Genomic DNA, 72,089 nt, shown 5'->3' with positions numbered 1-72,089 from the left:
AGTAACCGCCACTCTTTTATTGGCATTTAACGTGATTTTTGGTCTTTTTTTTCCTGAACCATAATATAATATACTGTAAAACTCTAAATAAAAGATCCTCCTAATTTAAGATCCAGTCCCTTTCACTAGCCTAGTGTTGTCATTGACAAATTAAGGCGTGTCTCAATTAGAGGCCCCTATGCATTGAGTGTTGTTGAAATAGTTTGTGGGTCAAACATGAGTAGAAAAAGAAGCCTGACACAGAAAGCAAAGATGAACTACAGCATCTGTCCAAATAAGACTGAATAATGCTCGTATATGTGTACAGGCCATGAAGCAGGTTTGCATGTTGTCTAACAAAGCAGTGATTTATTTACATTGTTTATTGATATCATAATTTTGTAGACAGTTAATTATTCTTTCTGGTATAAATTAACAATTTCAGTCTTTGCTGTGCACAAGTTTTGTTTAAAAATAATTTGAAGCCTATCTCATATTGACATCTGTCCCAAATAAAGGCAGGGTCATTTCATAGACTGAAGAAAAGCCCGGGCTATTAATAGAAGTTTTACCCTAGATCGTAACATAGAATATATTGTGCTTGGCTTCACCATTTTTTCAATATCACCTTGTCCTTCATGTATCAATCAAACATCCTTAAGTGAAGTAGCTGACTTTTTAACACAAAACTGTATATCACAAGCTGCAGTGTTTTTTTTGTGGCCATCTGATGTCTGACTGCTTTTTCTCTGAAATCCTTGTATATTTGTGAAGGAGGAAAGTCTGGCAAAGGATTAGGGGAGAACAGCAAACTGCCAAAATCTGCACAGCCTGTCAGAGTTTGGAAAAGAAAGAGACAGGAGAGGAAAAAATGTCAAGAAGGAGACTGCAAATGAGGCTTGTTTCAATAAGGGGATCGATGGTGGATGCAGGAAAAGATGTTGTGTGCATCAATGAAAAGTGTCCACGGGCAAACATGAGGGGGAGAATGTGCAAGGGTGGTTACATGTGTGTGTTGGAAGGATGTTGTGCCGTGAAGATAGTGTGTGAGAAATACAGGCAGAGCTGCAGAGACGGAAGGTTTTGGGGATGTAATTGTTTCTAACAAAGAAGATAGGGGATTTAAAAACTAACGCTGTCTAAGATAGGACAAGGAGCAATAAAAAAAAAAGGCTACAAAGCATTTAAAAAAAATCAGGATTGAATATTGGTTGTACTTCAGCACTCGTTTCTTTTGAATTGTATTTTCACTTGATCTGAAGCTGTGATGATGATCCTTCATGGCTACTGTATGAAGTGGGGAATCTCCACAGGCTCTGGCGTTATTTTTAGCCTGCTGCCCTTTGTGTTACTTGGTTCCCCCGACCTGGCTCTTGTGTGGGAAGACGTGATTGCTGGGGACAGCCCTTCAGCACTTGTGCATGTCACAGAACCTTTTGGGGGATGCACTTTTCACCGCAGGGCCTTTAATAGAAGACCAACCCCGACGCATGTAGTCACTCTATTGATGTTAAACTTCATTCCAGGACTTTATCAAACATGTTCTCTGTCTTCTCCTATCTTGTATGTGGTGCAGCCTATTTTACACATGCATACATTGTGTCCTTTTGAAGCCGAAAAAAATGCCCTTATATCACCAGACTTTGTTAGCAAGCCACTTTTATTGGTGCTTCCAGCTCATGTGTTGAGGAGCTGCTGACCCTGAACTTATGGATGAGTCGCTGAGAGGTTCACCCTCTCGTCTGGTCATGATGCAATTAGTCACTGATCGCCTGTGGAGGTGGCTCTAATAATAGCCAACTGTAGACTGTGTGAATTGTCCTTAGGCTTTGCGTTCAAAGAAATCCTATCACCTGTTTGTTTTGGTATTATAATGATTGGGCATATTGTAGAGGAGTGTTTTACAGAGTATTAAAAGGGTGTTGCACGCTGCGGCACTAAGGGGTATCGATTTTTTTTTTTTAAAGGGGGAACATTTTGATAGCTGTCACTACATGTTTATCAGAAACTTGTTTACTGATGTGTTCACGCTGGCAATAAGACAGAAGTCCCCATGGAGGAATTGTTATTTACTTTTTTTTGGGGGGGGGGGGGGGGGGGTTGGCTGCTAGTGGCGGTAGTAGGAGGAGATCTCACTACATGCCATCCTGTGTTTAAGGATAGTCGCACAATGGGTGACACTGAGCCCTCATGGCATATCATCTTTTAGATCAGCTCTTAGATGCAGCTGGAGAACCTCCTGTCTTAAGATTTAAGATTTACTTTTTATTCATCCCTGCAAGGGGAAACTCTCTCTTTACACTCTGTTTATCATGCAACACACACATAGGCTGAAATACACACATGCACAAACAGGATCCTATGGACATGCACTAATGGAGAGATGTGACGGAGCTGCCCACAGCTGAGCTGAGTTGAGCTGGTGGTGGGGAGGGGAGGTTTTGGTGCCTTGCTCAAGGGCACCTCGGCAGTGCTCAGGAAGTGATCTGGCACCTCTCCAGCTACCAGACCAACTTCCATATTTGGTCCGCATCGGGACTTGAACCGGCGACCCTCCGGTTCCCAACCCAGGTCCCTGCAGACTGAGCTGCTGCCGCCCTTCTCTTCTATAGAAATGTTGTATGTCATTGTTTTCCACCTGGTTCATGTTTGTGTTTTGCAAACAGACCATTGTCACACGTATTTATATTTATAACGCTACTTTCATGAAATATCTATGGTTATATATATTAAATCATATATACAGTCTTTACCAGTTTGATATGAAACACAGTCATTTTTTTATCAGTTTAATAACACACTGGCCTCTCCCCTATGGCTTCAGGTAGCTTCTAAGTTCTATCTATCCATAAAGAAATGCACTTCCTTGCGTTGGAACTAGCATATAGATCCATATAATAATGGATCTAGTCCCATACGTAAATGGCAACAAAGCATAAGACTATTCAAACACAGAAGAAAGGAAATATTTTGTGACTAGTAGAATCTAATTCTGTTCCCCTTATTTCAATTTTCTCCTGCAGCTTATTATTTCCAAGAAAGTTTCCCCCTGCTAATGCCTCAAAATAAATGATAGTAACAATCTAGCACCCTGAAAGTGTTGCATGTCTCCTGCTCTGTTGTAAAGTGAGTCTGTGGAGCATTTTAAGCCAAATCTAAGGCTGCCTTAAAAGTTAACAGCATGGATCCTTTAAGGCGTCTGTTTAGTGAATTGATTCTGTATTTCACTGTAGTTTTCCTTTATCTCATGTGAGCTGTTATGTATTTTATTTATTCTTCTGTACAGCACTTTGGTCAACTGTGGTTGTTTTAAAGTGCTTAACAAATAAAGTTGGATTGGATTGGATTGGAATGAAGATGGAGAAAGAATAAGGCTCTATCAGGTCCCTCATCCAAAGGTCCTCTCCTCTCCATCTACTGTCTGCAGCAGGGCTCATGAGCCCGGTGTTCACACAGAGGCACATCCATCTTATTTTCATCCCTAATTACCAACCGTCTTTGAATCTCCCTCCCTGTTTAAATGCAGTGTGTGTGAGAGGGCGGAAAGCGGTGTGGCTGGTTGATCTTATTAGAGGTGTTGCATCGATAACCAGCGAGGAGACAACAAACTATGGGCTGAGGGGAGAGGGGGGGGGAGGAGGGGGGGGATAGAGAATAGGGAGAACAATAGAAATGTCTGTATTCCCAGTGGCAGGATGCCCTTGGGAGGACGGAGAGAGAAAAGGCGGAGAGAGGGCAAGGAAAGAAAAGAAACGGAGGAGCATGTTGAGCCTTCACAGATGTAGGAGTGATGTCACTTTGGTTTATCTCCATCAGTGTGCGTCTGGCTGACCAGAGAGGCAGCTCTACATGTATGAGCTGAGTGAAACTCCATGTTAGGAATACATGTTTGCAGTGCTCCCTCTCTCTCTCTCGACTTCTTCCCTCTCCTGAGCCTTTCTCTTTAGGAAGTGAGAAAGTACACATCTTTATATATCAATAATGGAGCTCCCACATCTTCCACTTGGCCTATTTAGTTACAATAACAGCGTTCATTTACTTTTTGTATCCTCTCTGGGTCGCTTCTGTTACTACTGAGAGGAGAATATGAATATTGTTCACTAAAGTGATTGTCTTATTTATATTGAGTATTGTGTATACTGTGCATTCCTTTACCTACCACGACTCTGTGTCCTGTTAAATATTTGCAGGTTACCCTTGAACAATGAGCAAAGCTAGAGTAGACAGGGGACAGGTTGCTTGGAGGGGGACGGCTGTCTGTCATCTCTCCATAAGATCATCTCCACCTGCTTTCACGTTTGGCCTGGAGGAGGAGCACAGGGGATGAGGAGCAAAGGAGGGATGAATGATTGTGATGACAGAGGACTGAAATATGTTTTTGTTTCATGTAAAGAAAATAAGGTGATGTCCTTTCCAAAAATGTGATCAGTATAGACTGTTTATGAAAAGTGGGTGTGGACCAGTGTAATTGGTCATCACTATCTTTGTTTGTTTTTTATACTTCTGTAGAAGTGACCATATTTGGACTGCTGGTTGGAAACAGTGCTTTGTCTCTATCCTTTATGATGGACGATGTGACTTGTCATTCCTGGTGGTAGCAAATCATACCCCGTTTTGTCGTCTATTTTACTCAAAACTGAAAGAAAAAAAAAAAACGTAGTCATGATGTGTGGGATAATACTTGAAAGACCATAACCTAATGAGGAAAATGTTTACTGATGTTATAATTAATCTAAGAAGTCATTTCTGCCTCTGCTTTCCTGTGGAATTGGAAATTAAGATTTTTAGTCACAACTTCATTAAGAATTGACCTTCATGTTGAGGATATCAAATTTGCTGAATTTATATTAATGAAAATATGAATAATCATTTCATCAAAAATGCCAGAACTCTTGATCAGTGTTTAAAAAGCAGCTGACTGGCTTCAAATGGACTTTGATAGGAAGTGTAGACTTTGTTCTTACTTGTTTTGTGGACACTCCTCTCCTCACATTGTGGGTAAAAAAAAAAAAAAGCTCCCATGAGGCAAAGTTTTCCATGTTGGGAAGTTGAGTTGAGGTGATGTGGGATCAGGGAGGAAGGAGAAGCATTTGGTGCTTGCAGAGGAGGTATTATACACACCCTGGTACACTGCATGCTAGAGGAAACACACTGAGCCTATGAGCCGGGCTTTATTAGATCCAGGCATAAAGACAGACTTTATGTAATCAAACAGCCTGAGACAGTCAGGCAGCTGCAAACACACACGTACACATTCAAGTAGACAGAAGCATCCAAACTTATCCAAATATTTGCTGTTAAAGTAAGTTTGGAATGAGCCACATGTGTTCAGTTTGGGTGATTCAGATTCAGCAATAATACAGCATTATGCAGAAGTCTGAATTAAGTTTGTTATATTCAAATGACAAAACAAATATTTCTAAAAAACGTTTGACGATGTCATAAAATGTCATGTCACCTGAAACAAAGATGACAACCTCCCAACAAAGACCACTTGATCACAATTATAAACAGATGTACAAATCACCACATTTATTTTATGACTCAGTCGATCAAACTCTGTGGGGCTGGGGGAGCTAACCTCAGCATGCATAAATAAAAGAATGTTAGCTAAATTATTATCACAAAATGTTCTGTCCTTTATGGTTAAATATGTTAGCAAGCTAATTAGCATCACAGCTGTAATAGCGTCACACAAACTATTCATTTATCAAAGCTGGGAGATCACAAGTACTACAGTTTTGAGTTTTAAAAGAACGTTTTTGGTGCAACATTTTGTTTAGTGTTAGCTAGCATGGCATGAGAACAACTAGCTTACTATTTTTTTCAAATGTGTTTTTGTGTGGAATAATATCAAGAGCTCTTAGCATATGTGAATGATAATGCTGGTCTTCTAGTTCTTAACAATATTTGAATATTTCACAAATAATCACGATTCTATTTTTACTTGAAATCTGAGAATTTTACCTGACTATAATATGATGAGGTTTTAGCAACAATATGATTTCTCTGTTGAGTGCAGGGAGGAAGTTGTTCTCATTAGGTGAAGAAAACAACAAGAGTCCAAAGATAGAAGGGGAAAAATAATACAGAAGAAATGGACACGGCATTAAAGTTTCTCTCACATCATCCACTTTGTGTCAGATCTCCCGTGCTCCTATAACAATGTTTTCCCTTGTAAATTACAGATGAAAACGCAGAGTCATCTTGTATTCCCGGACTGTCATTATGTATTTAACAGTGTTTCTCAGTGTGTGTGTGTGTGTGTCTCTCTCTCTCTGTCTGCTGTAGATCTACCTCCCTCAGTTTCTCGAGCTTTCATTTGTTTGTTTTTCTTTGTCGAGAGGATATCATGAAGCTGGAGTCGTGAGGGAGGTGGCACCCATAGCTTTAACTGGACTGGATGATTTCAAGATTCTTTCAGATGGTTAATAAAACACTTAATAATGCTTATTCTCTGGAGATGGTGGCTTTGAATTTAAATCACCTCATAGCTTTATTTAGGTTCATCATTTGTATAGCTTTCTGTTATTTTTATCCCTGCGAAAAAATATTTGTATACAGCATCAGGTGCTGAAAGATATTTGATGTCTGTCTTATATTTTGGCTATACTATTTTTGAAATGCTCTTATGAAAGTGTTAGAATGCTTTCTTGTCACGATTTAGGGATTTGTTTACACTTTTTGAAAAGACGTCCAACATAAAGAATACATTTTTATCTCACAGTTGTCTTTAGGTAATGAATGCTTCTCCGGAACTTGATATCATATAATAATTGACCGTCTTCACTATTTTTAGTTGTGCGATTAATGAGAGAAAAGAGCTCCTCATGACCTCTGTTACGTCTTACATTTCAGCCAGTCTGAGTCCATGATAGAAGCTTTGCTGTGTATGTCAAGCAGCAGAAACACGGATGTTCTATGCATATTGTTTCCCCTGGTTAAATATCAATGCGATAGGACAGCTGCAATGTCTTTTAAATAATGGAGCAGAGTGTCATCTTAAATCTTTAAGCATTTCTATAAGCATTTTCTGGTCTGAATAACTGAGGCGCAGATCGTAAGCATTTGACATTTTTGCCCTCTTATCTTGGATAGCGGGATTCTAATTGCAGAATGATACAGCTGATAGGTCTGTGGCACTGAAATGTCTATTTAAGTTGATTAATGAGCCTTGTGACATTTGTGTGAAGTTGATAGTCAAGAATGTCTTCAAACATTGGTGGATGAAATTGTGTAGGCCAATTGATTGCCCCGTATTGATTTTTAATGCGAGCAGCTCCTCGATGTCTCCGCCAGTCAGCCATTAGCTGAAATGTGAGCAGATGTATGTTTGACTCGGCCGAGTGTGACTGTGAGTCTTCTTTACCGCCCCTCCTGAGTCGGTGGAGCGTGATGCATGTGTACGGCAGCAAGTTGTGCCTCAGCTCTGACACGAACGCGATGACACCCTGCTCTGCAAATGTCAGTCCCGTCCAATTAAATGCTTGAGTGATGCCATTTCCCACAAGGGAATCCCAACGATTTTATCAGCTTTGTCTCCTGTTTTTCATTCTTTTCTGATAGGACTTCTGTTGGAACTCTCCCCCAATTACAGTACATCAGCGACAGCTGATCCACGAGCTGATACTGTATCACGTGAAGCTCCGCGCTGTTGTGATTCTCCTGGGTCATGTCTGTGCTTGTTATTCATTTGCAAGCAGTTTTGACCACCTACACGTTGGCTATATTTACAACAATGTCAGTCTGAAGTCTGCAGTGTTGACTTCTCTCTGATTATTGGTTGCTCTACTCGCTGTTGAGCACCCACATCATGCTGCTCGACGGCGTTGATGAAATTCATCCCAGTAACAGACTTCAGCCCCGCTGCCTCTTCACAGATGAGTGAACTTTTTCCTTCAGTATTTATACACTTACTGTTGTCTGCTGATACTGGTGATGTCTTTTGTTGCCTTGGTGATTGAACTAAAAAAATAGTTTAACATTGGCCTCTCTGGAGTCTTTAGGTACAGAAATAGTGGGAGTATCTTGTCCTCTTGGTAAACTCTCAAGAAACTTTTTTTTTTTTTTGAAGACATTTGAAAATCTTTCACATGCTAAAACTTTGTTTTTAATATAGCATCACTGCTTGTCAGTTTATAAATGCCCTAAAAGCCAGGTCAGCTGCATGGACATCTTAGAGCACATACTGTACATCCACTGATTTTTAAAAGGAAAAAATAATAATTTCTCACAGACTACAAACTATAGCATTTTGTTCTTGGCTGGCTTTCAGAGCAAAGAGGGGTTATTGGCTGAGGAGAAATGTGTGCTTGTGTAAATCCCTCATTACCCGCCACAGCCATTTCCACATATTAATTAAGCCAAGTTAAAAACCTGCTGCTGGTACAAACCGTGCCAATCTGCCACTCTAACAACGAGAAGATAAGGCAGAGGAGAAATGTGCAGGCTTTCTGCGTCTCCTCCGACTGAAGTTCTTAATTGGTGAACTTACATAAATACGAACATGTGCTGCTTGGATTTGAAGGCAGATTCTACAGATGCTAAGCCCGGTCTTGCCCTTTTCTGATGGAGGAGGATACACGTTTCACACCCTCACTAAACTCATTAGCCGAAGTCCTTCACACTTTGGCATGAAGAAACTCTGCAGGAAAGTGATCTGAGCTCCATGTTAGGGTTTTTTCCCTCCACTTGGCACAGTTAACTCGCCATTTTTTGCCCTGTGAAACTAAGAGTTAGAAATAGATTCAGATAGTCATTAAAAAAGGGACAGGCCATTATGAGAACATTGGAAGTTTTTAGCCCCCTAAAAGGAATTTGATGTTCATTCCAGCATGTTAACACTTCCACTCTCTGTGAAAGGCTGAGTACTACATTACAGGGGTGTGTTTGGGAGAGGGGCTTCTCTATGGGTCAGTGGATTGGTACTGCCAAGGAAATGTTCAGACTTTGACATTCATTCAGGGCATGTCGTCCACCTCTTAGTGCTCTGTTAGGGAAGTAAAGAGGCAACAACTGTGAGTATTTTAGGAATTGATGGTTTCATCATGTGGGTATTATCAGGCTTATATGTGAGACTGTGTGCAATGAGCCAAACCTGGACTACATTAGTAACCCTAACGCTGTTCAATTTTCCCATCCGACTTGTGAAACGTTGGCTAATTGACAGCACAAAGGCCATGCTCAAACACATTGGGAGAACTGCAGCCTTTTGTTTTCAGCCTTGCTGAGGCACCATCAGAGTTTGAAAAGTAAAAGTGCATTTTGGAATCACTTAAGAAAGAGAAAGTCAGCATTTGGACAAAAATGGTGCTTTATGAGGAAAAAGAAATATATTTCATAAATGAGACTTTGGATGCTGACAAACTGAACAGACCCAGCTAAACACTTTACAATTTATAACCCATCTATTTGTATTTTCACATTTTTCAATGCTCATCATCTTTTATGAGTGAATTTGAAGTCTGATGTTCTTCCCTGTACATGCTTTTTTACATCATCAAACAGTTTTCACTTAAAATAGCTAAAAACATTTCCATATATGTGAAAACTATACAAAAAGCAGGGTTTATCATGTGTTCCTTCCAAATGCAAGACATTAACTCGGTCTTATTTGAAAACCTGTATCCAAAAAGTTGATGTCATGTGAGTGTAATTACTTTTTTTTTCCACTCTCCAAATTATGATAACTGTGGAGGACAAGCTGACCTGTGTGAGCTCTCACAGGGAATAATTCCATTTACAGAAAAGTTCATGCCAGGCTCCATTATGCTCTGCTAAATGTGTTAGTTTCATAGTTGAAAATGGTAGAAGTGTTTTTAATCCGAGAGTAAAAACCAGGGACTCATAATGTTCTTATTGACTGAATAATGCATGGCAGATAGGAGCTGTTTACAGATGTGTTTGTTTTATCTTAAGTTAGATCTTTATCAAAGCGAATGCATAACAGCACTTCAATCTATTGTGAAGAAAAGACTAAAAACCACCATGTAGAGACACACATTTCCTCCTTCTTTTGTCTTGTCCAGAAAAAATATAATTGTGCAGCTATGCTTATCTTTGCAGTCACCCTTTTTCTGTCTATGTAGTTCCATTTTTAGAGATAGTATTAGTAAATAGGTTAGACCTTACGTCACACCACATGATGAACAATGCCCCTGTTTCTTTTCAATTTAGAAAAAAAACCATGAAACAAATGTCTCTGTGCTTATTCTCTCCTTCTCCCTCCTCCTAAAGTTTTTGTTTTAATGATGTTTCGGATGTGTTAGACCTGAAGTTAGCATTCTGCAGTCTGCATATTACCAAGGTGTTCATGTGTAAAAACATTAGGTTGATGTTCCTGCAAAGATGTGATTGAAAAAAAAACAAAAAAAACAAAAACACATTAGGTCCAACTTTAAGATTAAAAAGCAATGACTTGTACAACGAGCTGAAGTAGACAAATGATGCGAGTCCCTGAGGGGTTACCAAGTGTCCGTCAACTGTCGCTCTGTGCCTCAGCCTCCATCTTGCCTCTCCTCTATCAACTCCCCTCACTTCAAAGTGTCAAGTCGGTAAAAAGTTGCTTGAGACGCTGGAGAGTTTGCTTGGTAGGTGCAGCTGGAGCCTGAGGATGGATTTAAGAGGTTTGTTGTGTCAAAATTGAATGCCACAAGAGAATTAAATAAAGAAAAAAACCTAATGATGTGTTTGACAAAGAGATTTCTCCTTTGTTTCCGCATTTCCCTTTCCCCCCTTTCATATTTCCGTATTCAATATTTATAATTCAAACAATTTACATGCCAAGAAAGCCAGGTCATATTTTAAATGCATGTACTTTAAACTTTTATATCCCAACAAACATTTACCTGGGGCATGAAAGTTCTGTCAGTTTAACAATTTCAACCAGACAAAGAGCCTCAAGGTCCTTGCAGCCATTTCATGATGGCCTCATCTGAAAGTTCAATAGCACTCAGTGAGATCTTCAGCACTATTTCTAGTGGAGTGGCTCCCAACTCTTCTGTACACAATTCTTTGTCTTCAGCTACAAGAGTTTAAATCATTGAATCAGAGCCTTTTGATGACTGAAGTTTGGAGCAGCATGAAATGCAGCAGTAAAACACTTGTGTCAAAACAGTTGAGAAGAGAAAAATACCTCTATTTTATGTGCCAGTCATTTCAATTAGCCCATAGGCAAAGACTATTATAATGCCAAAATATGTTCAAGTATTGGCAGGATACTTTACACTGTATAACTAGGAAAGCAGTATGAACATTCTCTCCTCATTCATCTTGATCTGCAGAGATTTGACACTGATTTGAGATTTGTCCCGTCAATTAGCCTGCTCTACGTTACATGTGTTGATATAAATGGCTGTCAGACTTCACACAGTGTTCTGTGTTGCTTATCAAAGAGTTCAAAGTCTGAAAATGTGTATCATTGTGTGACATCACCTCTGGCTGCTGCTGCTGCTGCTGCACTGCTTGTTGAGGCTGAGATTTGACTTGTGATAGGATAGCGTATCATATAAATAAACATTTGTATGCTACATAATTGAGTTTAATTGTTCTGCAAAAATGATTAAATGTGTTTGAGAATCGAATTAGCATGAAGCGATTTGAATAATTGCACGAGTTTGTCTGTAAAATGGTAACGATTGATGCACAAACAGGTGAAGAGAAGCAAACAAGATCCACACACCAATGAGCTCTGAGGAGGAGCCGGCTGGATCCAAAACGTCACTCATCCAGACATCCTCCTCGGTGTGCAGATCTCGTCTGCTTCTTAGTACCTTTTCGTGTCTTTGGATCCAGCACCCACTTAGGAATGTGATTTTTCATCTGCACTGTACAGCACATACAACACATCCTTCATACTAAACGTACAGACTGGGTCTATTATCAATGACTCCTATGAGATATGTATGACATTCATTTATAGTAGAGAAGAAGAGACATACAGAACACATAGTTAAGGTTTGGAGTGTCAGACACAGAACTTTGTGATTAGGTCAAGGAAAAGATGGTGGATACATTTATGAAGTCACATGTCATATTGGTATTTTGATGCTGAACATCAGGCTGATATGTTAACAGTCTGAGTTGCATTTTGCTTCAGCTTCCCACCTACACAGAGTGATAGACTCCTCTTTTTACATAGGCAGACTTCTCTCTCTGCTCCTATCACTAACATTAAAATGGTTGTTTGATGAAGTTGCACTTGTATAACATTGACACAGCTGAACAAGCAGAGGATGGTGAGAATAACTTGTCTAATGGAGCTGATGAATGCTGCACTGTAGGTTATTTTGTCTTTTTGCTTCATGGATGATTTCAAAATTGGTCCGGTCATGTTTTCTTGTAAGCGAGACAAAAGTATTGTTCGAATTCAGTCTTTCTCGCCAACATCTTGACATGCAGGTGCAGGAGAAGAAAAATGAAATCTGTTCCTTTTCATAGAAGAGTCAGACACGACACAGTTTACCTGTGATAACGTGAGCAGTTTATGAAGGCCATGTCACTTTGCCTCATTTTTGCCCCTTTTTTTTTTGCAGAACCTGTTAGTATGTAGGTTGTGGTTGTTGTTTGTCATCTCAAATGCTGGTGGACAGTGTTTGCAGACTGCAGACACACAGCATATACAGGGGTATAGATAAACAGTCAAATAGATTTCTGCATGCAAGCGAGGCAAACCTTCTGTGCGTAGAAGTCGTCGCTTAACTTCAACTTTATTTTTACTTCCCAAGTTGCACGTTGGACCACAAACAAAAGCGATGCATTGAAAACAACAGTGGCAGTTACAGGTAAACTCAATGTGCTTTACAGTTTAAAAACATACATGTGAATACAATCATTACAAACGGTTTCCACAGTCGTAAATGAGATACAGAAATCCAATCAATCACAAAGCAATCATCATACACCAAAAGAAAAAGAAAAATACTGCACATACAATAACCACACAGTGATACACACACACACACACACCAAACACACACACAGTAACTATTCCTATGCTTAGGAGAATACATTTTGAGTTTAGCTTTAAAAGTAGAGACAGTTGTGATGGACCTCAGGTCAGCAGATAGCTTGTTGCAGAGAGAGGAACCTCAGAAGCTAAAGGCCCCCTCTCTGGCCTTCGATCTTATTCTGGGTACGGCTAAAAGGAAAAAGAAGTCTTGGTAGGATATTCTCTACTGCTAACCACTGGAGACACTGCAAACGTCATTCCAAGCACCATTCCCATTTATATTTATTTATTTCATACTTTCAGTCTTGTTGCTATGCTAAGTTGGCAAGCTGCAGGCAGCAGCTTTGAATTTAGTGAGCAGACGTCTTTGTCATATGAAACGTCCCGTGTTCTCTAAGTGGGAAGGCAAATGGGCTAAATTAGCACAAGGTCACATTTTTCTTCATTTCATCACAGACCCACATGATAAATTCCAAAAAACTCAAAGAAAAAGAGAAGATATAGCGTGCCATTAACCCGCAGAAGTGCTGGTTCATTGAAAATAATAAAACACAAGTTGCCTCCATGTTTCACAGGAGTTATCCTGGGTCCTGTAATGGGTTTACAGACGTCTTCAGTTTGTTATCTTTACATTTCAGGTGCAAAAATGCAGTCCTGACACGGAGAAGCAAAGAGTGATCTCTGAATGGAGGAGGACGATGTTGAGAAAAAAGTGAAAAGACGGGGTAAGAGAAAAAAGGGGAGAGAGAGAGACAAGGAGACAAGCCGTAGGTAATGGGAAAGCCTTCAAGTGAGACAGTAATCTGGGTAATATGTCAGGCTGCTTTCAGCTGGGGAGCTTGACGTTTTCCCAATTAAGCAGGGGCGCAAAGCCAGCCTTTTCCCTTAATTGTTTAACATGTAGTGGAGCGGCCGACTAGCATGACCCGAACGCAAGTTGTGTAGATCACAGGGTGGTGATTGACACAGACAGTCCCTCTGGGCTGTCTGCACCAGGAAGTTCATCAGCCTCCAATTCTCCAATGTGGAGAAGAACTTGTGACTCTGTTTACAATGAGGAGCTGAGGAAGGAAACAGAGGAAGGATAATAAAGCTGTTATCAATACTGGAGGATATCAGACATGGGCAGTGTGATGGAGTCCATTTATCTTCATTATAACCCTAAACATGTCATTCACGGATCTGTCGTGCCCATTTTTCCCACCATATGGACCAATTCAAAGAGACAGTTAGGGACCAGCTTTATCTAAGGTCTTCATTCAGGCAAATAAAACACTTCTCCTCCTGCCTGCCCTGTCTGTTCCTTTAATTCCCGCCGTGTGTTCAGCCATTGTCACAGAAGCTGTACGGCTCAAAGAAGGGAAACGTCCAGTTTTGCGCAGTCCTCTGTCTCCTTCCTGCAGTCCTCCATTTGAGAGGCTGATCACTGCCGAGTTTCACTCTGTTTGGCCAGCTTAATGAAACCTTGATTTCCCAAACTCCCTCTCTTTATGTTTCTCCCCTCATCTCTCTGCCCAAAGTCTCTGTGCCTCAGCAAGTGCCAGGAGCTGCCATTTGGTTTTGTTTGTAGAGTGCTCATAGCCAACTGAACCAACAAGCCCACTGATTAAAATGAAAATGGGCCCTCACTCTTGGCCCTCTATGTCTCTAGTTTTCTCTTTCTGCTCAGTTGGGGGGGGGGCTTTGCTACATACATTCTGCTCTCACGATAAACCTCAATATCTACAGCTCTGCCACTTGAAATATAAACTTAATAAAAGATTAGAATTGTGTGGATGTTAGTGTGGAGGCTTCTGTGTTTGGGGATTTGAGCTCCAGTACTTCAGCCAAGATTAAACTGCAGAAATGGACAAACAGTGCACACTCAACCGTGATTCATTCCCATCCTCATCATCTGTACACATGATTAGATTAATCTGTGGTTTTCTTCATGTTGAGTTTATAATAGGCATGTTATTTGAGAGGTGTAAATTAGTTAAAAAAAGGCAGCTTCCTTAATGCTTGTTTGGTTCAGTTAAAACACACTTAAGTCTGTTTGCACATTTAGTGCAGTTTGTTTTCTCTGGTGTGTAAACAAACAAACAGAGACTGCTTGAAAAGCTCTTTATTTTCAGACTCTGGTGCATTTTTTTTTTGTTGCAGTAGGTACACGAAACCATCTCGATCTGACCCAACCAAGCAGCCATCTTGAATTGCCTTCAACGACTCCAGAACATCAACATATTGCCAAGCGCATTTACGCCTCATTATCAAACTGTATCATTTGCCTACAGTGTTAAATGCAAACAATGTAAGAACCACAGAAGTAACATCAATCTGTGTAGCTGTCTGTCCATTTTGAAAGGAAAAGTAGTCTTGGAGCAGCCACAGCAAGGCATTAGTCAACTAGTCTTTGTTTACGCCTGAGATTTTCCCGCAAAAAAATCCAATTAGAGATAATTGTCATCGCACATCACATATTTTGGTCCACTTGTAAATGTCCCTGTGTGAACACAGACTAAACTTGAGGTAAATTATGCAACAATGGAACAAACTGGTGCATGATTTGGACCAGAGCAAACAAACTAATATTCATACAATTCAAGTTACTTTCTTAAAGTCATAATTGTCAGTTTGTGGAATTACTCCGTGAATACTACAGTGATCATAAGAGTCAAATCAAATTGTGAATATATTCAATTAAAATGAATAAAAAATGTTTTTATCTGATGTCGTTTGAGTGCTAAAAATAACTTTCACATTATTTTGTTTTACCTTCACTGCTTTGTCATGCATAACGATGATAGCAGCGTGACATTTAATGCCATGACTTTCTTGAAGACATTTGTCAAAGTCTGTTGGAATCAATAACAGGCTACCGTTTGAAAAAAAAAAAAAAGTATATCACTGTAGTTGGCTGAGCTTGTCTCACAGTTCAGAGGGCTCAATAAGAGATGTCAAACACATGAATTGTTATGTTTGAGACTCGTGACTATAGTCTAAATGATCATTTTTATCATAGTAATCATCCTTACTCTCTATTTTCACTCAAGTATCTCCCTCCTACAGGGCTCTCAGTCGGTTTATAGCCACTCAAGTACATACTCAGACATTCTGAAAGAACCTCTCCAACTCTTTGGGGTGCTGCCCTTATAAAAGGACAGCAGCCGCCCACGTTACTTCAGTGACAGCAGACGAAACCACAGATAGCTTCATCAGACCACTCTGCAGAGTTCTGTGCTTCCTGCCATAGTCCACTGCGCCTGCCGCTGGCTGCTGCATCTGCAATGATGCTGAGCACCACCCTGCTGGTGTCATGCTCAACTTTCTCACTTACAGCACAAAGTTTGCCTCATCCAGAAATATGGCACAGCATTACGTCAAGGGAACAGCTTTTATTAGAGCACATAGTCATCCATTGAACGTATCATTATCAGCTCTTAGGAGTAATGCTGCAATCTGCCCTGATGTCAAAATCCACACGTAACAGGTTAATTTAGACTCTAAGTGACTCGAAGTTTTTCTTCAAAAAAAAACTTGGAAAACGCAAACTAAACTGTTATCTGGTCGGCTGTGTGCAACCGCTTTGAATTGTACAATTTTGCAAGACACAATTGTGTTTCTCTGATTAAAGGTGGACGAAGATTTCTAATCCTGGAATAAGAGATCAGAAATAAATGTTGCATGAAAAGATGATATTCGACTTTGACCATGCACAAACTCTGCGCCGCCTTAACATGTCATTGGAAAGTTCATAAAGAAAAGACGTACACAATTAGCTCGCAGTGTAACCTGAGTGTGAGCAATGGTGTAAATTAGCTGTCGTTGTGGCAGAACATTTCCCCTATCACCCAGTGGGATCGGGCACAAACTGTGCGTTTGTGCGCTCATCCTGATCACAAACCTTTGTGTGATACCACAGGGCACAATGGGGTGACATCCTCGATAATCAGCGCCTGCTGCCTGTGACAACAGAGGTGTATCGGCAGATGACATGTTATGCGGTCGCATACTGTGTCATGATGAGTGGGGGTTTGAGAGGAGAGCGAATGGAGGTGTGAGTCTAGACACTAGAGGGAGGAGATCTCAGCGGGAGACTGAGGAAAAAGTGGCTCACATGCAGAGCTGGTGGTGTGTGTCTGAACGGCTAATGACGAACAAAGTCATCCGCTATTCTCAGATGGGATAGGAAGTCATGGGCGTTAGCTAGCACCCTTCCAGATGCACCAAAGCGTGAATGTCTCCTGTTGGCAAACTGTTACAACACCTCCCACAGTTTGCACAGATTTGGCTTTCTATGCGAGAGTGTGTGTGTGTGTGTGTGTGTGTGTGTGTGTGTGTGTCTGGTTGAACCTTTTGTATTAGGGCAACTTTAATTACGTTGCCCACTCACACAGCTTGTCTCGCAGTTTAGACACAGAAACTGCACATGGACTGAGTGTATTAATTATAAAAATACTGCTCTGCACTTCGATCGGAGCACCCAGCTCCATACAGCATTGTTTCCCAAACTCCTTATCTATTTCCTCTCCTGTGCACTGGCGTTCAATTAAATCCTTGATTATCATTTTCTGCTTACCTTCCGGGTTGTCAGATGCAAATTGATCCTCTCTTTTCCACACTTTTTAATCAACATCAGCCCGGAGAAAAACAATGCCTCCTACAATGTAACACTGTTAGTCTTCGACATGTAGAAATCAATTTGCCCTGCATTAGTGCTGGGTCCGTTTATGTTGGAGGAGCTGCAGTATCTGATAGCTTTGAAAGGCTTCGACCCTCTGTTACTGTGGATCCCAGAGTGGGAATGAAGTAGTTAGCTCTGTTTGAGTTCTGAAGGTAGACCGCGCGCACACACACACACACACACACACACACACACACACACACACACACACACACACACACACGCTCTGTCCTTGAGCATTTAAGAGAGCGTCGTGTTGAGACGAGGACTTTTCTTTCTCTTTTGCATTGTTAGAAGATTTCAACAGAAGCAGACAGAGTTTTTTTTTTTTTTTCTCAAACATTCATTTAAATCTTTTTCTTTTCTGCACTGTTATTGTGTGAAGCTTTTCCTCAGTTTTTAAAAGACCATACAAACCATAATACCTAAAACACTGTAAGAATAGTAATGTGATAGAGGAGTAAACACCTCTTCATTTGTGTCCACTTGTGCTCCAGGGACTTGTGATGTGAGGAGAAATGATCTGTGAAAAACTGACTCTGTACGCCTGATTAAATCCACACCACGGAATATAAGTCAATTGGGTTTTTTAGCACTTGAAATCATGACATTGTGTCCACTCTTTATTCGTTGTCATGCATTGTCAATGTTCGGCATATTGTGCCCTTAGGTATTATTGTGCTTATGGACGTACTGTATTGTGCACGGCCCTAGACCTTATAGTGTTAACTAGAGGTCTGTGTGCATGAATGTGCTTTGCTTTTTGGTTCACTAAGTTCCCTGCTATTCATTGTACATGCATAGTACAGTGTTTACATTGCACACACAGAGGCAGATGTAAGATGTGTGCACTTGCAGAAGATCAGGCTGAAACCTAAAGATAGTAATTCACTGTCCATAAGCACACAGTAAGAACATGCAGAGTACAAAAGGTAGCAGGGGAAACTGGGGGAAATGCCAATTTGAGATGTAGGACTAAAGGTGAGAGCAGAATATCTTGTACTACAAAGAGTCACTGTAAAAAATCTGGTTGTTGGAAGTAAAAAAAAAAGTGAGTGACTGGGCTGCCTTAACATTGTATGTTGACTAAATTTAAGAATAGAAGTTGAGATCTGGTTCATTCAAAACAAAACTTGCTTGTGATTTTTAGTTTAATGAAACTCTGTGTACAAGTTGTTTTGTCAATGCAGCATGTTCTAAGCAGGACCCAAAGCAGGGAGCTTCTTTGTCTGAGGCGACAGCAGTAGCCACTGCTCTATAGAGCCAATTCCTATGATCTTACTTATTTAAGTGTGTTTAACTGTACAATTAAGTATATCCTCATAACCTCATTTTTTTAAGTTGAAAAAATAAAAACCTTAGTGGAGATGGCATGAACACAAAATATTGAGATGTCACATAATTTACAACAACTTCTTTTCAAACTGACAATGAATTTTAAGTTACCATGACAAACTGTTTTGACAGGAGAGTACAAAAGGGGACATTTCTTCTTCCTTTTTAAATTTATTCAATCTTTATTTAACCAGGAAAAGAAACTTTTTTGGATTAAAAAAAAAAGAGTTTTAAGAGTTTTCATTTCCAGAGTTTCAAACAAACAACAAGCAGCCACACATACGAATAAAAACTAAATACATTATTAAACACTAAAAGACACAAATAATAGATTTATAAAGCAAATGTCAAGATAACCCACAAACACATCAGGGAGAACATCTACAGCCAGAATGTGTCCGCCTCCAATTATTGAAACCAACTTCTACTCTGGACAATGCCCTTACTGTTTCTGTCCTGCAAAAGTCCACTCTTGAATTGTCCATGCCCTGGAGTGTATCACACCGAAGCTTTTGTAGAAAGTAGTAGTATCTGCTAACCTTAAAAAAAGGAGAGCCTCATTTGTTTGTGCCTTTTCAAAACCATAACAGAAGAAACATGTTTTATGATGTAACGCCGCCATGACTAGTCAGGGGAAAGATCATTGTTTGAGTTAGAATAAGTAGCATGTGGAAGTTTTGGAAACTCCAGCTGCTCCAGGGCTTTTTTCACTTGTGTAAAATGTTGTTTTGAATCATTCAACATCCTTTTATAAAGTACCCATATCCCTTTTTGCCATGGAAACGGAGGTGCTCCTGATGTCAGTGACTTAAGCAGGAGACTCTAAGTTACAGTTAATTGTAAAATGTGTTGCCTGCCGTGAGAGTTTTTACCTCCAGGATACAAAAACTGTATTTTGACTCCGTCTGGTTGATAAAGATTTTACTTCTACTGCCTGTCGAGGTTAGTCAAATATTTAGTGCTGTGTTAGCACTGAAGAATATGAAGCATGTATGCACCATCAAACAGCAGCGCTGTTAATTCAAGTGAATAATTCCACCACACGTCTGCCTATGAAAATGATCCTCTGAGAGAAAAGCAATCATTCTTTTCATGAGATGTGGTGTCAGTCGTTTTACCATTATCCTGATGCACATGGTAAGAGATACAGCTGTCAAGAGGCCAAATGGAGAAGCTCAGTTCAGTAGTAGGTCAACCCTGAAACAATTCATGGCAAAGTGACAGCGCTGTCATCAACGGCTGCGTTTCAGAGATGCATTAGAGAGAATCATTAGGGAATCGCAGTGAATGTCATCTCAGGAAGCCTTGTATTCAAAACACATAGTGGTGTTGTTGTAATTATTGTACTTGTAAATCTGCAGTGTCACCTTGAGAATCTATTTTTGGAAGTCAATAAAAGACATTGAGTAGCTCTTGCAGGATAAATCATGCATTTGAGTTTATGGAACAAAACAGTGGTGCTGCACACTAAAAAAAACAACATAAATTTCTCTCTGCGGTGGATGATTTTTGTCTACAAAACTGTTCTTCCCTTTCAATTCACAGACTGCCGAGCCCAGAAACTCACACATCCACATGTTGTTGAGTTTTAACGAATACCCAGCTGTCCCATGTGTTTGCAGCTTGAATTATAAGAAATTGGGCCAGCTCTCTTTTCCGTGGAGCTGCACTTTGGTTTGGATTGTTCAATAGGAAGTCATGAATTGAAAAATAGTCTCATGATGATCACCGTTGAATTGTCCCATTTGGTTGCAACAGTATGCTCCTGATTTCATCGCACATTTTAGACATTTCATTTCTGCGTGGATCAGGATTTATTTATTTAAGTCACCATCCTGTCAACACACAAACACAGCGCCTTTATTTACACACTTCTGTTTTGTGCTCAACATATGTTGCCACTAACCCAGACAATGAAACAAGGGGTTTGAAGATAACCAGAAAGCAATCAACATTTGGCGTCAGTTGTCAACCAGCGAATGATTTATGTCCGATCGCCGCTCTGGTTTGCCTCTCCTCCTGCCACTCAGCGACCGGCTGCGTTGTCGTGAAGCCGAGGTGCTGCTCGCCGTGCGATTGGAGTGGCGTGGAGCTGAGCACATGAAAAAAGAAAAGAAAAAAAAAAAGAGCCAGTGTCACCTTGTCACTCTTGGGCACGCTGCCAAACTGCTGGCGGGGGGTTGGAGCGGGCGTGTTGCCGAGGAGGGGTGTGTGTTTAGAGCTGGTGGTGATGAATCATTGTGCTGCTCCAGTCTGTCCCGCACCCCCACCCTCCACCTCACCCCATCACTAACACTGTAATTATCCGCCTGTGGAGGATGGGACATCTGCAATAACACTAGAGTTTGATCATCTCAGTGTGTGTGTGTGTGTGTGTGTGTGTGTGTGTGTAGTGTTTGAGGACGAGGGTGAGTCACTGAGGCAAGGAGAACAGTGTTTGAGAGGGCGATTTAGATTTTGAATTGGTGATCCTGTTGTTCTTCTTTTTTTTTTTTATGGAGGCGTTTTCACAAGCAGCTCCGGTTTTCTTGATGGACAGTTGGCAGCAGCTGGACTCTGCTCACATCTTATCAATGGAGGACCTTGTTGGTCAGAGGTCCTCTGTGCTTCATCTCCAGCTCTGCCCATTAGAGTCTGGTTCTCCATCATCCCCCCGGTCTGCACTTACTGGAGCTCCTGCAGCTGCCAGGGCCAGGGTGTATCTGCCGCACATCTAATCACAGACTTGGAGTGGAACGTGAAGTCACCCAAGATCAAGGTTTGCGCCAAAATAGATGCTCCTGAGGCAGCTGGGCCAGCCGTCACAACAGCCACAGCTCAGTGGTGGAGCGGAGAGTTGGGCGGAGGTGACCCTGAGGGACTCGGGGTGCCAGTGACACACATGCTCAGTTGCAGCAATGTGCTGCTGGCGATGGGGAGTGATAGTGATGGTTCGCGATGCTTGATCATCCAGCAGCTCTGTGGATCAACACCCTCTGGTTCACTAATCAGGCAAAACAATGCTGCCTTTTCATTTGTAAAGTAGCTCACTGACTTGTTCCACGCAAGAATGTGCTGTATGTTCAACTTGAATGTTTGGATTATAGACATACTAACACAAGGTCTTACAGATTTCACTTGTATATATTTACTAGATCTGGAAGGATTCACTCTGACATAACATAGAGATCACAGAAAAGCTTGAAGGATTATACTGGAGCAATAGAGGATTAAAGTGCTAAAATTATTAGTCTATCAATAAATACACACAAACAATCCGTTTTTTTATTCTTGCACTTCCATATAACGAACATTCGCTGAATCAGCTCATGGATTTTCTCTTTTTCAGACGTGACTTTTGGCTCATGATGAGCAAATTGAACTGTTTTGACTTTTGGAGACTGAACCCTTTTATATTAAAATATCTGACGCAATCCCATTTCTCCAGTTCTTTGTACATGTCTGCAGTGCAATCAAAAACAAAACTTTCAAACGAAACGCTTATAATCAAGCGCCTAATAGCCCAACTGTAGGTCAGGGAGAACTAGCTCGTCACAGATAATAACTCTTTTAATTGATATGATGTGAAGTGCGGTTACACACTTGAAGCTCATCCTGTTGCTATTATTTCTTAGTGTTCCAATATTATCAACAATAAGCTCTCTGCATGGTCTCTATTTTTCATTCAACCACATGTGGGAAACAATGTTCATCTGAAAACTTTCAAGGCTCTTTCTTCTCACCGCTGAGCCTCAACAAGGTCACTGGAGCACAGTGCTAATTATCCCCTGAGGGTGCAAGGGACTGGGAAATCCAAACAACCCACCCACCTAGCCACTCACCCATCCTGTGCATTTAGAACCCGGAGCGATGGGCGTGTGTAAGCTGTAAGTACGTCTCTCTTTTCTAATAATGCATTCATGAAAAATGCATGTTGATCAGCTTGTGTGCTGTGTGCTTTCAGTGCGCATCATGTGATGGAGAAGCGATCCCTGAGCTTTAGTTTAGCACCCCTTAGGACAGCTCTGCTATCAGTCGTGTCTCGATGGATCTCCCCCTGACTTCTGTGAAATGAGACAATACGAGGGAGCAGCCGACGTCTCATTTGAAGACTAATAAGGTTATTCAGGGGTCGGGCGAGGGTGTGCGCTGCATTAATGGTCTAATATGTGCTCTTTGAGATGATGAATATTGAGTCCCATTAATGCACCATGGCTGAGTAAAATACATACAGTTGTGTGTGTTGGGTAAATGTTCCATTGAATTCCTGCTGTTTGAAGCAATCTGCATATATCAGCTGTAAAATCCTCACAGCATGATTGGTTGGAAAGGGTGCATATAGCAGCATTGCATGTTTGCTGACACACAGCTGATTTCCAAAGATGGGAAAAAAAAAAAAGAAGATGATTGTGGATTGCGTTTAGACAGCAGAGGCAGTGAACATCTGTGGAGTCAGGAGAGTGAGGAGGAGATGAAAAGGCTGTCTCTTTGTCTCCTCTCTAACCACCGCCTCTAAAAACATGACAAGGTTAAGAGAAGGTTAGGAGTTTAAGGCAGCTGCAAGATGTGATGGCTGATTTGAATCTGCGACAGGCCGGTTGAAGTTTTTCCGCTGAATGTGGGGGACATTAATTGAGCTGCCACGTGAGGGGGGGCGATGACACGTCATGCCAAACATGTTATCCCGACTGAGCCCTCTTCATCTTTGACTTCCTCGTCTCAAGAGAAGCCTTGATTCATGTGTCAACATACAGAAAAGACTGAGAGAGAATGAAACAGACAGAGAGAGAGAGAGAGAGAGAGAGAGAGAGAGAGATGGATAGGGAGGATCACCCTGAGGGGGCAGATCCTTCAGATGACCTCTGTGGTCCTCTACTGGTGCTACCTGGAGCACAAACATTGGCACGACATCCAGAGGATATGGAAATTCACCCATGTCAGCTAACGTCAGCTCATGGATTTGATTCCTCCATTTTAAATAGAACATCTATTCATCCATGAGCACCCCGTGGAGAAGCAGAAAAGCCTGAAGTGGAGACCAAAAAGTGGAAATAAAAGGGAGAAAGAGAGGGAGTGGGACAGTGATAACCTCATCTTATAACCTCCTGTGTTAAGCCATCAGTCTTTCTGACCCCTGTAATTAGCACACAAAGCACAGGGGTGGAGAGAGCGAGTTCAATTGGTCCCTGAGAGACTCCACTCTCAGCCTACAAATAAGATATTGCCGCATAGACAGAATTTTACTGAAAGCACAGAATAGATTTGTCTCCTTGCAGACACAGCCGATATTTCATCCTGGGGATGCCTGCGGCTTAGAGCCTTGTTGGTATTAGTGCGCCTAAAAGTTGTTGGGAGCTTACAGTCCACACAGGAATACTTTCATGATATCAATTACTTCAAACACACACAGGCCCTTGCTGGGATTTACACACACACGCGCGCGCCGCAGGCCACCAGACACAAAAAAAAGGAGGAAACAGGTTGCCGGCAGTTAGGGAAGTGACATGACAACTGAATTTTGTATTTCTAAATGACTGAATCGGAACAAATTGTGGTCTATTATGGAGGGAAATGAACATGATACTGCAGGGATGCCTGCGTCAGTACCTAAAGCACAATCATCGTCCCTGGTACCCCCACTACCAGCAGCCCCTGGGGGGAGCCTAGGCCAGCCTGGTGGAGTAATTGAATAACTTACTGCAGATCACTATTTGGCTGTCTTAAGCTCATTGGAGGGACAGGAATGCAGCGACAGCCGAGGCTGGCAGGCCTGCAGACAGCAGACTGTGTGCTGGAGAAAGCTGGAGCTGAAGACTGGAGTAGGCGGTGGGTTGTTCATGTAGCCTAAGTGATCTACAGACTGTGTAAGAGCTCCGGATAGGGCAAGAGGATGTGTAGACTCACAAGGGGCAGGTTTAAAGAGTTCTTCTTATCGCATAGCTTAATGACTTTAATGACTTGTGGAAAAATTTCGGAAAGCAGTTGAATTACTTTGAGAATCAAAGGAGGGCTTTTGGATGTCAGGGAACAGACTTTCTTCTCTTTTATTTTTTTCAAGCCTGTAGAGTCTGGTTTGTGAGGAGTCCACTCACAGCTGAGGCTGAAGCTCTTTGTCTTTGTTCCTCTGAAAAAAGGACAGGAAGTGTGTGGCAATGTGGAGGAACTAGTTTACTTATTCATCAGGTTTTCAAGTTGTGGCGGAGGCAAGGTTTCTCAGGGATGATAAATGGCCTCCGAAGGCCCAGGTGGACGGGAGAAGGGAGGAGGTAAATAATGGAACAGCCTGACAAACAAAGGAGGCGCCATGATGCATTGTCTGAATGTGAAACAAAGCCACAGGTGTGTGTGTGTGTGTGTGTGTGTGTGTGTGTGTGTGTGTGTGTGTGTGTGTGTGTGTGTGTGTGTGTGTGTGTGTGTGTGTGTGTGTGTGTGTGTGTGTGTGTGTGTGTGTGTGTGTGTGTCTGCAGGACAGTCTCGGCTGCTTTTTGAAGTGAGCCTTGGGGCAGCACCTCTGTGAAGTGACTGCATGGACGAAGCTGGTGCATTTGGGCACTGATAGAAGATAAAATAAATAAATATATAAAAGAAGGAACGTCCCTCCAGTGTGGAAATGTAACTCTAATGCAGCAGGAGGAGGTGGACAGGAAAGCTATTAAGGCTAAGCGAGGGCCTGGGGTCCACTCAAGTTTTACACTCCTACTCAGGACTGCACTGTATGTATTCCTGAAACACACTCTTTTTCTCTCTTATACGCACACACACACACACATACACACACACACATCCACTCAGCCTCCTGTTCCAGTTCCGTTCCGTCTGAACTCTCTCTCAGCGCTGAGCCGAGCAGACTCAAGGAAACGGTTCATTTAAATGTACATAATTTGCTCTCGGAGGCTCACTCTTGGTCTCCGTGTTCCCCTGCGGCGCCACAGAGAAGCAGCCCAGGAGAGACGGAGAAAAGATTTATCCTGGAGGAGAATTCAGTGGCCTGGACAGAAACACAGGCTGGTAAAAGTTGGGCAGAGAAAGAGAGAGAGCGCTTCAGGTACACTGGACATCTATCCTCCAGAGAGTCTGTTGCCAACACATGTTCTCATCTCGACTCACCACCAGACTGTTTAAAAAAGTGAAGAGCCATAACACAATGCAGAGTATTTATCACAGTGAGGGCTAAAATAAATATGTTTTTGAATTAATCATCTGCTCAAATACATTTTTTATTTTTTTGCTATGGTCTGTATAAATAATTGGTGCAGCCTCTTTGACGTCATCCATTTTTTTCTTGGGTCCATACATGATGCCTTGAGTTTCCATCTTGGTTTTTTGAAGCCAGAAGTTTCCATATTTGGATAAAAGGTTGGAGTTATAGAGGAGCGAGGTGTTGGCAAACAATTAATTCAAGAAAGAACTAGTTCTTTATGTGCTGATTGATGATTACAGACTTAAAGCCCTAAGAAAGCTTGTGGAGTGGAGCGAACCAAACTCTCAGATGGGTTGCCGGTGAGTGACATACCACGTAAATAATTGGTCCTCTCATCACAACCGTCCTTCTTAATCTTTGATAGTTGCAGTTTGACAATACATGGAGGATACAGGAATACAGGAATTTATAGTGACTAAAAACTAGCACATAGACTCATACAAAGAAAAAACAATCACGTACAAGGGTGAGAGACAGACCAGGGTGAAAAGAGTGTGACAGGAAGTCAGGGAATAGGAAGAGAGTGAAAAGCGCATTGGCCTTTGTCAAAGTCAACACTTGGCCTTTTGCAGATCAGGAGGTGATTGTGTTGATTGTGTTGCACAAGCTTGTGTGTTGTCAGAGCGTGCAAGACGCCCACTGTGTCAGAATTACTGTTGGATGTCAAGTATCAGACATCTGCTTGCTTGTGTCGGTGTGTGAAGCTTCACTTAACCTGGGGATTTACACAGGCTCAGACTTTACACTAATACTGACCCGTATTAACCAGGGGAGCGATGCAGCTTCTAGCATTTTGTCTGTTCAACAACAAAGGCACAGAGAAACTAATCCCCATAATTGATTCTATTTAAGCTGAGTCAACTCATATCCAATAATGAGTAAACAACTGAAGGGATTTGTGTGATAAAATACGTGCTTTTTGTGCATCATGTGAGCATGATTTAGTCCTGCTGTGATAGGAATAAAGACTAAACATACAATGATAACAGAAAGAAAAAAATAAAGGTAAATGTGCTGAAATCATCCACACTACACTCAGATTTGCTGGACTTTCTGTAACACCAAGGGACCAGAAAACAGTCTGTTGATATGTGAAAAGAGTTCATATTCTTGACACTGACGTAACTTTTCAAGGTACAGTAGAAATAAAACACAAACCAAAAACGTCCCCCATGTGCCGTCAGAAAATCAAGCTACTTTCCTCTGGGCCATATGAAAAAGTTTCCAGCCCACACATCCTGTTTTTGAGTCCGATCATTTAAAGAGTGTCATTGTTCTGTTGCTTACTATCTTACATACTAATTACTGTTTCATCTTCTTTAAAAAGGCATAAGTCACTATTGTTTGTATGATACCCTCCTAAATGTCTTAAAGGTCCCATATTATGCTTTTTCTGGTTTTATATGCTCTTTAGTGTGTTTTCCAAGTGTCCTATGCATGTTTAGGCACATCTATTTGCAAAAATTCAAAGCCTGCGTAAATGCGGCTTCTCCTACGTCCTCCTGTTAGCTGTAGCATTAGCTGCATGTAACGCTCGGTTCTAGCCCCCCTCGATAAAAATTTGTCAGTCCGACGTCATTGTCAGTGTGAGGTCACTGATCTAAGCCCATTGGCTCGTTGTGGCAAGCCCTACAGCTCATGTTGCACGCCCGTTAACTTCTGTAGCACGCCCACGATATGCCGTAGCCTGCGGTAGCACAGTAGTGCTAAGGTGCTAATGTTTATGCTCCCCTCGGACGGAGCCAAAGTGGCTGCATTCCCAATATGGTAAAAGAGGCGGGACATTTCCGAGAACCGTGCTGAGGAACTGACCAATTACGGCAGAGCTGACAGGCCGACCAATCAGATCAGACTTGGCACACGTGGGCACTCTGAACGTGGGCACTTCAGAGCCTTAGAGAGAAAGTCAGAAGCGAGCCGGTGCATGGAGCGGCAGTACATGAAAACAGACACTTTTTTAAAACTTTACCTATTGTGAACATACTTTAGTAGGTACATAGATTAAATATATGAACCCCAAAAAAGGCATAATATGGGCTCTTTAAGTAATGCTTTAAAAATAGTACACTTGTAGGGAAACCTTGTCAGTATATTCTGAGGTAAAATAAGATCTGTACATACAAAGAAGACATTAGTAAATTTGAAAGAATGTCATGACACAAAGGATATATTATTAAAAGTTGTAATTTACAAATATCCCACCAGTGAAATGTCAAAGACTAGAGATTAGAGAATAGAGATTAACATGAACATAAAAAACAAATGCAACTATCAAAAACTGCCTTTCAAAATATTCCCTCAAATGATGAAGCAATGCCATTTTTAAGTGTAATGAACTCAGCATCGCCTTAGTAACTGTTGGTGATCACAGGGTTTGAGTGAACTATAGCAATTTATCACATTTCCATAATAATTAGTCGACTGTAAGCCTCCAAACCGCCTCCAGGAACACAGTCAGCAGCTGCTTCACATAGCCAGAGAGCACCACAAAAACACGGCAATTGTGAGTACAAAGTCACACAATTTATCATTTGGGGGGAAATTACAAGGGGGACCAGTTTATAAAATGCCAAAATTTCCATTTTAATTTGCAACAGACATGTTTTATTTAACACGCGTGTTAAAAACAGGTGTTGATGGCTTTGATGGTTCAAATTTGATCATTGGACTTTAACCTGTGAATTGGCAGCCATCACACATTAATTGTTTCAAATATTTCGGGACATCTTTTTTGAAAATTGTACACGGAAAAGAAAAAGACAAATGTGGTGAGGATTGGCTAACCCTGTAATGGGGTTGGTTGTTGCAGCGGGTCAGAGTGTGTTAGATGGTTAATAACTGTTATAATAATATGTTAAGGGGTACCCGTTTCACCACATACCTTAAGCTCCTGTCTTATTTGGGATTGACCACTAATTAAATGCAACAGTCCAGATATAACACTTTATTTTTAAAACGTGTTGATTCACCGCATGTTCATTTTAAAGTTACAATTTATGGAAGTTGTTTGATGCTGAATTGTATTTATTAATTTAAATGTAATTTAAATAACCCTTCAGTATAGTAGCCTCTCTATAAATACCATACTATTGAATTGTCATCCAATGATTTAACATACAAACAACCTCCCCTCCCCCCAGCTTTAAAAGCTAGTGTTTAAATTGACTTGCTGTTGAACTGCAGTATTTCATACATGTGTTAATATGTGTCGATCTCTCTGTGTATCTTTGGGACCAAAATTAAAGTTAAATCAACTACTTTTGTTTACTTTCCAATAGGACAACTTTGAATGACCTTGGTTGGACTAACATGAAGTAAAAGGCTTTACATATAAGTGTGGCCTAAGGGCTTGTTTACTGATGACTGATCAACAGGAAGGACCACTGAGACCCCGTATGTTTCCTTTAATAGCTTTCACCTCCGCCCATCTGCCCAACTGCCCCAGGTTACCTCCTCAACCATTGTTTCCCATCCTGGGGTCTGTTCCCTCCTAGGGAGGGCACCAAAATATCTCAAGGGGGGCACAAGGCTTTGTCTGCTCTCAAGTAGCCAAAATTTGATTTGCACTCATATACTTCAATCATGATAAAAGTATTACTGGGAAGTTTACAAAAGTCTTTTTTGATAAAATATGTCAATGAAAACAATATATTTAATGATGGTTTTTGACTGAAATGTATTCTTTTTTTCGTGTGGGTCCTGGGGCGGCTCAGCTTTTCTTCGATACTGATCTGAGGAAAAAATGTTTGGAACCACCACTGTTCGAAAATACTTCCTAAGCCTCACCAACGCCCAGCTTCTGAAAAAAAGTCTGTTTTTTAGTTAGGTGTCATTTCTTCTGAATGATGATCATTACTGGGAGAGTCTAATTAAATTAGGAAGGAGTGTACTTTTTTGTTTGTTTGTTTTTTTTAATACAGAGAAATACTCATTTACAGCAGCTTTTTATAGCACAAAGTGTGAACACTCATAGAAACTTCAGGGCAAATTAGCTGTAAGAAATAATTGTGCCTTTGGCCGAAGCGCTATAGTTCTTGCCAAACTTTGCCGGCTGTCATGGCAACGGGTGACACTGTGACATTTTCAGCCGAGTGCGTTTATCACCTCACACCCTCCCTGCTATGTGTGCCTCTGACATTTTGTAAGGGGCGGAGCTGGCAGCAGGCACAAAAGCGGCTCTGCTGTTGGCTCAGAAACCTGTGTTGATGTCTTCATGTGTTTGTTAATGAACAGACTTTACTGCATGTTGTGATGCTCATGTGTATGCATGTATGTAGATCACTGCTGTCATGTGTTCACTCCCCTCAGGAGCTGATTTCTCACTCAGGCTTCAGCATCTCATCACTGTGTGTTCTTTATGCCAAGTGTTGAATTAAAAAAAAACAAAAAAAAGTACAGCTACCATGCTAGTTATCCATGATGGAAATATCATGAATAACTCAGCTGTGTTTGCATTATTCATCTCCTCTCATATGGATGCATGTGTGAAAAAATATCTATTCTATAAACGTGTGTGTGTGTTTGAAATGTGAGTGTGTGTTTGTGTGTGTGTGTGTGTGTGTGTGTGTGTGTGTGTGAGTGTGTGTGTGTTTGTGTATGTGTTTGAAATGTGTGTGTGCAGACCTTGTGCTTAAGCCTCTAGAACCAGTAATTGAAAATTGAATAGAACAGTGAAGTTGCAGGCTCATGGCTCATGGCCTAATTTGGCAGATGGCTCTCTGAATCTCTCTGTGGAACCATTCCCTCAAGTGTGTGTTTGTGTGTACGTTTGTGCGTATTTCTGCTAGTGTAGCTCCTCAGAGACAAAGACTCCTCAAAGCGTCCTTTTAAAGATTCAAGTTTACGTCAGGATCGACACTGGAAGTTTGGAGGTGAGGGGCTGGTTGTGTTTTTTTTTCTTCTTCTTTCAGTCCTCCCCTGTGGTCTTCTTCACCTTGCAGGGGCTCATTACCTCTTCTTTTTCTCTGAAACGTTGACTTAATCCCAGCCGTTTACCAGGTTAATGTATTCACTTAAGGAGATGTCATCATGTTGCCTCTGCAATTGCACATGTGTTAAGTGTGTGTGAATCCAGCAGAGGAACAGAAGCACTCATGTAGTCAGATTGTCGCCACATTGCAAACAAGTCACTCATGCACACTGGTACATGTGTGCTCTTGTTCATCTTGTATTTTGAAAAAAAAACTTGTGGGAGCATATTTTGGTTTACAATTGTAGGAGCATTAATGGTTAAAAACATATTTCTGCTGATATATATATTGGTATAGTCTTGGACGCTATTTTTATTGGTCATGAGTGAACTTGTTGAGATCTGCAATATCATCACAACACAGTCCTGTAAGGACTAAAACATGATTCATCAGAAGATCAGACCAGTTGTTAATTCTTTTTTTCAAGGTGTCTGACCAGGTTTTTTTTTTTTTGCCTTGTTGCCCTTCTCTTCCATTTTCCCTTTTTTTTTTTTTTTTTTTGCTTAACTCAGCAAAGACCTTTTATTCCAAGATTAATATTGTTGTTATAGGAAAGGTATCATGAAAAAAAGTAAGGTCCGGATTGTATAAACAGAATTACACACCGAGATTGGAAAAGAGTTTGAATGCGATATGTATGTGTATTAGTTAACAGGCAAAGGAAAGCTTTGTGTCATTAGCAACACGTGTAGAAATAGAGAGGGGGCTGTGAAAACTAACATATGTTTATTGGAAGGGATGAATGAATTGTCGTTTAAAACTGCATGCAATTAACTCTGCCTGTCTGCCGAGGTCCTTTCATGTACTGTATATAAACACTTCACTACATATGTTTCTTGGCCCAGCTCATGTCAAAGGGAGCTTTGAAATAAATACATGACTGTGACTGTGTGTGTGTGTGTGTGTGTGTGTGTGTGTGTGTGTGTGTGTGTGTGTGTGTGTGTGTGTGTGTGTGTGTGAGCCACACTCACCTGTGCAGACGGCTGCATTCTTGCCACTCCACGATGAAATGTAACTTTTTCAGCCAATCTCTCCAGTAAATTCTCCTCTTGGATCTGAGTTGGTGGACGTCACGGCATCCTGCGACTTTCCCCTCCTGTTATCAGTGTCTTTTTTTAGGCAAACTTCTGCTGTCAGGAGCAGGTTGTGTGTGAGCGTCTCACCGCGCACCTCCCAGTCGGCGCTCAATTCTGACACACGTCTGTATGTGTTAATCACAGATGTCTATTTCTCCCCCTCTCTGGCCTCCCCCGGACCTCCCATGGCTCTCCCTGTCTCCCTGCCCGGCGCAAGCGGCACACAGGTGACACATGGCGGCATGACTAGCAAGCCACGCATCCATCAGACTGCGAGAAGCAGCAGGAGTGAACTCACCGAGCTAAATTTGTGGTCCTAAAACTCAGAACAAGCAGTCTGCTCAAATTCTGCAAGACTGTGAGGGCTTTTACGTTTTAATAAAAGTTGTGTGTGGTTTCAGAAAATCACATATCGTTAACAATATCTTAATTTGCCTGTTCAGGTGTCTGCATCTACTACTTGTCAATATCAGTTTATCTGCATGCTAATGTCGGAAACACACTGTTTAACGGCCTGTTCTGCTCGAGTGGGAGTAATGTGGAGGGTAATATCTCCTCTTTGACATTTGCCCTCTGCAATTCTGACCTCATCCACCTCGCCGTTGTTCCCCGCTTCAGGCCCTGTAGCTCTGTCTGATGTCCGCTCACGCAAACACTGCTGGCACACAGGAGCATGCACGCTTACACAAACACACAAACACACACACACACACACACACACACACACACACACACACACACACACACACACACACACAGATTTGCTGCAATTAGAGTCATATTGTGTTAGCTCACTGCCTCCTACGTTTCTAACCAATAGGGTCATTTGATAGATGAAGAAAACAAATACTTCCAATTTTTTGCTGGCCGTCTCAAAATGTACTCCGAAACCCCGTCTTTTCCTTGAACTAAACAGAACATCGAATCTTTTGAATCTTGTTGCATCCAGAGTGTTCTCATCTCTCTCCATTCGCCTTTCTGTTTTAGTTGAATCCTTGTCGTTTATTGCCAACATGTACGAGACACTCAGTGTGGAAAAAGGTGAGGGGTGTTTTTGAAGATAATGCAATACCTCTTCATTGTTTGAAAATCGTAAACTAATTGGTAACTGAATAAAACAAACATTGTACATTGGAAGTAAACCAGCATGTTTAGCATATTTGTGGACCTCATACTGCCCAAACATTCACACATTTCCTTGCTTTTTATCCTACAAAGATGTTTGTTTGTCTTGGCTACATAATTGAATACAATTAATACAGCGAGCACTGCCTCATAGCCAAAAAATGGTTTGATCTTTGCTTAAAGTGTGTCAGCTTTTAGCCCTATTAGTAGTTTGTTCTTCTTTGGGGTGTGTATGCGAAAGCACCAGGGAGACAGCACTTTAAAAGGTCACTAATGCACTCAGCCTGCTGAAGGGGGAAAAAAAGCATGTTGGATGTTTGTCTGTGTTTTTTTTATCTCTCTTTACAGTGAGTTCTCTAGAGATGCAGCACCACAACATGTGAGGATGCCATGTACTTTTTTTTCATTCTTTTTTTTTTTGAGTGTGAGAGAATGGGAGATGGAGAAACATTTACTGCACTGGATTTTGTTTGTGCCTGCAGCACAGTACGAGCCTACACAAGACATTTACCAAGAACAGAAGTAGAATAGGAGGAGAGCAAGACAACAGCTGTGAAGAGTTAGAGTCAGAGAAAGGAATAAGGGTCAGAGGTGTCTGAAGTTCTGTAAGTCAACTTTCAGTCTGCTGCTGCCAGAAATACGATGTCACAGTATTAAAAAAAAAAAAGTGTACACAAGGCAGTGGAGCAGGGAGGTGGGGTCATGGTGTCACACGGTTCGTGGGTGGGCCTACAGATAAGCACCTTGGTGACTCAGCACGGCCAGCATCTCCCGACTCAGGTAGTGACTGCAGAGAACACCTGGCTTGGCAGATTCAGAACATTCAGGGACTTCCGGAAAAAAGAATTCCTCCTCAGCCTCTACCCAAAGTGACAAAGGCAATCATGTGCGGCAATTTAGGGAACACAGAGTGAGGGTGACAGTGCTAATGTGTGACTGAACTATCATGCAAAGGTTTTTCTTTGTGTCTGTTAATGCTTGGGAGTATGTGTGTGTGTGTGTGTGTGTGTGTGTGTGTGTGTGTGTGTGTGTGTGTGTGTGTGTGTGTGTGTGTGTGTGTGTGTGTGTGTGTGTGTGTGTGAGAGGCTCTGGGCAGCCTGAGGAAAGTGTTCCACTTACAGCTGTCTGTGTCTTTAACCTTTGAGTTTGTCATACCAGGTTAAAGACACAACACAGTAAGTAGATTGGAAAAAGGTGAAAATAAAAGGAAGAGGTCAGGCTTTAACATGGAAAGAAAATATGCTCGACTGCATACAAGTCAGAATTTACATAGCTGTCAATGTTGAAGGAAATCTTTCCTAAAGCCTCACAAGTGTTTGTGGCAACCTTTTCCGCCCACAGGATGTTTATGTGAAACACTTCTGTTGGAGATTCTTTACATAACCATCAAGATCGCATTAATCAACACATAGTTTAATCACATTAGCATAAGAATTTAAAGAGCGGTGGTGCAATCTGGGCCAATCTATATCCTAAAGTTAGAGAAGCTGAAAAAAAAAGCAAGGCATGGATCAATATAAAATATACATTTACTTAAAACAGACATTAGTTTGCTCTGACTGCTATAAAAGAATATCGATTAATAGTTTGTCCACACTCGGCCGTAAATTGTGCTGTGCTGATAAAAACCCTTTGGAATCATCTTTTGCGTCATCACTGACAGGTGTGCAGTTGCACAACAGTAAATTTGCTGTAAAAAAAAAAAAAGAAAAAGAAAAGACAAAATTGCAAGACATTGCAGGTCTTTTTGACAACACTTTAGCTGACGGAAAATACAGTGCACAATATAGTAAATAGGGAGTGATTTGGGACACAGCTTGTTTCTTGTCTGTTGGGGTTTATGGAACAGGACCCCGACAGCAGCATGGCACACACCAGGGTTCCTTTTGGTTTCTGTCACGATGATTTGCGGTTGACATAACGAACTCAGAAGTCACCAGTGGCTCTGATGTTCAGTATCTTCCAGGTGTGTTCACAGGAAAACATGCCGAAGGGAAAAAAAGGAGCTGTTGTCTTTTTAAGGCATGTACTAGTTTTATTATTCTTTCATCCTTTATGTCTTAATTCTGTTAGAAGAGTTTCCAGATAATACAGGCTTGACTTGGCTTTACTTGACTAATGAAAGGGGAACACAGACACATGTTCATGTTATTGCTGGAGCTTTATATGTTTCTTAATCGTGTAATATTTATTATGCTGTGTCCTCTTGGCCAGGTCACCCTTGTGAAAGAGGTTGTAATCTCAAAGGGTTAATGACGTGGTTAAATATAAAAAGGTAATAGGATGTCTATAAAGGTAGCGTATATGGCAGCAAAACAAATGTTTCAGTATAAAACCACATTGAATGCTTTAATGTTGGGATTCTGTGATACTTTATCTGGTTCAACATTCAATTATCTTTCTCTATTCAATCATTTCTGTATTTAATCTGAATCTGAAGGTTTTTAGTTTAATCTTCATGGTTTCATGGTCTGGTACTTTAGTGGATCCTTAGAATTTTCTATGGCTTTGTATTTCTTCCATCAGTGCATCCATGGTACTTATTTAAATATCAAAAATTCTCATGCTAACTATAGCGTGCATTCGCTGGTTAAATGCTAGAGGGAAGTAAATAAAATTATACAGAAGGTGGTGACTGGCTCCCTTAAGAGCAGAGCAGTGTGGACCAACACAGCCGCCGGTGTCACATCCCATTCCTGCCAGGTCTGAGGAATGTCCACTCCCTGACACTTGTCCAATCCAAGCCATCTCGCGCTCTCTCCTCCAGCTTCACGCCTGCTAATCTCTCCTGACACCTCACACGGCTCCGACAAGGAATCACTCTACCCTGAAAACAATCCAGCCCTCCTCCCTCTCCTCCCCAAAACTCCACCAGCTCGTCTCTCCCTTCTGTCCGCCTTCCTTTTACTCTCTCTCTCTGTCCCACTCCCTATCTATCCATCTATCCTCTCCCCATTACTTTTCTCCGTGGCCTACTCTTTCTCTCATGTCTCCATCTGTCTTTGTCACACCACATCCCGCTTGTCTTCTATCTCGCTCCATCTTTCCTCCCCCTGTCTTTCCCCCTCATCCACACTTCCTTGCTAGTATATCATGCCTCTGTTGATGAGAATCTGTGAAAAGATGCTGTGATTGCCGGTTGAGGAATAGCATATCCTAAGGGACTCATCAGCATTCAAAAACTGCATTTTACTCCACTGGTGGATGATGCTAAAGTTGGATGGTCTTTATCTCCGAGTGCACCTTTGCAGCTCCTCAGGATCAGTTAAAGACGGGACAGAGAGAGCATAAACACAGACTTCCCTCCCTCGGTACCCATCAGCCCAAATATACTCCACTTTTTTTGAGAGAAAAGAGAGATGAGGGACTTATTTATAGGGTCTTTTTTTTAATGTTTGCACTGACAGGCCATCGTTAAAATTCTCTGCTTAAACAAGAACAAGAAAACAAAATTTCTGGTCATGTTGTTTGTTAGTCTCGCAGAGCAGACCAGCTCCTTTACAGATCATTTTCCCTAATTAGCGTATTTGCGATACAAGAATTCTCCAGAGACAAGTGGCTCAAAAAATCCCATTTATTATTTAAATGTATTCAACGATTCCAAAAGATAAGATAGACAAACATGTCATAGATTTCATTTACAAGCTGTTTGTTCTTCTCATCCTATCTATAGAGGCTCCCCGCCCTACAGAGCACAATCTCATTGGCTGCTGAGTAAAATATCTTTCATTGGCTGTAGCACAGAATAACTCTGGAGAAAAAAAAAAAAAATGGTGTAGCTATCGGCACAGCACATGCTAAAATGCAGACACTACAAACGTACTCACACATACAAACACACACGCGCACGCGCACACACACACACACACACAAACCTGCAGTCATAACAGACCAAGTCACTCACCCAATCCGTTTCATTTTTAAGCAAGCTGCCAGGCCGCCTTGTTGAGTAAATATAACCTTATCAATGCCTGTGTGTCAGTGAAGATGCAGCTAATGAATGGATGACATCCAGTGAAGCTCAGACACTGAAACAGAAAAATATTGCACACTTACTGTTAGTGTGTCTGAGCCCCAATCGTCATTTCTAACTTGTCCTGTCTCTCTATGTCATGATGTCTTTCTCTTCCTCACCATCCTCTTCAGAAGCCACATGTAACAAGGCTTGTAAGGTCGGCACAGCAAAGAGGAATAAAGCACGGGAGCTTTTTAAATAGGGTATCTCTTTTTTCTTTTTTTTTAATACTCTGTCTAATCAAACGACTGGATGTGCTGAGTCGAGTGTCTACATAAAACTAGAACATCGAAAAGAGAATTGAAACTCTACGTCGAGTCCGAAAAGCAGCAGGATATTATGCGTTTGTGTGTTAGGGCGTCGTGGTGAGGTGTGGAAAGGGTATTGTCTCAATGAAATGCTTCCTTTGTTGGGAAGGTACAGTGCAGAATGTTTTGTTATTCCCCACATGGACAATATATAGTTACTTTGTTGCACCCAGCGATTAAGAAAGGTTTCTTTTTCGGTTTTTAAATCTCCAAGCTGCATCACAGATAACACATCTTCACTTCTCTCAGTCAAACAAGATATCTTCACAAGGGACAAATATATTCTTTCTTTTTTTTTCCTTTTTTTTTTTAATCTCATCTGTGTAGAATATAATGCATGTCTACAAAATAAAAGCACACTCTAAGGGAAAATTGCACGGAACAACACTACGAGTTTCAGTCGATCGAGTCCACTGACGGTACAGCTGACTGTTGCCATGGTGGAGAGAAGAGGTGAGATCATCCACGTTAGCAGGGTTTTTTCATTTTTCATGTTGATAATTCTGTGCAATGGAGCAGGGCTGAAGAGGAGAGACACTGAAAGAAAGCGAGGAGTGTCTTGACACGTCGGCATTACGGCGAGGAGTGCAGAGAAAACATGTCCTGCCATGCCTCCTGCCCCTGGCCCCTCTCAGTGTGTCCCCGTCCAGGCTTGGCTACAGAGCCCAGACGTCTCGGCTGATGGATACGAAGCAGAGGTGTCCGTGATGATGGAGAGAATTAGGAAAACTAGAAAGCATTCCAGCTTTTAACACACACACCCCTCCCTCCCATTGTTGTACAACTTCATATCTTAATCTCTGTCTGTCTGACTGTCTCTCTGTCTGTCTGTCTCTCAGTCTGCGTAGAGGATGAAGCCAGAGAAGGTGCTGTACTTGTTGTTGTTGCCTCCATGGGCTTTTCCTCCGTCCAGTTTGATGTAAACCTCATCTCCTGCATCCAGGTGGAGGATGACGCTGTTTGAGGCGTAGTCGTAGTTCTGGTCAGCATCTTGGGCGATGGCGCTGGCACGGACCTGGATGACCCAGGACAGAAAGATAACAACAGGTAGGCTTGTTAGCGACACACAAGGACAATAAATTCCATCATAAAGGACATTCTTGTCTGTTTTTCGTTCCATCATACCACTTACAAATATGTAGTTTTCAGTGTTTTCACTCCTCATTACTTTAATCTAAAATAAGTTCCTATATCGCCACCTAGTCTGTATAGTCTTCTGTATTTGTTATTTATTGAAGAATGAAGAAATAATCAATGAATGAAATAATTAATAAATGAGATAATCAACGGGAACTGTTAAGGCAAAGTTTATATTTCTATACATTTTTCTTATTTTTGGTTCAACAAAGGATGGAGGCTTAATGAGAAAATAAAAATATTGTTACATTTCTGCATCCATGACTTGTTTCATATCTCCACAGTAACAACAAAATTGATCAATTTCAGGTAGTCGCAATTAGTTTCCTTTTTTATCGCATGTTTGAAATTCCATTATTTCACGTAAAAAATCTAAATTGTTAGGACTGTTTGAATTCATCCCTGCTTTTATTTTCAATAAAAAAAATTACTGGTAGATCGAAGGTTACGATGTTAAATAAACCATGGAACAAAATGAAATGAAAACAGCTAAAAGGAACAGTGAAACAGTGAAATGTTTGATGTCATGAGGTTGACATTACTTTAGACTCGCCAGCTGAGCTGTTAAGATGTTTTTTTTAAGCCAAATGAGACATTCAAAGATCCAGCAGGGTTGTTCTTTTCAATCACTGTGACTACAGGGAGACAGTGTGAAGGCTTATCCACACTGCACTTACAGGAAGAAACTAGCATGGGATTAATCAGGCTTACAAAAATGAATATAAATATATATATATATCCTGCAAATTGACAATCAACCACAAGGAAACTAAGATCTCTTTATGCATAAAAAACAACATTACATCTTTTTGGGGGCCAAAGAAAGAACAACTAGAAAGAGCTGTTGAGATTTTTAAAAATCACTCAGATCAGTAGTCCTCCAGCAAAGACCCAAGGCCCATTTCAGAAAGCAGCTTTAGTGCAAACACTGAGTCTGTTAACCCTGAAATGAATTACGGTTATAAGTGAGAGGAAATGTATATGTGTGAAATCAGCATTATGTTGGGGATAAAGCAACTTCACATTGAAATAGCCACTCAATGATATCCTTTTATTCAATATGTCGAATATCCTATGAGCCTCGTTTGTTACTTCTTTTTCTTAAAAATAATTAAGGGGTAAAGTAAGAGGACCTCTTTTTTTTATCACCTGTTGCCATGGTAAATAGTATATCGCGGCTCACTTAATGTTGGCCTTTTATAGTTGTGATGCACGCATTTAACACTGAAGCCGTTTTCACGTGTGCACTCCGGATAATATCGAGATTATTACGGGAGGACTGGTCTGGATATTCTCCCGACCTGGCTGTTCACATGTGCTCCTCACAGGGGGAGACCATCCCTGTCAGACGGGAGGAGGGTGAAAAAAAAAAAGACGCGGACGTAGCGGGCAAAGCAACAGAGTCCGCTATACGATGCTATAATGAGAATATTTGCCTTTATATCAAAGCTACGCGTAGTTCAGCGGAATCACAGTGTCATGAAAAGAGCAGAGAACAACATACTGATGCACAGAAACATAGTCGTTTAATTACGTGTGTAGAGATTGTAGTGGTCGCATGAATACAGTCTATGCACCGTGCAGCAGTCACAGAATATAAACGTCACCCCCCCCCCCCCCCCCCCCCCCCCTCCCATCGGCTCGAGCAGAATTCTCCGGAGATGCCCTGCTGCGTTCTCACATCAGCCCACTCGGAATTGCTGCGGAAAAAATACTAGGGGTCTGGCAGGAGAAACTCTGGGTGAAGTCCGAGTGTAAAAAGCGGCTGTTTGAGTTCACACATGCAGCTCCTCCTGGAAATATCAGGAGTTTTTCAGGTTTTTTCCGCAAGTGTGAAAGCCCTTTGAGTGAACCTACTCAGAGTTGATTAAACAAACTCACATCAGCGGTGTTGGAACCGGAAACTCTGAGTTTCCCACCTGAGGGTGAATGAACTCAGAGCTCAGGGTTAGACTGAGAGTTTGTTGAACCTTCTTTCTGAAACGAGCCCATGACAATTGAACTTGAAACAAAAATACTAAAGAAAGAGAAAGTCTCAACAGGACTGACTCTTGGGGCTTTTAATGTGAAGGAATAAAGAAACCACAGCTCATAGACCGAAGAGGTGATGAGTCATTGGAATAAGTTCACATCATATCAAACATTTACATTCTAAACCATGCAAACTGATACTGTGAGTGTGAGTGTGTGTGTTGGGGTGTGTGTGAGCGTGCGTGCGTGTTTGTGTGGTGTGTCTGTATTCAGCCGGTCTGGCTATAGGACATTTGGAACTGTTTCTAAATAACCTGTCCTGACTAATTAAGACCTCCAGCACAAACATGCGCTCCCTCTCAGGGGAGGAAATGTAGCTGCTGTGCCAAATGGGCACTGAAACAATAGCTGTGTTTTCAAGCATGTGTGTGTTGTGTTTGAGTGACTGAGAGACCAAGGAGCTGCATGTAATGTTGCGATTCATACAACAACTTACAGTTTGTCTTTGCCAAATACAACACAACACAGTACAACAACAGGAGAGTGAGTATAGAAAGTGACTGTGAGGAAGCAGTAGTGACATACAGTGAAGGTCATTGAATGTTGCCAGCATTCAGTGTGTGTCTTTGTGTGCGGCGCCAACATGACTAATTAAATGTGATCCTGCACAACAGTTCTAAACCTTGCTCTGTACAGTATGGCCTGCTGGGAAACAGTATCTTTTGTTGTGTGGCTCTGAATTTCAGCACACTATCTTTAACAATAAAAAAGAAATACTCCACTGAATCAGCATTGCACTCAGCTTGCTGTGCTAATGGGTGGAGGACAATTCAAAGAACCTAAACACTATGCTGCGGAACAAGAATGAACAGCTTGTTTTATTCCACGCATGCCATCTCCCATTATGATACTTATTGCACGCATTATCCACAATGCACCATCGACTAACCACAATGCAATTCAGCCACATACACTTTGATCAGATATTGGGTTAGTGTGCCTCAACCAGCTACCTTGGTACACTGGCCATATTAGCATTGCCATATTTTAATTATTTTGAGCTGGTTGTCATGCAAAGTGTGACCAGAAAAAATACTGTTCTTTTCTCCAAATGCTCAAAGTCTGCAGAGCTGTTAAACAGTCACTAACAAGGAGAGCAGCATCCATCCTAAGTTGAATAGAATCGAAGGAAAGGATCATTATTTTCTCTTCAGATAAAAAAAAAAAAAAGAAGGAAAGTACTGTACATCCTTTAAAGTAGCCACTGGTTAAATAAGCCAATTAGTCATTTAGTCTGGTCAGTGAGGTCAAATCAAATCAATATTTTATGTGCATTTGAAGTGTTTTCTTGTGGCTCATTATCGGGTCTCTAAAGTCCACTGTGGCCCTTTTCTTGGCTTTGTCCACACAGCTTTAAATCGGTCATTTTAAAAAAAAAAACAAAAAAAAACTGTTTTGGACAATCCAGCCCAACAGGCAGCGTATTGGGTGTCTCATAATTAGTTGGCCTATTTAGCAAGGACACAAAACATGTAGGCATATTGAGAAATGTGATGAGAAACCAGACACTGACAGAGCTCAGGCACAGAACGCTGCACTGTACAGGGGGCATGAAACAGTGTCTTTAGATGTTTGTATATCATTAAAGTCATACTTTTAAATTATTCAAGTTGTTTATATTTTGCACATTTTAACTCAGTGATTAAAAATAATCCTGTGTGTTTTTTTTGTGTTTACCTTTTTTCATATTTTCCCCTTTGGATTATTATGTTGTTGTTAATTCCCAGAAGTGACCCCACAGTCAATCACCGTAATGTTCAATAATTTGTTGTTGATTAATACGCAGATTTATTTTCCCTATTATCCTTCAGCCACCATAATGATCAACCTATGAGCACCCTTTAGTTTTAACAAACCGAACATTTAAGTATGAAGAGGATGTGCAGAGGCGTGCAAAGTCTTATTAAAATAGTATTATTCTGAGTTTTTTTTCTTGCCTGGTACAAGAGTTTAAGGCCTGTGATAGAAACCAACCAGTAGATTCCTAAAGAGAAGTATGCGAGAGTCTTAAGTGCTTCTCTTCAGAGCAACACAATGGCACGCGGACAGACATACACTAGAGGCCACAGTCAGTCTTTCCTCCAATACCTCTGTAAAAAGCATTTAAATGGTGTGAGGCCATATCCTGTGACTCCTTATTCTGAGTAGTTATTTATACAACGCTTCGTCTTAACCAACATATTTCCATAAATATCCACCATAAAAAAATCCACATTGGCTTTCTGTATTGATGTTTGAGATGAAACCCTATTCAGTTTTTTTGGATTTAATAATCAATAGGAAGAGCCAGCATGGACTGTCTACAGACGCTCCTCATCATTTTTAAAGACAGAGCGCTGTTCTTGAGTCCACTGCATTGAATTATGGAGCAGAAAGGAGCAAGGCTGAAACTCTTTTTTTTTTTTTTTTTTAAATATTCAATTTTGTAATGGAAGGTGAAATATGAAAAGACAAACAGAACTCTTATGATGATTCAGATGAATCTAAAAGAATGTCAAGCACGGGCAATACACTTAAAGGAACATTTGTGCGGAAAATCATTTATATACAGCCAAATGTCCTTCCTCAGGCTGCAGACAGGGCAACTTAGATTTAGCTTTGCTTTGCAATCAAACAGTCTCAAACTTGAACAACATATCAGGCAGTGAAAGTCACGTTGGTATGACATGTGCAGTATAGCTATGAAGGCTAATCTGGATAATGAAATTCTGAGGAGAGGTTTTAAGATACAGGAGTGATATATGGAACACTCATCATTTTTTTTATTTTTTTTTATTGTTTATTCTCTTGATTAAATCTAGCGCAGCTCATATCAATGTGCAAACAAAGCCTCCTGTTCTGACACTGAGATGCCGGCGTCCAGTGCATATTAATATGATATGATGTGCCCTGAGCGTGCAAAGTCAACAACATCCTATTAGAGGGTTACCGCCGAGGGTTGATGTTGGAGAGGGTGGCGAGGGCTCAGGAGGATTTGTCAGCTGAGATATTAATGAAACTTTATTAAAATATTTGCACTCCGAGTGTTCACACAGAACCTGTGAACCTCTGGCAAAGTCACAGATGTGTAATATAGCGGAAATGATTCTCTTCATTTGCTCTTTAAGGAGCTAAATTTAAATCGTCTTCAAGTTCCCGATTGATGTGCTTTTTTTAGCAGAGGAGGGAGCAGTACAAATAAAACCAAATATAACCTTTTTTTCCCTCAGAAGACACAAAATGAGCAAAGCCCTGGTGAAAGTAAAGTTCCCAGAAATCCTACTTTTTCCACAATGATATTTTTGTTTTGTTTTGTTTCTCTGCTCTAATGGTTTTTATCCCCTTCTGAGACTATAACTGCCGCAGTCTAGGCCTCCTTCGTTTGCTTCCAATGATAAGCACGCATGAATAAAACCTCTCAATGTTTTTGAAATAATGATCAGGGAGCTCGTGTCTGAGCTATTTTTCCTTTTTTTTTTTTTTTTTTGCACGTCTCCCATGCACACAAGGAACTTGTTAGAGGCTATGAGCCAGGGGTTCAATTCCCGGGAATGGCAGATGTGAAGCGGGGAGATGAGCGGGACAAACAGCCGACTGGCAGTGCGTGACCTTGACACCCAATATGTAGAGGAAGTTTGACAAGACAAACAAAGCGTGAGGCTGTGAGCGCCAACTGCAGCCATGCTAAATGAGGTGTCGTGCGATGTTGCCTTCCTCGTGGCTACTCGTGCGTGTTTGCATCCGTCACTTCGTCAGCGTGATGGCTTTGATTGAATAATATTACAAGTGGAGACGCAGAAAATTCAAGGCTGCACCTCAACTTCCCAGTTATTAATAATAATGATGTTTTTGTGAAGACTCTGATGTATTTATGGCGCATACAGTAACTATATGCTACTTAATAAAGTAGGTTCCTTTATGGCCAGCCTCTATTCAAAAAGAATTACATATTATTTAATTTACAAAAGAGTTAGATCTAACCAAGTTAATAATTACAGTACTGGGACCTAATGATTATATCATACTGCTTTAGCTGAATGAATAGATGTCAACTGTCAATCAACTGTTGACCTGAACTTGAGCGTTGATGTAGGTAAATGAATAGTTTAAAAAGTTTGTAGAATGCTTATGTAAAACAATATGACACTCAAGTTGATGCTGATGTACTGTATATCTGCACAGCTATGATGATTTTCTACTCTCAGCCTGCTGCCTCATCTATTACCGAATCACCGCCGTGCTGATATTCAGTACAGCTTGAGTTGAATATTCCTTAATCAGCAGCTGTGTTGTGCAGTGTAAATCTGTAATTAATTGCTCCTTTATTAGAATCATGACAATCTGAAGTATTATCCGTTGTGTTCGGGGATATTCTCACTGGGATGCTGATCTCACACAAGGCTTTGTCACTGTGACAAGGACGCGTCTCACGGCCCTCTCTGACAGGGATTTGTTGACTTGATGTTGAGCCTCTATTTTGGATCAACGAGTCTATTGGTCCCCCTTAAATCAAAGTGTGCTGCCGTCTAATTGTGTTTGAACATTCCAGTCGTGAACCGCATGCTTAATGGCAGCTTAGAAAGTCTGCCACAGCCTGGTCCAACATTTCACTGCAGCACACTTACAAACACGGGCTGGAGGAGAGACATCCAAATGGACTTCAGTGCTACACATGAACAATCAGGACGCAGTTTTTCGGAAAAACTTGTACAGGAAACACTTTAAGGGTTAAGGGAGATTTGTAGTGTCTGGAAGAATTGCATCTCCCATGTGTTACAGGTTTATTTGTCAGAGGAACTTAACTTAAAGCATTATAAGAGAAAGGAAATGGTAACAGGAGGTTTGCAATCTGTCAGGAGAGAGTAAAAAAAAAAAAAGATGAAGTTCACCAGCTGTTCTCTTTGTAACTGCTTAGGTTAGCTTGAAACTGCACAACTGCAAAATCTCCATTTACAAAAGTACATCCATTAATGCTAAAGGTGAGTCCTAAGCAGAGCATAGTTCATTTAGTTCTTCAGTGATACTTCTTATCCAGGAAACCTTGAAGAGGCCAGAATGACAGTATCACAATCCAGACAAGGCTTCAAAGAGGATAGAATCAGGAGCGCTGAAAGAGTGTTGTCAGAGGCAAGGTGGGGGGAAAAAAAGAGATATCAACTTTGACCTGCAATCCAGCTTCTTCTTTCTTCCTCGTGTGCGACTCATCACACTCAGTTAATTACTGAGATTTACAGCGCTGTGCGCCTCCAGCACCAAGACCAAAAGCACAATCACTGCAAAGGGACTTTCACTACAAAATGTTCAACCTTTTGTTCCACTAAGCCTGTGTTTTATTCCAGGGTGCTTCCTAGTAACCCTGAGGCACTGCAACTTTCCTTCTTTTCTTCTTAAAAAAAAAAAAAGACCTCAAATGAGTAAGTGTTGGAAGAGAGGCGGAATTCAGGCTCTTCTATGACATCAATTTTTCATACTGTTGTCAATTTATCTTTCTTTTCTGGCGTGATTGTTGATATCTTACCCATATTCATTTAATGGGGGGGGGGGGGCAGGGCAGGAGGTGATAAACATGCTGAGTTATGTCTCAGACTGTGAGTCATTTAAAGCCATTGACTTGCTACTTCTCCGTGAAGAGGGAAAGGATAATTGTGGATATCACTGAGAAGTGAATCTGTTGGACGGCTAAATGTCAGGGGCGTGGGGAGAGGCGGAGAGAGATGTTTGCATAAGAGGGCCGGGGGCACTTGTCGATCTCCCATATGGCCCTCATTATAATGAAGAATCCTTGTGAGTCAACAGCATAGCATCCTTGAGTCAGGCAGTCACAGGAGACGATACATAGCCTATTTTAGACCGTATGTTTTCGCTCTCACTAAACACGAGACATTATAGCAACATTTCATGAGCTACTTAATCTGCGATGCCAGCGCGGGGACTGTGTGTGTCCACTCCTGGCCTCTAATGGCTTTCTATTTGAGGCGCCACGTTTTTTGAAGTCACAGAATTATTATAGATGACTAGCAGGCAGCTTTCAAGCAAATTTCAAAACTTCACAGATGAATGATAGATTTTCTTCCCTGCGCTTGCAGATGAAGCTTGACATTTCCAATGTGGGTGGTATTTCCTAACAACATGGGCCAATCTTCGTTTGATAGCCCTCGCACCTAATTAGAGCAGCTCTAATGTTCCACTCGGCAGAGTGTCAAATCCAATGTCCAATTACACAGCAGATCAAGGCCAAAGGTCCGCCTCCACTACCTCTGTGGCTGATTATAGAAGAAATGCCACGGCTGCATCACACAGGAAGCAACTGGTCCGACAGAGTAAAGGAAAATGCACATGCATTCACACTTTAACACATAAGGGGATCAATACCACAGGCGAATAGGCTGAGGGACTGAGGGTGGCTCTCTCAGACCCAGTCTGTATGTTTGAGACAGAGTCTCTCTGTTACAGCCTGCACACGCACACAGAGGCCTCTCAGTGCTGCAGTCAGACCACGATGGAGACTAGCAGGTCTGAACATTCCCAGAATGTTAAAATCAATCAAGTCTAAGCATTGCTGTAACTATCTGTGGATAAGTCATGCTTGCAAGGGTAACTCAGCTCTCTTCTTTTCTTTTGTGGATTGAAATCTTTCAGTATGTCAATAATCAATTCAAACAGAGCAGAACCTCATCCAGATGGCTCATCTCCGATGTTTAATGTTGAGATTGACACCACATGCTTAACACAATGTGTGTGGATTCCACCTGCATACACGACGAGAGGAAATGCCACACCTGAAACAGAACACTTCAAGGTAAAAAGGAATCCTTTTTTCTCCACTGTATTCTGTGCAATTTAATATTCAAGAAAAATGAAGAGTATTAATGGCATTACGTGTCATCAAATCTCTTCAGCGGTACCTCAGTCTGCACATATTTTTTTTTTTTACTTCCCTTTATAAGCAGAAAACTTTCCGCTCTTTTGGAAAAGTGAGCTCCTGTAAACCTGACACAGAGGAGAGATGGAGGGCAGAGCACAGTTGGGGTGGGCTTGAAGGGTGGGGCTGGGTGTGAGTGAGGCAAGCATGTGTGTGTTTGTGAGCAGGAGGCTGCAGCAGTAATTGCCTGGGAAAAGGCATGTGTAAGAAGGACGTTGAAGCTTATTAAAGGAGGAGACAGAGTGATTATTCACTATGGTCCTCTTGAGAGACTGACGCTGAAGTCATTGCTTTTAATTAACTCTGAAACGGTTTTGTGGAGTAATAACAATATTAAGATGGGAGCGGAGAGTAGAAGCGCAAACACATCCTGGATCCGTTTCAAGCTTTTTAATTACAATTAAATAGACAAGATGGCACAATAGCATAATAACGATATCTTTTATGTCCTCTTTTCTTTCTCCTCTTTTTACCCATCCTACAAATGTGTCTTTGTCTCTGCTGTCTATCTCATGATGCTTCCATCACAGGTTATAGAAAAGCATTGATTTACTGGAGACAGTTGAGGATGGCTTGGAATTTTTTGACACACCAGTAAGAGAAGAGGCAATGAAGAAGGCAAAAAGAAAGTGAGCGGAGAGGAACTTGGATTGCAGATGAAGTGTGCTGAGCTGAAAATAGATTTCTTATTTGTTTGTTTACCTGGCAGCTCACTTTTGGTCTAGCTTGAAAGTGTCAAAGTCCTGGGGACAGAGTTGGGATTCTTGCTTTCCATGCTGTCATATAAAAAGTTGAAATGGAAAAAAGAGTAACCCGTGGATGTTGGTGTTATACACAGCTTGTAAGAACCTTTGGAGTGGGAGGAGCAAAAGCTGGCATGCTGCGGCACTGCGGGGCCTGGAAACCCGCCGATTTCCTCGAGCCAAAAGATGATAAAATACTAGTATTGTGTGCAATCCCCTGGCCTCCCCTGTCCCAGCTCACTGTGTAGCTTTTTGCAGCCTTAATGAGCTGAGTAAAGCACCAGTGTTTCTCCAGGAGCCCCTGTTTGACTCTCAGCACTTCATCAATGATGTAGCATAAGTTTGCCTAACATTTATAACCATTCATAGTCATTTACACAGACCGGGGCTCTGGGGCCTTCTTCATCAGCCAAGAACACAAAGCTAATAAACACTACAGCGAGAGGACTGCGTGTTTATGTAAAAGCTGTGCATAGGACGGAGGAAGCAGTTACCACTTTATAAACATTACGCAGGTCTCTGGAGAGGAACACTGTGTGCGTCTAACTTAAGTACCTCCACACCCTCCTCTTGGGAGCACAATGAAGCGGCAACAGAAGGCATTTTATAGGAACATATGTTCCTATTCCCCAATTATATATCAATGCTCTTCCGCCCGCCCATAAACATTACTGTTGAATGAGACATTATATATAGAACGCAGCGGCTGTAACTCTCTTTTTCTTGCTGGGTGTGTTCTTGGCGAGGGTCAGAAATGTAACCTCTAGCTGCAACGATGAGACTGCAGGTTCACAGCACAGAGCTGATGCCAACTATCATTTTTTCTCAAAGACACATAAATGATTGTCTCAGCACTTTTACTGTATAACAGCTTTATACTTTATTCTAACTCTTTATATGTATTGACACAGATTTTTTTTTATGTTGTTAAACTTTCCAAAAAAAAAAGTAAGGTGCTAAAGAGAAGAAAAAATAAAAATGAAGTCACTTCTGAGCCAGCTGAAGCAGGTCAGAGAGGATTCTGGGCCAAGATGTAAAAATACTTTGAGAAGATGAGATTTAGGGGGATTTTTTACTTATATTTATTATTAATCTTGTGTCAGTGCAGGGTGGTGTTTCTGACTGTGGAGGAGCCCTAAGTCTTTATGAAATGGACTATAAATGATACATTTCCTTTGACTTGTGGTAAGTGAGATATCACTTATGTTATAAAGTTATTTTAAAAAAAAACTGTTACCAGCAGCATTTATGATAGCAAGACTCTGTCTTAATGTTCTATTCACTTTGATTGCAGAGATCTTTGGGTGAAGTAATAAAGTGCAGCAGAGCTAGAGAAGGATGCTGTTTTAAGATGGAGAAATGTGGCCATTTGTGAAATGCCAAGCTGGCAGTGCCTTAACTTTCTCTGTGTATTACCATATATACACTTTAACACATAATCTAACCACAGTAAGTATTTCTAAAGCATTGAAATGTTAGTTCTGTTAGAACCAAACGCTGCTTACTGAATCATAAGCCTTTAAATAATATGCTGCTTCCTTGTTGTCTATTTTATTCACAATAATAATGATAGCCTACTTTTTTCATGTCTGTTGTGAACGTTGGAACACGTAGAAATACTTGCAGACTGTGCAAAAACAGCGCTAATCTGAAATAACCGTGTAGGTTTGAGTACCATCCATCGTTTTACAGGGGAAACATATTCGGGAGCTGCTTTGAGCAGAAGAGATCTGACGGCTGATCGGAAGGCTGCAAACTCCACCGGCACACATTACCGACCTGAGAAGACCCTTCGGGGCGCGAAATAAAATTAAAGCCCCATTAAAATGATGCATCAAAGAAGCCGAGAATAGATAGCGCAGACGCCCTAATGTGTTTAACACGACTCAGGAGACAGACGGGTGCAGCGGCGGACAAGCAGCGTTATCCGGTGGGCTTGAATTTAAACATGGAATAAAAGGAATTTCTAATCTTTCCTCCCCTTTTTACATTTCGAGTGCAGCCAAGACACTACAGCGCACCAAATCTAAAGTGTTGTGGCGATTTCTAATAACAAGAACCCAGGTTTATTGCCTGCAAACACTTGCTTATAATAATTATAGCAGAAATTCATGATAACAAAATGTATTATCGTTTTATTACTTATTATTACAGTAGCTATATAATCGCTCCTTAAAGCCAATCGCCCACATTAATTCCGAAGCACGTCTTTTTTTTTTCTTTTTTTTTTATCTTAACTTCGGCTCTTCAACTCTTCCACAACAAAATTCAGTAAATCTCTGCCGAAAACTAACATTTAATCTCTCGGAATCAAACGAAATCTGGGGGGGAAAGAAAGCATAAAAAGCTCCGATTTTTACACTGCAAAAGCAAAAAAAGATTGGCGTGCTCCCTTTTCAGCTCAAACTGTGACCGTCCTCTGGATGTCGGGACGCCGGCAAAGTCAGGACGCAGCGCTGCACAGAGGTGGACGCGGGATGCCACCAGTCAACACGTCTTTATCTCCAGGCGCGCTGGGTGACAGCTGTGCGCTCTGGGCTTTGTCATGCGGATGCGTGAACTTTTCACTTCTTTTTTTTTTTATTTTATTGAGTGAAAATAATCTGACTGGAATTTTAAGAGAGCCTCCGTATCAAGCAGGGGATGCAACCCACGGGAGACAATGTTTTCACACCGAGAAAAAGGAAAGAAAGAAAAAGTTTCAAATCACTAACCTGGCCGTTTTTGCAGAGGTCTGCCCACATGCTGGTGCCATCCCCTCCTCTCATCAGCACGTGGTAGATGAAGAAGTATGTGCCCGGGATGCTGCAGATGAACTTGCCAGAGATGCCATCATAGTTGTTGCCCAGGTTGGTGACCACGTCGTCAAACTTGAGGATCTCGTAGCCTTCATGGGGGTTCTTAAGCCCCGCATAGAAGGCCACCCGAGGCACCGTGCTGTAGGTAGCAGTGCTGATAGCTCCATTCCCCCCAAGACCCAAAATCCCAGTCCTCCCTTGATCCCCTCTGTCTCCAGGAGGCCCTGCTGGTCCCGGTGGCCCTGGTTCTCCTGGCGGTCCTGGTGGTCCCGGCTTGCCTGGCCGTCCGGGCTTCCCCTGTGGGCCCTGCAGTAAGGTGGAGGGTGGAAGTACGTTGCTGTGGTCACTCAGTGCCTCTGCCTCCGCTTGGAGCCCAGTGGAGCTGGTGCTGCTGGCCGGGGTGCCCTTGTTCAAGTAGGGGTCGCACACCATCCGACAGGTGCCCAGCATCTCATAGTGGCTGGCATCTGTTCCCACAGAGCTGACGAGCACCGGGATGAGGACCACCAGCACCAGGACCAGCATAACCCCTACGGCAGCCGCCACCAGGGTCTTCCTCCCGATGCTGAGTCGGGGAAGGGGCTGCGCTGCCAGCGTGGGTCTCCCGGGGGCGGAAATGGTGACTGCTGGGTGTGGGGAGCCTGTCACCGAGGAAAGGGACCCACAGATCCCGAGGAAAGTTGCAAGAGGACCGGCAAGTGTTTGAGGGCAAGACAAAGATCCACATACACTTGATCCTTCTCTCTGCTCTGCATAGACACACTAATGAAGACGAACAGTCACTCACACATGCATGAAGAGCTAATGAAACCCTACCATGCACAGGAAGACATCCAGCCTGCACTTACAAACACAATCTGACTTGTGAGAAGAAGCAACAAGGATGCAGAGGAGCCCAGAGGAGCGGAGTGAGAGACAGAGGGAGCGAGACAGAGAGAGAGAGAGAGAGAGAGAGAGGAGATGAGTGGGTGAGTGTGAGATATACAGAGCAGCCACTGGATCTGTGGGTGCGTGTGTGTGTGTGTGTGTGTGTGGTGAGTTTGTGGTGCTGGATTCTCAGGCTTGGCTTTTTATATGGCAAGAGAAGCAAAGCCCCTCTCCTCCCTTCCCCTCCCCTCTGCTCCCCCATCAAGTGAGAGGTTGGTGTGGTTACGTCCCCTCTCCTCTCTCTCTCTTTCTCTCTCTCTCTCCCTCTCTCTCTCTTTGGCTCACTCGGAGGAAGGACTCTCATCACATTGCATTTCTCTCTACCAACTCCTGAGCTGCTGAGGACCCAACACAACCCCCCCCCCCCCAGACCATCCCCCCCCCCCCCCCATTTTCATCCCTCTCTTTCTCTCCTTCCCCCCTACTTTTGATGCTGTTTCTCACTCCCTTGCTTTTTCTCCTCTCTTATCAGCATCCAGCCTCTAAAAATAAAGATGGATCTGTGCAAAGACAACCTTTTTTTCTTTTCCTGGAGGTGGGTTCTAGAGATTCATGCATATATGTGCACAGACACAAGAAAACACTTAAATTTTCTTTGCCAGGAAAATGCAAGCAGCTTCTCAAATATAAAAAAAAGGTGCTAATTACAAAAGTTATTGCCAAGAATGTTCTCATAAGCCAACAGCTTGAACAGTATTTTATTATACATACAACCTTCAATGTGGAATTACTGTTTGGAAAAAAAAATCTTACTGTATCTCATAGGTAAGTCACATAAGGAGGCAATATAAAGGTAAAAAGCAGTAATTTATTCTGCCAATAGGGGCCACTGACACTTCCCGTTTTCCCTCCTTTTTTTTTTTTTTTTTTTTTTTACCAATAACCCAATTTCTCACTGAATTCACTGTCAACCTTTCTTATTGGTGTCTTTTTTTTTTTTAAAGTATTGATTTCACAGCTTTTATCAAATTAAAGGTCCTTTGGAACTGGTCGGGAGAAAAAAAATCTATATGCAGCAGTGATGTCATTTGTTTGACATTTTCATCCCATAGAGTGATGAATGGTGAGGTAAGAAAGCAAAAGACTGTCTCTAGATGGCAAAAAAAAAAAAAAAAAAAGATAGTCATTGTGTGAAATATGAGTTTTGTTTTGCAAAAAAGTCCCTTTTCTGCATGTTTTTTTTAAATGTTGGGCTAATATACGAAGTTGGATGGGAGAGATAACGGCATGTTCGTGTCAAAATGAACTGCCAATTGGTTAAAAAAAAGTATTCAAGTCAGTATCCGCCTCACAGGGGCGATGGTTAAAATGGCAGAGGCGGGCAGTTTTATGCCTTGATATCTCTGGCATTGAATCACAAAACGGAGGCCAATACAGCTGCTAGCTGTACACCACACAATCCAGTGATGTGCAGTTCAAGGTCACAAAAACCTAAATGATCAGTTTTATTCAGTCTGTTGAGGAAAGAGTCAGTTTCAGTGCTGTTTGTGCATTTTAAATGCATTGTAAAATATATTTTAGGTTTTGTCATTACGTGATTGTTAATTTTTTTTGTTTAGTTTAATCTTTTCTTCCATCTTTTGCAACACTGAGACATTTTTGGATAAAAAGATTATGATCCCTTCCAGGATGCCTTGGTTTTTTGGTCCCCCAGGAGATCGCTTAAACCTATCAAGTTAACTCTTGCTTATCGGTGAATGAGCTGCTAGTCACTGGTTGGATAACAAACTGAAGGTGCTTGACTAACTATGTCATAGAGTTGTCTCTTCCTGGCTTTGATGGGACAGTTTGTGCGTGAGTTGGAGCGAGCTTGTGTGATGGATTGAGGTGGATTAATGAGCAGGATGCCGGACTATTTGTCACCACAACACTTGACATATCACCAGTTATTTTGCTCCGTTTCTCTCTCTTCATCATCATTAAACTTCAGTACAAACTTATGGCATCACCAGTTGGGTGTCTAATTTATCACCAAGGAGAGTCTCTGTGACTGACACACCAGGTGTGCCTCAGATGCCTATTTGCCTGTTTAGTTTTATTCCTCATATCAGACATGGAGTTTGCCTATAAAGAGGAAGCACACAAACCCTAAATTGGTTTCTGGGTTTGTTTAGGGGGCCATTGTTTGTTCTTCACACCTGCCGTCTGTATCTGCCAGTCAGATCATTGTGCCCCAAATCTCTAAATCTCTGAACCAGTGAGATCAATGCACACCAGAGAGGACAAACAGAGCATGATAGCGATGAAAGAAAGATGAGAAGGATGGGGAGACAAGAAACAGAGAAGCAATGGGGGAGAAAGAGGTATATCTTGGAGAGGGAGTTAACTGTCATGACGGCTGAGCTTTATTTAATCTCAGCTGGTTTGTTTTCTTATATTTTGGAACATAAAGGAACACATTTCATGAGTATCAATGTTGTTAAAATGCAACTGACAGGTTTTGAAACCCTACATTGCAGTGGTAGACGGATATTCAAAATGAGTTGCGAAAATTGACATGTCAGATTTTCAAATGTTTAGGGAGCTACATGGAGTGGTGCAGGTTAAAAAGGTTCCTGTCCAAGCCAAAGGTCTACTTTCACGCCACCTTAAGATTGCTATTTTCCAGAGGGCACATCTGTATGTTGAATAACAAGGGCAAGGGCACTGCAACAGCCCAAAGATGTCCCTAAGGAGGCTCATGCTGCAAATTCAGAAACAATGCAGTAGAACAATGCTGCATACCTTTTAGTTGCACAAAGAAACAGACAATATAAATCTATGATTTGGTGAAACTGGATCCTCTTTTGGATAAATGGTATTTGATAGACTGATAGCTTTGCTGAAGTAACCACTGTATAGTTAGCTAGTTAGCTCAGTCAGTCTTGCAGCAGGCCATACTTGTAGCTCTGAATGCTCAAAGATCTGAGCATTTGGGAATTGTTGGTGTTTGCACAGTTCCCATACTGTCTGGAGTCCAGAGTTGTCAGGCCTCTAACATTGAAGCGACAGTAACAAGGCGATTTACAGCAATTTGAGTATATGCCTGGCTACCTGATTTTCTCAGTCCCATATCCACACTCCTTTAAGCTCTGTTCTTTGTCTCAAACATCTCTGTAGTTAGTGCTTTGGCTCTTTGGCTACTTGAGGAATGGAATGGGAATGGAACAGAAAAAGCTAAAAGACATCCAACTAACAGTTGAGGGGAACTGAGGAATGGGGGGTCAATCCTACTTGAATTTGTCAGGAATCATACTTTTTTTTTTTTAACATATAAATTAGGATACATGATTCAACAAGGTAAGCAATACAAACTATGAAAAGTGAACCTTAACCTCAATATTGACTGTTTTATTGACTGTTTTAGGCAGCCCTAAACAGAAGTACAGGTTCAACAAGGAGTACAATAAAGTTTACAATAATTTATTCCTACCCCCTTACCTTATTTTGAACAACTGTAACACAAATATATCCCAAATATACTGTATATATATATACCTCCGCGTCAATAGAAGAGAAAATAAACACATCAAATAATACATCTGATAACCTAACTTTCCATTAAAGGACCCATATTCTGCTTTTTCTGGTTTTATATGCTCTTTAGTGTGTTTTCCAAGTGTCCTGTGCATGTTTAGGCACATTTATGTGCAAAAATTCAAAGTCTGCGGAAACGCGGCTTCTCCTACGTCCTCCTGTTAGCTGCGGCATTAGCCGCATGTAACGCTCGGTTCTAGCCCCCCTCGAAAAAAATGTGTCAGTGCGACGTCTTGTCAGTGTGAGATCACTGATGCCCATTGGCTCGTTGTGGCAAGCCCTGCAGCTCATGTTGAAATTTCCGAGAAGCGTGCTGAGCAACTGACCAATAACGACAGAGCGGATCGGCAGACCAATCAGAGCAGACTTGGCCCACGTGGGGTCTAACAGTAGGGGATCAGCAGAGCGTAGCTGACGGACTCAGAGCGTGGAGGGAGCAAGGAAGAGCAGTACATGAAAACAGACACTTTTTTGAACTTTAGCTATTGTGAACGTACAAAAGTAGGTACATAGATTAAATATACGAACCCCAAAAAGGGCATAATATGGGCTCTTTAAAGAATGAGCAACCACGTTCACCAAAAAGAAAAATTGGTAAACATAAAGACTATTGTAGTATTTCAGTAGTCACAGTTTGAAAAATAATCCTAGAAGTTGATTTGTTTTAAATGCTCTTAATCTATTTTAATTAAACTATTAATTATGTTGAACTCTAATATAAAGAAGACTTACACTGTGATAATAAAAGACTTCTATCTTAAAAATGACAACACCGGTGATGTTCACTTCTTTATTACAACTCTAGCCTGTTGGGACTTATACCAGAAAAATTATGACATGTTCTTGATTTGTCCAGTCTTTACTTGATCTAAATCCCTTTTTACTAATTCTTACCACATTTCATCCGTTGACCAGAACCCCTGAATAGTTTTCTCAAGTCTTACTCAGAAAATTGAAGATTAATTTTTGCCTTTACTTTGACACATCGTGGTAATTCGTATGGAAGCGATTAGTGATCAGAATTCAAATGATAAAGCTAATTTGAAAATTCAAATGCATTAACAGAAATGCTTTTTAATTTTCAGAATATGAGTGTATTATTTGACTCAAAAATAAAATGATGATTAATTTATCTAATTTGAATTTTAGTTTTCAACTTCAAAAATGCACATTCTTTGAATAAATTAAAATGAGGAAGAAAATTACATTTGCTTTATCATTTTCAAAAAATGCCTTGCTAAATCTGTATCATAATTCAAATGAAAAAGCTCATTTTAAAATGAAAATGCATTAATAGAAACACATTTTAATTTTCAGATTATAGGTGCATTATTTGACCTATATTTAAAATGAATATTCAGTCATCCAGTTTGCATTATACTTTTACTCTCTATGTATGCATATTGTATGACATAATTCAAATGAAAACAAAAAGGTCTTTGGCTTTTCGTTTTCAAACTTGCTGTGCTAAAAAGTGATCATAATTCAAACCAACTCGAAAACGAAATGGCAAAGTGGACAGCGCAGGAAAGTGACATCAGACTCCAGCTCCCAGGCAGGCGAACGTCATATTTACAGTCTATGGGCAGAACGCGCAGTACGATGGGTGGCGGGGTGAATCTTTAACGCTTGTACAAGCTCCAAACTAGTTGTTGCCCTGATTTTGATTCAGTTTTAGCCTTGTAGTTGATTATTCTTTCAATAACTACAAAACAACCTCTGAAAGGGAGAGAGAGCTCATACAGACGGCCTAGAGGGAGAGTGTGTGCCATTACGCACAGAGGATGAGGATGAGAGACACTTTGTGCACAGAGCTGGAGAGATTATTTAAAACTGAAAATTCAATCGATAATCTTTTTTAATGTAACTAAGTTAAGCAGAGAAGAGAGTGATATATAATCTATCAATAAACCGGTCTTAGGACACGTCAGTGTGAATTTCACGGCGTGCAGATGCTGAGTGACTCTCACGGTCAGAGATAGTGGGCATGGTGTCACGCGTGAGACTTGGCAGCTCGGGTTATAAAGCTGCTGCGTCATGCTCGCTGAAAGTTCAGTGTGCGCTGAAAAAAACAATCCGATCACCACCTGTATCACAGTGTGAACTAAAGTCTGCCCTAGTGTTAAAGATTCACCCCGCCACCCATCGTACTGCGCGTTCTGCCCACTCACCTCATAGACTGTAAATATTACGTTCACCTGCCTGGGAGCTGGAGTCTGACGTCACTTTCCATCGCCGTCCACTTTGCCATTTCGTTTTCAAGGTGGTTTGAATTATGATCACTTTTTAGCACAGCAAGTTTGAAAACGAAAAGCCAAAGACCTTTTTGTTTTCATTTGAATTATGTCATACAATATGCATACATAGAGAGTAAAAGTATAATGCAAACTGGATGACTGAATATTCATTTTAAATATAGGTCAAATAATGCACCTATAATCTGAAAATTAAAACGTGTTTCTGTTCCTGTGTTTTCATTTTAAAATGAGCTTTTTCATTTGAATTATGATACAGATTTAGCGAGGCATTTTTTGAAGATGATAAAGCAAATGTAATTTTCCTCATTTTAATTTATTCAAAGAATGTGCATTTTTAAAGTTGAAAACTAAAATTCAAATTAGATAAATTAATCATCATTTTATTTTTGAGTCAAATAATACACCCATATTCTGAAAATTAAAAAGCATTTCTGTTAATGCATTTGAATTTTCAAATTAGCTTTATCATTTGAATTTTGATCACTAATTGCTTCCATAAATTCGAGGTCTTATGCAGCACAGCTTATTATTCTCTGATAGAGAAGGAAGATCAGAATCAGATCAGAATAAGAATCAGAATCAGAATCAGAATCAGATTTATTGGCCAGGTAAAGATTTTGATTATACATTAAGAGAGCGGATGTGAGGACAAGGCAAAAACAGAAAACTGCAACCTCAGTGGCAGTGTGTCCAGCCATTCCCTGCATCCAAACACACCTCAAAAGCTTAATCACTTTGTTGTTCTCCCTGGTTACAAAGAAAAGGGGAGGCAGAACAAATGTGTTTTTACAAGTTTCAGAAGAGCACAAGGGAAAACCACAAAACATAAGAGAGTAAAAAAAAATAAAAAAAAGAAGACTTTTATGGATTTTTTTTTCTAAGAGGAAAGTTTAACAGGTCAAAGTAACAAAACAACATCCCGAACACACAAGAAAACACAGAGGAAGCCTCATCTCTGGTTGAGTTTGTGTCTCTGATTGCTTCCCTTGTGTTGCTCCTGGTCGAGGCCTATCAAAGAGCTCCTTTCATAAATGCCAGGATCAAGCCACTGCTGTGACTGCTTGGCACCCACTGAGGTGGTTTGGAGGTGGAAGTGTGTGTGTGTGTGTGTGTGTGGGGGGGGGGGCTACAAAAGAAAAAAAAAAAGCAAGGCAGAGGAAGTCAAAATTGAAGATGGTGAATGAGGAGGGAGATGGTGCATTTGTGAATTTAAAGAGAAAATGGGAAAGAAAAAATGGCTGAGTTTGGAGGGGAATTGCCCACAGCTTCTGAAAAGTGTCTATGGAATTAGAGAGTTTTTGTGTGTGTCTGTGTTTGTGTGTGTGTATGTGTGTGTTTTTTGTCCATGACAGAACGAGGAGTCAGAAGAGGGCAATATTTGAGTCTGGGGAGGAGCTGTTTTATATATATATATATATATATATATATATATATGTGTGTGCTGAGAAAATTAATATGTATTTGCTTAAAGCCTTCCCTGCCTCGGTGATTTCTTGCTGACGCGCTGTAAAATGCACAGAATATCCAGGTGAATGCAGAAACAGTGAAGGACATGACTCCAGAGAAAACACACACATACACACACACACACACACACAAACACATAATACCCTGAGGCCGTGTGTTTCTCCTCACTACAGCAGCCATGCTTCTATCAAGCCTGACATCTGCCCTGTTTACTAAAGCATGTGACAGCTTTGCATTCTTACACGACATAAGTGTGACTTTACCAGGCAGAGTTAATCTATTTATCGGTGACTCATCACACGGAGCCTTCATGTTCAGGGATTCATGTTTGCACAGGAGATCCTGATATCAAATTGGCAACAAACATAGTGTTATCTCTTTGCATGTTGTGTCACATGTGCACACAAACAAAATCAGCCTTATTGCATCATTTTTTTTAGTGAAATGAGCTAATTATGGTTGCATGCTGTGTATGCAAGATTATGAAACATTTGCTAACTGACTAAACAGACTTGTAGTGGGCTAAAAGTATAAGATACTGTACAGCGTTGTGAAAGTTGGGCTTTGTCATAAACAGGACCTTTGAGCTTTACTTTGTGTTTTTTCCTTCGCTGAGCAGAAAAGCTTCAAAGTGAACATTGTTTATCTATCTGTATCAAGTGTATATGTGCGTGTGTTTGTGTATGAGTGTGTGCGATTCACGTTTACTTCCCCTCAGTCTGCCTCGCCTGCAGCGAGCCGGTTGTGGCTTCACTCTGACTTGACTCCTCTCCCTCCAGGCTCCCAAATGATGGGCTGACCTTTCCACCTCAGCTAGGACTGTAGCATCACTCACAGCTTGAACTGAAAATTCATCTCTTCGCTAAACACTTCACATCCCTCTCTGCTCAGCCTTCTTCCTCCACGTGCATCTGATATGAATCCTGCTTTACAAAAGGGTCAGGATTCTATGTACCATAATGTAAGTAAAACACAAAACAGGTTTTAATGTTGCCTTCATCTATTATTTTGGAACTCAACAATATAGTCAGATAATCATCTTATAATATGTTGAATAACCAAGTTGCACAATATTTGTTATGGATAATGATAGACTCAAAAGTTATTTTGCTTCTGTGATATTTAACTTACAAGGGACATTATTTTTGTGTTCTTCTTGACTGACTCCCTGGGTGGTTGCCTTCATCCAGGCATGAAGACACGGGCCTGTCGAAATCTCGGCTGGATTCCATCGTAGCCTCTCTGTGGCCTGGTCTTGCTCCCAGCATGGCAGGACTGCAGCAGAGAAACCGTGGAGGAATATTCTGTTCCCTGGGGGAGGCTGATCAGGCTTCTCTGAATTTGACAACTTTCCCAGAGGTGAGTTAAAGGGAAGAAGAGTGTCAGGACTGAGGTGTCAATTCTCCTGTGTTCTCCACATAGAAAAGTAGACGTATCGGTAACTTAATAGTAGTCATGGAAAGATCACACCCCTCTCATGTCTGTGAGGTTGTGAAGCCAACCACCCTTTTATTAGAAGGTTGATACAGCGAGACAAGAAAACTTGCAAACTAGAACCACCAAAGGTTACTTTCTTGAACGTAAACTTGTTTTTAGCTTCTTTTTTTTAATTGTATTTTAATTGAAAGCACTTTGGATTCAGTTGTCCTTTAAAATAGCTTTTACATTTTTAATTTTGGAACCATGCTGTTTACAATCTTTGTGCTGTAAGCTACACTAGCCAGCTCCTGGTGAAGCTACCTTTCATACAGACATGTTCGCAGTCTAGATCTCATTAATTATAGCAAATTTCTCTAAAACAACTAGTGGTGATTCCTGCATTTACTTTGTTCTGATAAGTCCAACATGCAACTTGGTATGACTTCGTAATACAGTTATTTTCTCTTATGAGTCTTGCAAATTCTGATATCTTGTGTAATAAGTTGAACATTTTAATATAATGAACTTCGGTTTTCCCACAAGTCCTGGTTCTTTTGTTTTGTGCTGCTGTGTTGCCGTCGTCCTCTAATGATGTCCGTAAATAAATCTCAGTGAACACTGAAGTTACTGCAAAATATTCAAAATGATGAATGTATTGCCTTGAATTGTTATTAATATTAAACTCGGTAACTTATAAGGTAATAATTGCATCCTCCTTATAGCTTAGGCACCGCAGAATTGCACAAGTACATTAAAGGTCAAGGCACTATGTGGAGGAAACAGATGCATAATGAAAGCAGCACATATTTCATTGTGAGCCCTTCGAGCCTGCAGGAGGAAGTCAAGAGGTGTGTGTCTGTGTGTGTGGGGAGGGTTTTGGGGGGAGAAGCAATAAAGCTGCTGGTAAAGCATTCTCTTACACAAAGACTAGAGAGTACAGAAAAACAAATGTACACTAATCCTACATAACCACAATAAAGTACAAAATAAGATGGCTGTGAATCCACCGCACTAATCTGTCATGTGGTAGTCTCTGAGTTCCTTACAGTGCAATGTCACATGGAGTTATCCTCACTCTCCACACCCCCTACCCCAACATCCACCCTCTCCCTTCGAGCTGCCAGTCACCCGTGGTATCCTGACCTCCAACCTGCAACCCGAGCCAGTAACACGCCCCATCCTGCAGCTTCTGTGTCACGACACAACCATTCACACCACATTAAGGATTATGCAATAAGTATGTATTTATGTATATGGGGTCTTACCGGAGAATCCTTTGCAGCGTGTAGGGAATTTCTGATTAACCCTGATCAAGTTGCTGTCCCTTAAGTTCCCTGTGTCACACCACAAACCTGCTCGGTTATATATCATACAGCCATCAGGGAGCAGAGAGTACAGCACAAAACGTCTTTAATAGGAAAATCATTAATATGGATCTGGGAGCAGGCAGAGTACATCCTGAAATAATGAGATAGACATGATAAGTAATGCTGTATCCACCCATTTATTATTCATCATATCAAAATAAGTGGGGGAATATAACAAAGGGCTATTTACATAAAAAGGTGTATACTTTTGTGTTTTTAGAGCTTTAACTGCAGCCATGTGCTGGTTGACAAGACAAAGCACTTTCAGCACTGCTGAACTGCTCACCTTGACCTTGTATGTGTCTCTTCATTATTTAGATTTCTGCTTAATTTTTGCCTATCAGAAAATAAAAGTTTTCATCAGGCCCGGGTTCACACGCTGTCTACTGAAAGCTTTTAAGAGTAATGGAAGAGATGACCACCAGAAAACACACTTGGATCCAAAAATGATCCAAATTTCTCCCATGAGACTGAGTGAGAGAGAGAGAGAGAGAGAGAGAGAGAGTGAGGAGGAGAGCAAAGGGGAGCGACCCAAAAAAGTGTTGGTACCCTCCCTCCTTGCACCGTACAGCATGGCAGTTAATTTAAATTCTGCAAGGAGACAACCTATAAATCACCTCCATTCTGACTAATGGCTTCTGCAACTGAGGGAAAACTCTTGCCTCCGTACCTGGAGACATTCTGCACTGCAAAAAATATAGGCTAGGTTTGCGTGTATAGAGTGCCTATTGTACTGGAAATACGAGTGATCCAGTCAGACAGACAGTTTTTGAAAGAGTCAGCAGACTTACCCCTCCACGTGAGCTGCTTTCACTAGAGGCTGAAATCCCCCTGTGTTGCTCCATAATTAGCCCCCATAACTGCAACACACTGACGTCAGGCGGGTGTGACACGAAACTAACCTTGGACTGGATTCCAAAAAAAAATCACTCTGAGTTAGCACACAAGATCAGCTCACCCGGATTTGTGACTCATGTGAGTCATAAAAGTGTCTGCAAATGTATTTTCCTGTAGTCTAGAAAGTAATACCCATGGGGTATTTACAGAGTTTATTTCTGGGGGGGTTTTTCACAGCAGAAGTTTTTGTAGTAATATTCAAACAATCTGTTTTTCAAGGAGATCTAAATAGAATTTAGTTGAAGTCGTGTAGGGTGTAAAAAAGACTACGTGCTTCCATTTTTTTCAAGTCACTATTAAGCTGTTACTGTCATAAATAAACCACAATTAGGATAAAACAAAGAGTGACGCTTGGATTTTTTTGTATTAAAAATGATTATAAGTGACATTTCACTTCATTAAAGAACGTTTGAAAGTTAGAACACTTTTTTGATTCTTCTGGAAAACAGAGTTATGTATTGTTCTCTTCATTCTGAGTAAAAGTGTGGGGCTCCTCAAGGATAGAGGGATGTCACATACTTTACTGTACACCAACAGGCATTTGATAAAAATAATCTTTTTACAGTCTATTGACATGTTTGGTCATCAAATAATCTAGATAAAACCACACCCACCCAGGTCCTGATGAAACCCATAAACTGAGATAACCTTCATTTATGTCCAGTTTATCAACGCTTTGGAAAATTGGCACCAACGTTCAATGAAAGTCAAAGATATTTGTTTCTCATTAGTAAGTCTAAGTCTTGTTGAATCTAAAGTTGTTGTGTATAACAATACAACTGATTTATAACTTCAATATTCTACCTCACATATCATGTTTCCAAATTCCTATTCACAGTCCAGTTTTAAAATATATGAAAACCAAATATTACTTTCTGTGTATGTGTGTGTAGAGCTCCACACAGTGATGTCCCACAGTGATGTCGGGGGGGGGGGGGGGATCCTGATGCGGCCGCAGCAGCAGACAGGGTGGGTTAGGGACAGTTTGTGACTCCTTGCTGAGGGCAACCGACCGCTTGTGTGTTTTTATTTGCTCTACAGTTTCCTGTCAGTGACGCCCTTTGCTCTGTGCATAGAGACGTGTTTCCTCCGGGGCCCTGTTTCCTTGTTCCATGCCTCCCCATGACCCGTCACTACTCATTTGACTGCAGCCATATGACCGATAAGAGACATGGAGCAAAGTCTCAAAAATAAATGTGTCCAATGATCCGCCTCGATAGCTTGTGCAGACAAAAACAAAACAGTCCTGACTTGTGGATGTACAGTACCGCTGTGTGTGTGTGTGTGTGTGTGTGTGTGGGTGTGTGTGTGTGTGTGTGTGTGTGTCTGTGTGTCTGTGTGTCTGTGTGTGTGTGTGTGTGTGTGTGTGTGTGTGTGTGTGTGTGTGTGTCTTCTCTTTTCCAACAGTATTAAATATTAACTTAATACACAAACTTTGGGATTTAATTTATTTATTGCCTTTTTTTTTTCAGGAAAACATGTTCCTGTTATCTTCTTGATAAACAGCCCAAATCCATTTGTTGTTCAGCATGGATTGATACCTTTCTTGTTGTCAGACACATCTGCTGTGTAGTGACACAGTCTTTCAGTCTGTTATTAAAAAAAAAAGATCAGTCTTTGTAAAAAAAAAAAAGGAAGAATAATAGCAGAAAATGATATAGCTACATACGATTTTGTTCGAGGAAACTGAAAGAATGTGCTTTCGGCTCTGTGATCTGTTACTCTCTGGGCATTTAGTCTACACACTCCACATGAATTGGGGCTATCGTTGTGCGCTGACCTGGAGTAACCAGCATCGGCTAGCTTTGCCTCCTATTCCCTCCCAGTGACACGGATGACCTCTGCTTGTGATTGGGGCCTCTGATCTCCCCCTGTGGGTCATACATGTGTTTTAAAACTCAACAACACGCTTCCCCACGCAATCTCTCAACCTCCTTTCTCCAGTTTCCACCTCTCCGACCAAGTGTATTGTGGGTCGCAGTTTCCCGCTGGGATCTGGCGGAGCTTTGGAGGAGGTTGAATCTGTGGGGCGTGACACAGATCACCGGACTGAGGGAGAGTTCCAGTCCTCTGGAGCACAAGAGTATAACCTTCTATAGCTCCTGCTTCCATGTCCAAGCTGTGGGGCACAGATATGAGCTTCCGATTTTAAGGCCCCGCCCACTGCCACTAACATTTAGACACCCTCACTGCACCAGCATCACAGGCTCTCTCAAGTCCAAACAGCTGGGCAGCGTTGGACACCCAAAGTATACTGTAGTTGCTGCAGTGGTTCGCTGCAGCCATGCCTTGCACTCTTCACCCGTCCCACTGACCAATAATGACTGTGATCAATCATATGTGGAGCTAAACTGCAAGAAACTCACACTAGATAAGCACTGAAGTTTGAACCTCCCCACTAGCCAAGCAGGTGCTGTGGGTCTTTTTTAACAGTTAGGAAAACAGCACGGAGGGTCACTCGGACTGAACTCAAGGAGAGGTCATACATTCATTGCATGTGACTCTTGGATCTTTTTTTTTTTTTTTTACCTTAATTTCATCCCATCAGACAAGAGATTCCTCTTGTGAGTTTTCCCTCTCCTCTTTGAAACGCCGCTCCTATAATCCAATCTCATTAGCCCCTATGAATGGAAGTCTCTCTGCTTGAATCCATTAAGAAGGCTTCCCTGGGGCTCCCTCTCTGTAATCTCTCTAACCCTGTGGGATTAATCACCCACAGAGAACTGAAATCGATCCATTTAATCACTAAAAGATGTGACAAAAAAAATACTGCGACTTGGGGATATGGTGGAAAATTGTTGTCCAATTGATATTCATTGGATAAAGCATGGAGAGAAATAGAAAAAGAGGAGTAAGACTTATAGAAACAGTACTCTGTAGCACCATTAGGAGGCAATCAATCCACTTATTTGTGCTACGAATCCTCACTCAGATAAGAGGCTTTTTGTTTGCGCAGGAAACTAGCAGCGCAAAAAGTAATACTCAAAACAAATCAGTGATTAAGAATAAAAACGCCCAGAGAATGAGTTTGACCGGGACAATCTTGTCATTTATTGCAAGAGAATAACAAGTCCCTCAAAAAAAAACGTATTATTAAGTACGTCAAGTTAAGAGCCTCTCACTTTTTGGCGTACCTGCCTGTGCGTATCCATATTTTCAGGAGCGGTGTATACGTGGAAAAACAAGGCCAGTGTGTGCAGAGGAGTGCTGTAACGTTTAAGGTTTGATGATGCCTCCATAAGCCTATAATGAGAAGGAATGAGGGTCAGCGGGCGACGTTAACCCGCTAATAAAATCTGCCTTCCTTTAAAGGGTGTGAGAAAACCACAATTACCCCCCTGACATTTTTTTACTGCATGATTTATGAACTGAATATTGCATCTCCCTCTCTAACCCTTATTCTGGCTGCCGAGTAATAAAGGGAAGTTAAGGGGCAGTATCGATTGTCTAAAAAGTAGTCTTTGATTTGCCACAGACCGGTGGATGTATGGAGAGGAGAGGAGAGGAAAAGAGGAGAGACGAAGAGAGAGCGGAGAGGAGCTCAGCTATTGATGAGTTTTTCTATCCCACGGCCCTCCACCATGCAGCCCCCTGGCCGTCTGGACACCCGCCACGTGTGAACAAGCTTTCAGCTCACATCATCTTCTCCACTTCCACCTATAATTGGCCATATGTGTCACCAGCACCCTGCTGCTGCTGCTGGAAGGCAGGAGAGGGAGATCACAGCTTTGACAAGGTGATTGTTGGATGAGTCTGGCTTTGACATGTCTGGTAAGCATGAGCTCAGCAAACACTTCTGAACTCATAGGCCCTCTTCTACAACTTCAATTAGGAGCCACCTGTAATATTACAACAGTCTGCCTAATGGTAAAAGGCTGTTTAACTGCACTGGCTGTAAAGTAGTTATAGCTGAGGGTTTAAACTTTTAGCACTTGTCCTTCACATATAGTCATAATGAGATAGTTATACCATCTCAAGAGGATATGGCTGAGGACAGAAAAAGTACAGTAGATCATGAGCAGGCCAACCACTGAATAAGCTGAATACATAATGCCCCAAAGCGGCATGTGGCATGTGGCATTCAATGAGCATTCATTAACCTTTACTGCTGCAGTAAGTTACCTGCATTAAGTAGGGAAGTTAGCTATGTGTGCAGACAGGTTATCAGGTGAATATCATTGGATGGTGAAATGCAGCTCAAACAAACACGAAACACACATATTTTACATATGTATTGAATGAAATCATTTTGAGATTCATTGTCGGTGGAGTTGGAAGTGAATGTGTCAATTACCACAGAGAGAAAGAGGAGGGGGAAAGGTCAGAGATTGGGTAAGGGTTCGTCCCTCTTCCCTCATCTAAATGGCAAATGTCACAGCAGCCGGCAGAGCTGTGTGCAGGAGAAAGGTGACTGAAAGGGGGCGGGAAAAAGTGAGCGGGCAGAGCGAGGGGAGGGGAGGGCGGGGTTGGGAGGGGAGGGGAGGGGAGGGGAAGGTGAATAAGTGGGGAGGATGGGAAATGTTGCTGAGAGGCTGCTGGGCAAAAGCTAAGTGGCGAGTAATGATAGTGATCATGCCAAGTGGAATAGCAGTGCAGCCAGCGCGGGGCAGCCGGGAGGTTTGGCCATGAGGGGCGTTAGCAGTCTTTACAGTCTATGGTCTTTACATGCAGGCTTATTGTACTCTCCCTGAGAAGGACCTCTACGTTACAACCTCCATGCTTTAGTGATATTCAAAGAATCGATAGTGAGTGATTTTCCATGATTATCTTTTGTGAAAGTTACATCGAATATTGTATTTTCTTTGTATAAGTGATGGTTGAAGAAATGTCAGTTCGGATTGGTTATACTTGGCCATGACAAGTAACATGCAGACAGATACTGTACAGTCTTCCTTCCTTTTTCTGTCTTTCTTTTTCACTCATTTTAGATCACAAATTACATATTGTGATTGTGCAAAATCATTTATAGTATGATTAACCGTTTGAACTCCAGTTATGTCCTTCCTAATACAGTACTTTCACAACTGTCTGGCTGTAATCGGAAATACAGATAATTTAAAAAAATAATAAAAGTCTATGTGGGCAGAGTTACTGATTCTGGCAGAAAAAGAAAGAGAACAAATAATTTTTTTAAATAAAAAGTCAAATAAGTGGGCTCATTCAACACTTTGACACTGTTTATTTGTGTCCTCAATGGTCTTTAATAACAGAGTTCACAGAGTCCTCTCAGGAATATATGTTGTCGCTGTTGTTTATTTAAAAGCACCCAGTTTGACACGAGAAAGGCTCGTGCTATGAGGGATGTTGTGATGCCATGTTTGCTGTCAGGCGTTCTCTCCCTTGCCGCTTCTAATCTGGTGATTATCTAATAACAGGCTGCTTCAACACTTCGTGACTACCACACAAGTTCCAATGTTAATGAGACATTTTGCCAAAGGACATTAAGATTGTATCTTCTTCACCTTCTGACACAGGATGTCAGCGACACGCTGCGCGATGAGGCGATGTGTACAGCGTGTGATTGTGGGATGCCGGCATCCCTAGAGCTCATCTACTCAGAGACCACATCACGTGTGACTGCATGGCTTTGAACCCCAGTTTGTGCACTTTATATGTATCTCCCTCTATGTTCTTGTTTACACTAGAATAATACTACTCTCATTTTTGAAAGGCCTTGTTGTAGTTCACACTGTTTCGATGGCATTTATTCAGCCCCATGTCTGATGCCAATACCAGCAGCAATAAAAAAACAAAAAACACAATAGGATACAGAGAACTTTCTGTAATCTCATGGCAATAGAAATAGAACAAGCACACAACACACACTTCTTTATAGATCAGGCATCTTTAGATAATGCTCACTGTCAGGAGGACTATTTGTTTTCTACATGGCGCTTGTTTTAATTTCTCATTTCCTGTGATTGAAAAGGAAATGAAACATAATTTAAAGGTATTTTGCCCAAATCTCTGAGGCCTGTTGGTTAGATTAAGACTTTAACTTCTGAAGAATCGAAGCAGGTCCTGGACCTCGACAGATGACATGTTAAATGTAGTTATTCCTCAGTTCATCCATATGCATACAGTGCTGGCTCCCTTTACCTCAGTATTTAAATTTACATGAGTAAGTCTCTATGCAACGGAACTGGGATCAGAATTGATGGGGGTTTTTTTGCATTTATTTTTTGTTTCAGCCATATTGCAAAGACGGTGATGAGCCAGTATCCACTCAACAAGCTCTTTGAACCCTATGAATTAAATATACATTGTTTCTTTTTCTGATGTGATGATGAATGAGTTGGAAGAGTTAAGCTATATCTTTATTCTCTTCTTAACAGACCTTGACATGATGGTTGTGAATGAGTTTTTTTTCCTCTTCTCAGTCGCTCGGTGTGTCTGTGAGCACCTGAGAGTGTCCAACAGCATCACAAGCGGAAGCAGGCCGAGGCTTTAGGGAATCCAGACCAGGGGGCTTCCTCCCCTTCTGAAGGAATGGCAGAGGAGGGCTCTGGCACTCTGTCCGTCCTCATGACTTAGTGAGACATACCTCTGTAGACAGGCCACCATCTGGTGTTTGTCGTTGAGTTAGCAAGACACCATGACGAGTAACGCACAGGTTTTACTATGCACGCCTGTCTCTCTTTCTGTCTCTTTTATACTCAGAGAGACTGGCCAACTGCCACTGCCCCTCCCTCCTCTTCTCTCAACCACCCTCGCTGTTCTCCCTCCACATCTCTCTCTATATATCTCAGTCTGGTCTGGAGCTGGGCAAGAATCTGCTGTGGGATTATGTACTGTGAGCTGCTAATAATGTTGAAGAGCCTCCTGGGCTCCCACTCCCGAAGCAGCGGTGCAATAAAGCCAGGAGCTGGGAAATACATGGCTATTTAATGGAAACCGAAGCTCCTGAGCTGCTGTGCTATATTTACAGGTAGCCTTTCTGCCTCGGCTTTTTGCATCCTGTACTTGTCTGCCTCGCCCGCCAGCCCACCCGTCAGCCACCTTGGAGGAGACCTGACATCTGCTGTTCCCTGTGACTCCCCTACAGCCTCCCACGCCACTGCCACATACAAGAACTCTGTATGTACAGGCAATAAAACAGAAACTATTCCAGGTACAATCAGTCTGATGCTTGAATTAAAAAAAAGGAAACTTGGTTATGCAATTGACAAAGAAAAAAATTATTATGCGATTGAGAAAATGTGGAGAATAACGGGGCGGAAGTGGGTCCTCTCTTGATCACAGTTTGTTGTATGTTGTACTTTGTGCGTCTGCCCAGTTTCCCAACTCTTCAAATCTCGCATTTAGTTAGTACCATCTGTCTCACACCCAAGTCAGAATGGGTTTGACACAACAGGGCCACTGTTTTGTTGTCTTGTTCTATTTATTCCTCGATAATGAGAAATCAGCAGTGGGACTGGCATGGTGCTCGCTGCCACACATATACACCCATGATAGTCTTCCCGGGCCATATGGCTTGTCTACAGGGGGCTACTTGACTCTTCTGACTCTTGTGCACCAGAAGCACACTTCTTGATCTCTCTTCTTCAGAGGGTTGTCATGAATCCACACTGCCATGCATCCTGGTTTAAACAGAATAACTTTTCTGCAGTGTCTCCACTGGATACTCAGTCATCTCCCTGCAAGTGTTTTTCACAGTAATTGACAGGTGGCTAGATTGTCAAAAAAAAAAAAAAACAGCAGCAGAAACAAAACTGGAGAGAAAACATCCTGGAGAAGTGACAGCACCCATAGGGACATGCCTCAGGATTTAAGCTGTCATAATTGTCCTTCCTCTTTGTGGGACACTTTGTCCATATGTGGTAATCCTGACTTTAGCCTTGTGTATTCAGTGCGTCACGTCTCCAAAAGAGCAGACAGCACCGTGTGACTAATTACACAGAGTTGGAATGTTTGAAGGGGTGCAGATTGAGGATGGCATGCATGCAATGTTTAATTCGGCGTCTCTGCATGAAGACTTTTAAATCTTGTGACTGCCCGACTCTGCAGCAGCAGGCTCTGGCACAGAAAAGGCTTACATGTACTCCCCAGTGTCGCAAACAATAATGCACAATCTCTTGCAGTGCAGTACAGTGGTGTGAAAGTGTTGTACATAAACCAAAGCACACTCCACTATACTGTAGTTTAATTACATTTCATTTCATTAAAAACTCAATAACACAGTTAGCAGCACAGCAGCAGCAGCAGCCGTGAAACCAGCCCAGTTCAGTGATGCATCTCTGTCATTGATCTTGCCCTTTAGTCTCTTTTCTCATGATCACAATTTGGCCATGGGGTAACAGAGGTGAGTAATTGGGAATGTCCTCATCACAAAAACCTTCTGTCATGCTTGCTGCATCCCTGGTCTCCATCACTCAGTTTGTTGTCCTCAGTGAACGCTGACATGAGACCTTGTTTTCCTGTTAAATTACTGCAGTTATCTCTAAAATAAGGAATCTCCCATTGCAACATATCAGTCAACTCTTCTCCTCTGTTAGCATTTCTCTCCCTCCCACAATGCATAACAATCCAGAAATGTAATATCTGGAAGTTTATTTAGGTATCATATAACTGTATATTTGGAACAATCGTATCCTTACACTTGTTTGGAGTTTCTCTTCTCTAAGTGTCTTGTGACACAACTTCATAGTAAGATTGTTTGGCGTGCAATATAGAGGATCCCAATTTCTCCTGCTGTCATGTATGTTAAAGTCACACATTGCATTGGCACATACGTCATACCCAACACCAGTCAAACTTTGGTTTCACACATGATTTGAATCTGATCAACAACAAATATAGGTGTAAGTCTGTAAGCATCTGATTTGATAAAGCAATCTGATCTGCCTGCAGTCTAAACAAGGTGTGAGTTAAGTTTTGATGCCCTTCTGTCTATCTGAAAACTTTTTTGCTTTTGTAATTTTAATTGGATTTTGGACATGTGCCTGCTCCTTTTGGATCTGTTTTCCTTTGTTGGACACCTGTATTCTTGTTTTGACCCTTGCCTGCATCCTTATTCGTTCTTATTTTT

The 72,089-nt window shown here is 41.4% G+C and overlaps 1 protein-coding gene across 1 annotated transcript; it reads right to left on the bottom strand.

Annotated features, from left to right (window-relative positions):
* Window positions 1–36,837: 36,837 nt before the first annotated feature.
* On the bottom strand, window positions 36,838–52,238 carry LOC132954123 (C1q-related factor). The gene is made up of 2 exons (XM_061026593.1): window positions 51,127–52,238; window positions 36,838–38,615 (listed from the first exon to the last, which is right to left on the bottom strand). The coding sequence occupies exons 1-2, from the start codon at window positions 51,733–51,735 to the stop codon at window positions 38,436–38,438; spliced, it is 789 nt and encodes a 262-aa protein (XP_060882576.1). The 5' UTR covers window positions 51,736–52,238; the 3' UTR covers window positions 36,838–38,435.
* Window positions 52,239–72,089: the final 19,851 nt, after the last annotated feature.

This window comes from Labrus mixtus, chromosome 20 (genome assembly GCF_963584025.1).
Source record: "Labrus mixtus chromosome 20, fLabMix1.1, whole genome shotgun sequence".
NCBI lineage: Eukaryota > Metazoa > Chordata > Actinopteri > Labriformes > Labridae > Labrus > Labrus mixtus.
This window is presented reverse-complemented; position numbering and strand designations above follow the sequence as displayed.

What these genes read in the sequence shown, in the direction of transcription:
- LOC132954123 (XM_061026593.1), bottom strand. Translation starts at nt 51,735, where the DNA reads ATGCTGGTCCTGGTGCTGGTGGTCCTCATCCCGGTGCTCGTCAGCTCT. An exon ending in ACCTCTGCAAAAACGGCCAG is followed by an intron (nt 38,616 to 51,126) that starts GTTAGTGATTTG and finishes TGGGTCATCCAG; the next exon opens with GTCCGTGCCAGCGCCATCGC.